A 72,089-nucleotide genomic window follows, 5' to 3' on the forward strand; every position below is an offset into this window, starting at 1 on the left:
CTCCCCTTTGTATCTCATACCCATTCTGCTAAATTCAATCTGTTAAAGATGGTAGCCAGCTGCAACCTCTGTAAGAGCTTTAGTAAATGAAAGATGAATTAGAAGTGTTATTTTAAAGACTGGGGCAGGTATGAGGCCCTAAGTTCAAACCCCAGTAGGGGGATAGGGTGGGGATAGAGAAAAGGACAAAGATTACTGAAACCTGAAACAAGCTACAATCCCACTGCTTGTAACAAGTCTCCAAATAGCAAATGATATTATCTTTGTCCTCTACTGAGCCCTCCCTGCACCCCATTCTAGCACTTCATCTCATCTAGTCTCCTGCCTGGTAGAATAGCTCAGACCCTCATCCCTCAGGAACCTGAGCTCCTCTTTGTCATCTTGCCCTTGTCAGGAGGTGGTTGCTGTCATTGGTCATTCTCAGTTATTACTAGGCCTGGAAGCACCACAAGACACCACTGAATCCAGTAATCCAGACCTTCTTCTCACTGTTCTCATTATGTAGCAGCTCCCCAGCTCATTTTGGTAACTAGGGTCAGTCACCCCGACAGTACAGCTTTCAGTGCCTGATGCTTCACAGGCCTAAGGAGCTCAAAGTGACCAGTGTGTGGCTATAGTTTCAGAGTGATTGGAGGTTTTATTGTGCCCCCTGGTGGAAAGTCCTCCTCCCAGGGAACCAGGACCCCAAGTCTCACAGTCTAAGGTTGAGGAAATGAGTAAATATTTAGGGGTTGGTAACTGGGAGTGATAGGGGCCAAGTTTTCTTTTCTTTTCTCCTTCCCTCCCTTCTGTTCTTTCTCTATCTCTCCCTCTCTCTCTCTCTCTCTCTCTCTCTCTCTCTCTCTCTCTCTCTGTCAGTGGATTGAACTCAGGCCCCCTGCATGGTAGGCAAGTGCTCTACCACTGAACTACATACACTCCCAGCCACAGAGGAGGCACATCTTTATATACTGGCTGTTGGTTTAGTGAATATACTTCATCATGGAGGACAGTGCCTCATGCACAGTGTACTGTCCTCAATTTGGCATCTTAGCTGAGCCCTTAAAGGGCACTTCACCATTCTGTCCTGCTAGCTGCTTAATACATGCTTATGATATATGGTAGGACCGGTGGATTTTGTGACCGTTGTCATGCACCTGCTTTTCCATAAGCGGGATCTTGTGGTCTGAGGCACCATTGTTCAGGACCCCATGTCAGTTGATCAAGCATTCTCAAAGTCCAAGCTGATTCAGTGGATGGTGGTGTAGGTAAAGCACTCAGGACAGGAAAGGCAGCCATTTAAAAACAGGTGTCAGTTCAGTAAGGGGAAGTCCCTTCCCTCTCTCCCAAATGATGTCCTTTATAATAATCTTGTCACCAAGGGGCTGGATGCTCACAAAGGAATGACACCAACCACATCAAAGGTTCAGCATCAATTACTCCTGCTGACATTTCTAACATTCGTCAGCAGTAATAGCCACACCAGTGGGGTCCAGGCCCTATACTTTTGGCTCATGCACAGCTTCCATCCCTCCTACAGTGACTCTCCTGCTCCTATTGTGAAATTCTTGGGTGGCATAAGTCAGGTCTGGGTGAATTTTATTAGATGAGTCATTCTAAACCCCTGGTTGAGGAGTATCTTCACTGTAGTGGATATTGCACTGTAGGAGATTCTACCTAATAGTGGGTATTATTAACACAAGTCACTTAGAGCCATTCACTTTGTCTCTACTTCCAGAGATTCATCCACATAATACTTTCCATAGTCTGCCTTGTCTCCACTTTCTAATCTTGACTTTTCCAGGCTCCTGACCAACCAGATAAATCATTCTCCAATTCCCATAAATTCATGTATGTTCTTACCTTAGCTGTTTGCCCTCCATTCAAATTGACAATTACAGATCTGTAGTGGAGTACTTGCCTAACATGGGTGAGTCCTGGTCCAATCCCCAGCACTGAAAAAAAGAAAGAAAGAAAGAAATGAAGGAGGGAAGGAAGAAAGGGTGGTGATAAAAGAGAGATACATTTATTACGACTTTTCAGGTCGCCCTCAGGAAGCAATAAACCAGATTTACCTTTTTTTGTTCTCTGTCACCTGGTGTAAGACACCCCCTGAAGCTGCGTTTGTGAATTGAGGAACAAAGGTGGGTGATAAATCAAAAACTGGGCCACTCAATAGGGTGCCAGTGGCTCACGCCTATAACCCTAGCTACTCAGGAAGAAGAGATCAGATCGAAGCCAGCCCTGGGCAAATAGTTCATAAAGCCCTATCTCAAAAATATGAAACACAAGAAAAGGGATGGCAGAGTGGCTTAGGTGGTAGAGCGCCTGCCTAGCAAGCATGAGGTCCCAAGTTCAAATACCAAACAAACAAACAAACAACTGGCCACCACTCATTCATGTAACTTTCTTATACCTTATTATGTGCTCTGGAGTGACCCCAAATATACCATCTCCCTTCTAAGTGTCAAGGCAGCTTCCATTGCAATCTGGACATGCTATAAAGCCCTCTATTTCACTAGGGCTCAGCTTGAAACTAGCATCTTCTGAGCCACTTGATAAATGAGTCACAGCTGTATTCCCAAGTGTGATGCATGCTCTCCCCACCCAAAGCGCTGCCTCTTCCTTGGTGATGTGGATTCACTTGGTGAGGTACCTCATCCTTTATTTTGGAAGAATGTAGTGACATCCCTCAGACCATCGGACTCCTAAAATTTTCACCAACATGGCAGGCCCCTGAGTCTTAGTAGGGTTTATTTATCCCCCACCCTCTGGCATGCATGTATCTTAAGAGGGCATCCAGAATACTTGGCATTTTCTATTCTCCAGGACTCATCAGCATGATGTCATCAATACCGTGAACCAGTATTATGCTGTGTGATGTAAAGAAGACAGAGGCCCCTGTGGACTGTCTGTTGACAGAATAGATAGGATAGCATAGCTTTGGGATTTATCTAGATGTTTTTCCATCTGTGGATGTGAAGTACTTCCAGTGATAATGACTGAAAAGAAACACATCTGATTAACTACTAGCCTCCTACCAACTGCCAGAGACAAAACTGATCTGTTTCAACAAAGATACAGGATGGGGCACAGAAGCGGTACTTGAGGCTATTATTTGGAATTGTCATTTAAAAAAAAAACAACTGTGCATCCATTTGGGTGGGTAATATCTTTTAACATGTTTTAATTTGCATTTCCCTAAGGACTCAACAGAATCGATCAGTCTTTATAAGATTATTAGCCATTTGGTTTTCTTCTTTTGTTAAGTGCTTGCTCAGGTCTCTTGCCTATTGAAAATATTTATTTGTTCGATTTCTTTTTATAATGTAGATTGTTCTTGACTGAATTGCATATTCCCAAAATTTGATTTTGAAATTCTAGCCCATAATATGACTGTATTTAGAGATATGGCCTTTAAGGAAGTAATAAAGGTTAACTGAGGAAGCAAGGGTGATTGGTGTCATTGTAAAAAGAAGAGACACCAAGCTGGGTGCCAGTGACTCATGCCTATAATCCTAACTACTCAGGAGGCAGAGATCAAGAGGATCTCAGTTCAATGTTAGCCTAGGCAAATAGTTCAAGAGACTCTAACTTGGAAATACTCAACACAAAAAAGGGCTGGCAGAGTGGCTTAAGTGCCTGCCTAGCAAGCATGTAACCCTGAGTTCAAATCCCAGTACCGCCAAAAAAATAGAGTGATTTGATCCTCTTTGCCCTTCCTGTTGTAACCCTGATATGGGAAGCAGGCTCCATAAGGATATAGGGTCATTAGCTTAACCTTGGACCCAGATGTGGGCCATCTGGTGTTTTGGAATGGAATCTTGGAGCTTGGCATTTCCATTCCTGCTCTTGCCTACCTAGCTGGACTAATGAGCCTTGATGATAGGCTTCTAACCTCCAAAGCTGTAAGAAAATACGTGTGTGTTCCTTAAGCCACCCAGTCTATAGTATTTTACTAGGGCATCCTCAGCAGAGTAAAACATAGCATAAGCTTATTTATTTTTGTAAATACCTTCTTTTTCATCTGACTTGTGCAAGTTATTTTGGTTGTCTATTGCTCTATATCAAACAAAAGAGAGTGACCAACTCTTACCCCAAAACTTAATGACTTAAAACAGCAATGATCATCTTACTTGTGACTTTGCAATCTATGTGACGCTTAATGGCAATGATTCACACAGCATGAATGGGTGGCTTAACCAGGGCTGAAGAAGATGGGTCTCATACAGCTGGCTAATTGGGGCTGGCTGCTAACTACAGCCTCACTAGAGCTGTTGGCCAAGGAGCTCAGTTCCTCTCCACATGGGCTTCCCCATGGGTCTGCATTCCCTTATTCCTGAGACAGACTCTCAAGTTAGGGAAAGGTCAGGACTCATAGAAAATATATGACTCAATATTGCATTTCAGATTCACCATGCCTTGGCTCAAGGACCACCCTTACCTGGCCCAGGAGCCACTCATGCCCTTCCCTACTCACTGATTATTGGATGAGAATCACCTGGTTCTTCCCTTCCCATAGGTTAGTGTGTTTTAAAAGCACCTAGAAAAGAGGAGGCTCTCTCTGTCTCCAGATTCCACCTGGGCCCACCATGCTTGCTTTGTATTCCCCTTCCCTAACTTTTAATAAACTCCATTTACACCCACATTTCCTGCTATGGATTCTTCCAAGTGGAACACAAAGACTTTGAGAGTCTTCTGATCACAAACTGCATCTTTGCTGTTAACACTTATGGTGACGCCAGCCAAGAGGTACAGGGTGAGACCTCGAGATGCTATTTTGTATTGATTTCTTTTCTACTAACCCATCCCTTTCTGTCCTGTGGTCCTGCGCTCCTCTACCTGATATTTCAGAAGCAAACACCACCCATGCCTTGGATGCTGTGGGACCCCCACACTGGGGCAACCATCCCTGAGTCCCATAACTCTCTCTGGGAAAAGCACCTAGTACTTGGGGTTGCACCCCGGGGATACACGCCCCAGGAGACGACCACATTAAGCTGCCATGCCCTTCTCCCTTCCCTCTCCTCCCTTTTTCCTTTTCCCTCCTTCCTGCTCCCTCTTCCCTCCTCCCTCCTCCCTTTTTGACCACCAGGCCCAGGGAGCCAGGTGGCCAGGGGAGGGCGATCAAGACCACCCTAGGGCGCTGGCCATGGCTGCCATGGCCCTGGACATTAGGGCTGTGCCCCTCTTCACCCATCCTCTACCTCCTAGCCTATCCTGTGCTATAGGTCGCCGACAGGGGCCTGGAGGGCAAATGAGGGGCACGTCCCACCCGACCCCACCTGCCCTAGGCCTTAAACTGCCTCTGGAGCGACGGGGGATGCATGCCTGCTGAAGCTTAGAAGTGCCAGGCACAGGGGAGAGATGCAAACCTCCACTCGCTCGCACCCTGGGTCTTTGGCCCACCACCACTGCCACCACAACTGTGGAGACCATCAGGCCAGAGCCATGGGGCACCAGGAAGGGCTTGGAGGCTGGGGAACTTTGCCTGGAGGCACTGACAGCCCTGGCTCCAGCGGCAGCAGCAGTGGCACAGTGCAGGACATGCCCCAAGACCTGCCACCCACATGGCCCAGGCTGGCGGCCACTGCTCCATTACCAACACTTCAAGTGCCCAGGGAAGCTAGGAAAGGCATTTGGGTACGTGTAGTGCTCCCACAAGCGACCCAGTCTAGGTGGGGAGGGTGGTCTAGGCCTAGGCGGGGAGGGGCACAGCCACTGCCATAGGTGCCAGCTCTGGCCCTGCAGCCCTGGGCCTCAGGCCAGACCCCTCTTTCCTGGGGCTGCCATGTGTCTGCACCCTTCCCGGTCTTGCTCCCTTGCCCAAATATCTACCTATCATGCCTCTGTTTGCCCTGGGCACCCTGTCCCCACTATCACTAGTGTTCTCCTTGCCCCATGGCCTGCAGGGGTTGTGGAAATGCTCACCCCAAGGCTGTGTTCCCTTGTCCCAGAGACATGTGCCCTGGCCTGTCGGTAAGCACCCTCCACCGATAGGGCTAATGGGGTTGGAGGCCAGATTCTAAAGATGGTCTTTAAGTCTCCTTTCTTTAGGGAAGCTAACAAAGACTGGTAAAGTGGCTCAAATGGTAGAACACCTGCTTAGCAAGTGTAAGACCATAGGTTCAAATCCCACCTTAGTTTGTTTTGGTTATTTGGTTTCTTCATTAGTATAATAATTGAGTTAGTATTTAGAATCAGCATTCCTTTTAGAAGCCTGCATGCAGGGGTGGAGAGGCAGCTCTTAGGAGAATGGTTGACTCAGTCAGGGACCTCTGCACTTGCTCACACCAGAGACAACTGGAGGAACTAGGTTGAAAGGACCTATACTGGAAATTTTCTGGATCTAAAACGATGCCTTATGGATCCTAAAAGTTCTCACTCTTTCTCAAAGGGCAAATGTCCTCCTCCACTTTTCCCTCTCTTTTTTCACCAGATAGCATAGAGGAAGCTAGCCTGTTCACCACTTAGCACTCCTTTTACTAGGAGCGCTTTGATCTTGCTAACCTAGCAAAGTGACTTAGTTCCCACAGTACCAACTTATATGGGCGGTAATACCTGTCTCTCAGGGGGAGATGTTTTTTATTCTTATAACAGATTGCTATTTTGAGCTTGTATGTGGCATGTGGCATGACTTTGTGTTCCATTTGAGAGCTCTTTTGGAGAGACCATGTGGTCATAGGAAATGCCTCCAAGATGAAGCCACTGTGTGTTCAGTGCCATTTTGCCACACCTTAGGGACAGGAAACTCATGGTTGACGCCAACTTGTCATCCTCTAGAAGAATTATAACAATCTTGTGGTTAAAACTCTCTAAATTAATATAGTTTTTATACATACTGTTTTTAATGTATTAATCTGTTAAAGATTGGATAAATTGGGTATTTGTGTAAAGATCTGTTGTAAACTACTTAAGAATCTAGCTGACTAACCTACAAAGGAATGATTTAAGAGTGCACTCTGAATTAATGTGATTGTTTTTTATGTCATTGTGTGCTTGCTTTCTGTGTATGTCTTTGTCTCCTACCTATGTACTTGTGGCCACTGAATTTTCACTTTTTTGAGCTCATACATACATGCTTAAATTGACTTTTTTTTGGCATGCATAGGTCAAAACATCTCTGTGTGTTTAGATGTCTTTAGGATGGTTCTTAAACTACTTTTATGAAGTTAATGTGTAAAACTGTTGTTTACAATGTTATCTAAAGTTCTGATCCAACCAGGCCTAACTATCCTCTGCCTTAGGATTAAAGACAATTATGGACACTAATCTGTTTCATTCTATTGTGAGTGTAATTTACATTTAACTCCTTTATAATTAGATGTATTAACCCATGTGTTCTTGTAGATTGCTATTGTAAAAAAGATAGTTTAATTTTCTTCCTGTGTCTTTTAAGGTATAAGATTGCTAAGAGTTTTAATAAAAGCAATGTTATCTAAATTCAGGTTTTTATAAAGGTTGTTTTGAGATACAAAATAAGCTCTTAAGCCTTGTAAGTTTATATTGAGTTGGCTATAGTGTAAGTTTGCCTAAAATTTTTCTGAGGTCAAAATTTAAAGTACTAATGCATGTCTGAAAGTGGGTTTTTGTTAGCTCTTTTATCTAAAGAACATTCTATCTAATAAGGTGTTTGATGTTTCTGCTGTTTGACAAATGCTAAGAGGTCTGCCATGTAGGCCTGCCATCTGTTTGCCAGATAAGCATTGGTTTTTCTGTTATTAGCTAAATAAATATTGTTTTAGATATATGATATATAATTGAGATTTAAACAGGGGCTAATTTGGGATTATTGACACTGCCTTCCCCCCAATAAAAAGCTTAGGGTTTTCAATTGTCAGCACTGTGTTGTCAGTACTGACAACTACTAACCTTTTACTTTAGTTAACCAAAATTCAATATTTAAACTGTGATGCTGTTTCTGGCTCCTTTGTTAGGTGTCTTTGTGTTCTCTTCACCTAGATAAGCCTTCTGAAATAGAGTTGTAAAAAGACACTATACCACGCAGGCATCTTAGCTTCTTTTACAAGTTTGTGCATATGTTCCCAATTGTAATAGGAGAGGTTTAGTATACTATACACAATTAAAAGTAATTAAACTGTTATGTTAATTGCCAACTGTTAGCCATGGTTATTTAAGTTTTGTCATTACAGTTCTGATCCTCCTGAAACGTTTACAGACAATCCCAAAGAAATGATGATGACAAGTGCTTATTGTCAACCAGGACACATTCTTAAGTATTGAAGTCGTTTTGTATTTTCCTTGTAAAACTTTGTAACTGTTGTCTGTTGACACTTTATAATAATTTAAAGGTGTCAGCACATTCCCTATAGGACAGACAACTGGCTTAGTTAAGCACAACCTAAGAGTCATATATACTTTTTTTTTTTTTTTGCGGTACCGGGGTTTGAACTCAGGGCCTTCACCTTGAGTCACTCTGCCAGTCCATTTTTTTTTTTGTGATGTGTAATTTTCAAGATATGATCTCGTGAACTATTTCCCCACACTGTGATCCTCCTGATCTCTGCCTCCTAAGTAGCTAGGAATCCAGGCATGAGCCACCAGTGCCTGGCTAGAGCCATTTTTTAATCTCTTTTTTGCTTGATTTGGCCAAAAAAGGTCACATCTGCACTGACTTCTGATCTCTTTGATGTGTTATTCCTCCTCCTCCATGCCATAAAATCTGAAATCCCAGGAGAAGCTACTCCTGCTTACAAGGGACAAAACTACCAAATTGGCAGAATCTTCAGAGACAACTGTTCAGAGAAACAGTTTTAGAGGACTGAATTTCAACAGGACTACACATATGAGGGGAATTCTCCAGATCTAGATGGCGTCAGTTATGTCAGACCTCTAAAAGTAACCAAAACTGAGAGACTTTTAAAAGGGGCTCTTATGCATGGGCTCTAATATTTAATCCTTCTAGGCTTCTGGCAAAAGGCAAACTCATGTCTTTGGCCAAGGCCTTCTGTTTAAACGAAGGTAATATAACCATTTCTACTAGCTACAGATCTGTCCTTTTACTAGTACTCAGAGTTGTTTATACTCTGTTGTATTCTACTTTCAGTGGTATCTCACTTCTACTTTATGGACACTGTGAGTCTTCTCTCTGTACACAACTGACTCACTGATGTTTACTCTCTAATTGGATTGGCATCTTCCCCCTGCTACTCCTGGCCCCTCGTGTAGACATTACCCCAAATAATCAGTCCTTAACTACCCACTACAGTGGCAATCCAAATACAGGGCCATCCAAGGTCAGGAGTAGCTACAGGTACAGACACCTATAGGAAAAGTATAAGACTGTCACTTTTCAAAATAAAAGGTTAGATTCTTTATCCTTCCTGCTACATGTAGCAGGGCCCCCTTCTGATGCTCCTTTCAATGTTTATATGTGGGTAATGCCTTCTAAACCAAATTTACCTCTGCCAGGATAAAAGCCATTAGGACCCAAATGAGGAAGCAACAGGGCTATCGATCTCTGCAGATGAACTAGTTCTCCATGAGAAACCCTGATTGTGTTGGACAATAATTTAGACACCTTGTGTCCAAATTAGTCCCAAGGAAGAGAAATAGAGACAATTTCCCCTGGTAGGTAGGGTCTGCTGCACCTTGTCAGCTCAAATCAGATTCAGAAGAAATGAGAACTCTAGCCCCTCAACAACCTCAAAAAGATTTTTTGGGGGCCCTGTCTCTCAGGGGGAAGGTGAGGCAGACTCAAGTGAGGGAAAGTTCAGGATTCATAGAAAATATATGGCTTAAGATTGCATTTGAAATTGACCATGCCTTGACTCAGGGATCAAGGCCAGGGATCACCTGGCCTGGGAGCCACTTTTGTCCCTCCCCACTCATTGATCATTGGATGAGAATCACCTGGTTCTTCCCTTCCCACAGGTTAGCATAAGTTTTAAAAGCACCTGGAGAAAAAAAGCTCTCTGCCTCCAGATTCCACCTGGACCCACCATACTCCCTTTTGTATTTCCCTTCCCTAATATTTAATAAACTCCATTTATACCCATGTGTCCTGCTATGAATTCTTCCAAGTGGGACACAAATACTTTGGAAGTCTTCAGTACACAGACTGCACTGCTGCTGTTAACACTCCTAGTGTGGCTGGATTCCTTCAGCAAGTATTTCCAGAAACAGGAAGTGGAAGCTACCAGTCTCTTAAGTTCTGATCCTAGACACTGGCAGTGTCACTGTGAAGCAGGATAGATCAGGGAAAATGAGACAGGGGAAACAGCCAGGAGTTTAGAAATAATCACTGTATTTATAAATAGCTTGACTAAAAGCACACAGGCACTATTTGCTTTAAGTCTTATAGTCTCTCAATAAGCTACAACATTTAGAAGAAAGGGAAAAAAAAGGAAAAAGAGCAGCTCTCTCCCTCTGACCTTGCTCACTTGCCCAAATAGTGCTCTGGGAACTGACCAAGGATATCTCAAAGAAAAACACTTATCCTGGGGAAAAAGCTCTTGGAAAAATACGACTCCTCAGGGAAGAAACTGTGCTTGTACAGGAAAAGATTTATCTCAAGAATGGACACCTGTCCTGAAGGGAGCATCTGGCAGGACTCATCCTTTGTCTAAAGGGATGCTCAGACATCTGTGTCATAATGACTCAAATTTAATGAGTGAACAACCCTGAAATCTCTGAGCTCAATTGATAAAACAGTGTAATTACAAAAATGACTAAATATACCATGTGTCAGAACAAAAGGGAACATTTATCCTAATTTTTCACTAAAAATACCCCTGATATTAGAGCATTCATTGCACCTGATATCAAGTGTGCCTGCACCCATGTCTGAGATGTATACTATCTTTGTATCTTTCCTTTGCTTTGCTTTACTAATTAGCTTTCTTGGTCTCTACCTCGATATGTCCTAAGATTCTTTTTACTACAACATCATGAACTTGGTACCCAAGGGTCAGATGGAGGCCTCCTCCCTTTTAGAGACCTCCCCTCTGGAGCACCATCAGTTCTGATAAGAACTTCTGTTTTATTCTAGTCCAGCAGTGGCAGAGCCTCCTGAGAGAAGAGAAGAGACCCTTCCTGCTGGAAGGTGTGTTAAAGGATCTTCAGACACCACAGCACCTAAACATTTGTTTCCTGGATTTCCAGCCCTTTCCTCCACAGCCATGGGAGTAAAGGAAAGACTCTGCTACTAGTCAATGACTCTTGCTCCTGTATAGACTCCCAGGAAATTCTCAGGTCTCCTCTCTGCCTATCCCAGCTCCACAGACACTTCTGTTCCCTCAAGTGTGGCTCATTTTTCTGATCTCCCAAACTGAAGACCTTCCTGCTACCCATGACACCACCACAGCCACCAACCAGCATCACCTCTGCAGAGGGCACTTTTTAGATTCCTCGGCCTTGCATATGACGCTTCTCAAGGGCTAATTCCAGTCTGCATTTCAGCCCTGATCCCCTCCATCCCTTCCCTTCTGCCCCATGCAGCCTGAGTTGCAGGCATCATCAAACACTAGATTCTCCAGAGGATAAGAATATGATGATGATATAGGAATCATAACTTGGTGTTTTTGTAAAACCTGCTCCTTTCTATTGGAAATGCCAATCTCCCTTTATCCATCATAGTAATTCTCAGAGATTTTGCTCTTAGGACTCACACTCATAAAAAGGTCGAGATTAATGAAATTAAGAATTTTCACACAGGATTAGTGCGGGGGGGCAGGGGTTGGGGTTTGAACTCAGGGCTTTACACTTGCAAAGCAGGTGCTCTGCTGCTTGAGCCATACCTCCAGTCTATTTTGCTCTGGTTATTTTGAAGATGGGGGTCTCCCATAGTATTTGCCAAGGTTGACCTCAAACTGTGATCCTCCTGATCTCAGCCTTCCAGCTAGGATTACAGGCATGAGCCCCTGGCAACTGGGTACACACCACTTTTTTTTTTTTTTAGTGGAACTAGGTTTTGAATTCAGGACTTCAACTTTGGCAGGCAAGCACTCTCCACTTAAACCACACCACAGCCCTTTTTTCTTTGCTTATTTTTTGATAGTGTCTTGAGCTTTTGCCTGGGCCAGCCTCTGGCTGCTCTCTTACAGTAATGTTTCACTACACCTGGCTTATTTGAGATGGGGTCTTACTAACTTTTTTGCCTGGACTAGCCTCAAACCTCAACCTTCCTATTTTGAGGTAGACTCCCAAGTAGCTAAGATTACAGGCATGACCCTGTATAGTTATCCTTATCTCAACCAGCAGAAACCCTTGTTCCTTCCTATTATTGCTTATACTCTCTCCACAACAAAATTAAAAATAAGGGCAAAATAGTTTCTGCTGGGTATTGAGGGGATGGGGGGGAGAGGGAGGGCACAGAGTGGATGGTAAGGGAGGGGGTGGGGGCAGGGGGGAGAAATGACCCAAGCCTTGTATGCACATATGAATAATAAAAGAAAAAAAAAGATTACAGGCATGAGCCACTGTGCCCAGCCCCAATATCAGTACAATTACAAAAGTAGTTTTCACCTTATAAGTTTCCTCCAAAGATTTGGAGGCCCACTAGCCATCCACAAACTATATTTTGAAGAGACCACTGACTTTGTAGTGCCTATACAGTCTCCAAAACTTCCTTAAATGTTTCCTCCCCTTGGAAGCTTTCCCCTGGGTCTTCAGGGAGTTAGTTGCCTTCCCCTCAGGACTCCCACAGCACCCTCAGCTTACCTCCACTCAGTTATCACCAAGGGTTATCACCTTTTTTTGGTACTGGGGTTTGAATTCAGGACCTCACACTTGGGAGGCAGGCACTTTACCAGTTGAGCCAGGCCCACCCCAACCCAAAACTTGTCACGTTCCTTGACTGTCTTCCCTTTAAACTCAGAGTCTCGGGAGGGCAGGCACCCTGTTGCTCATCTGAATGTGATCAGAGCTGGAAATTAAACTCAATCTTGCTGGAGGCCCGAAGACAACCCAAAGATGGTCAGTGCAAGTGATAGCATTTCAAAATCTCATTTCTAAAATACCACTTGGCATTGCTTCCTCCCTCACTTCCTCCTTCCCCCCTCTGACTCCCTCTGGATCTCCCTGCTTAGACTTCTGTGCTTTTTAACTCTAGTTCAAAAGAAAAAAAGCACTCCCTAACTCCAATCCCTGGCACATCTTCACCTTCCACTCATGGAGAACAGAGAACCCAGAAGAACAGCCAGGCATTCAGAGACCAAGATGCATTCGGGCTGTCACTGTGAGGGAGAGTGACAGGGAGGTGTTCTCACAAAAAGCAATTTCAGTAAGATGAAAAGAAGGGCACAGATCACAGTGGGTGGTGAGAAGATGAGAATGCAGAACTAGAATGTGCATTACTATTTTTCTGAAAAGCTGACTACAGGCTGCCCACATTGGAGGAGTGACCCTTGTCTAGGATCTCACACTGTTCTCTGAAGTCACTGCCCTGCTGTGTAATTCTGTGATCCCTCGCTAATCTAGAGAGCAGTATCACCTTCTGTTTCATATCTGCTCCTGTCTCCCAGCAACCAACACAGTAGCTAGGGACCCAGCACATAGAACAATCAATCAATCAATGAGTAACCAATTTGAAGCGTTGTGGTAGTCATGGTGATGCCCTGCTCAGATCCCCCTTCAAGAACGTACTTGCTGCCCAGATGCAGAGAAAGTAGTCAGCACACAAAACTGTAGATGTCAGCTCTACTGGTGAATGAGTTAGGTGGGAGAGGAGGGAGGGAGGCAAGGGAATAAAGACTGGGCCATTTCTGTCTGACCCAGGAGCCCTCTGACAATCATACTCCAGAGACACTCTGTTCTGGCCAAGATTCACAAGTCAGTTTCTTTCCCTGCCCAATCCAGCTTCTTCCCCTTCTCTTCTCAGGTGCTGGTCCCTAATAACCATATTTACACCAAAACTCCATCTTAGCTTCTGCTTCCAGAGAACCCATCCTGTGACAGAAGGCAAAGTAGACAGCTCCCTCATCCAAGCCAGCTGGAGATTCCCAGGGGTTGGTGGGTTAAGTGCTCAGGGAGAGAGGCCAACCAAGCAAAGGTATGGACAGAGCTCACCTGCCTTACTATCAAGAAAATGTGCTCCTAGTGTGTGGTTGGTACACACCTGCAATCCCAGCAAATCGGGAGGTGGAGGCAGAAATATCACAAACTCAAGGCCAGTCCAGGCAAAGTTATCAATATTCTATCCCTAAAGTAAAATACAAACTAATGGGTGGAAGGGTGTAGCTCAAGTAGAAGAGTGCTTGCCTAGCATGCATGAGGGCCTGTGTTGGAACCACAGAACCACAAAAAAGGAATATGTGCTCTAGCTGGGTGTGATGGCACATGCCTATAATTCCAGCACTTGGGAGTCTGAAACAGGGAGATCTCAAGTTCAAGGCTAGCCTGAACTACATAGCAAGACCCTGTCTCAAAGAACCAAAACAAAAAACACACTTAGAATTTCATCCTTCCCTTTGCGTTTTAAGATTTTGTTCTTTTTGTCAGCCTTCATGTAATCTGTAATATAGATATATAATATATAATATTTACATGTGTAATTATACATATTACATATATATTTATGTAATTATACATATAATGTATACATTATACATATATAATATAATATATAGCAGGGAATGAAAATGAGAAGAGTTACAGACGGTATACCTTAAAAGGCTGCTTCTTAAAGCTGTTTCAAGCGGATAACTCCAACTAATAATCAGCAAGTGACACTGCACTCCACCACAAATGCACTCGTGTTCTTCTGGCTTTTAGACTATGTGGAAAAAAACTGGGCACTTTGAAGTGTGAGATGAGAGAAGGGAACTCTACCCCTGTGTCATGGATGAACTAAGAATGCCTGTTCATTTTTAAAATATTATTTAAGGTCCTTTGCTTACCAAAGAAGGTCCAATTTCACTCAAATGTTTTGAAAACTATGTTTAAAGAAACCCAAGTGAGGAGAAAAAAAGAGATTTTGCTGTGTAGTCTTCTTTCTAGTGAATTTATATTTCAGAGCTGTACACATGGCTTAAGTGGTAGAGCAACTGCCTGGCAAGTGCCAGCCCCTGAGTTCAAACCCCAGTGCTGCCAAAAAAAAGAGTTGTATTTGAAGACTATCAAATATCTCAGATGATAGAAAAGGAAAAGGGGGTTTGTCTCACAGCTGTCCACTGGAGAGACCAAAGTTCCTTCAAGCTTGAATAAGGGACGGGGACAATCATCCCAAGGGCTCTCAAGGAAGAGTCTGTCATGCAGAGGAGCATCTGGGAATGCTTTCAGCCGAGACCCCTCCCCTTCATTTATCTGTGCCTTGATTCAGGTACATGGGAGTGAACTTTGCACCCTGACTTGACTCGGGATGTACCCATTCCTCCATGCCTCTGGCAGACGTCATGAATGTCTATTTCATGTGGGTCTTTGGTTTCTTCCTGGGCACATGGGTGTGTAAGAGTCTGGGCTTTGGAGTCAGACCATTAAATTTCCAATTTCACCATTTACAAGCTGGGCAACACCAGACAAATCACTTAACCTTTGCACACTTGGGTTGCTCTTACAGGAAAGTGAAGACAGTGCCTGCCTCACAGGATTGTTGTTGGGGTTAAGCAAGATAATGTAACACATGTAGCAAGAACAGAGCCTTCTCTTAGCAAGCACTCAGCAAACATGTACGCACATTCACTGGTACAGACTTAGGGCCACCACTAAGAGACACAGCTTTCAATGCCAAGGTTGACCTGCCACCCCTACTCAAGACTGTGCTGCCACACTAAGCTGGAGAGCTGGAGAGGCTCTTGACCAGAATCATTCTCATTTATCACTTTGTCTATCCACATGAGCAGAGGGAACCAAAGCCAGTGTGGAGAACTGCTCTGAGACCTAGATGATCATCTCATAACCCAACGAGTCTTCCCCTCTCTCCTCCATGGCCCCAAGGCTGCAAAAAACAAGCAATGAGGAAGGAGAGAGAGATGAAGAGCAGAAGAGAGAGAGGGAGGACACAGGGCCCAGCCTTGAGCTCAGGTGCAATGTGCAGAGCAGTAGACTTGGGCCCAGAAAAGACTCACAGAAAAAAATCTTCATGGAAGAAGAGGAGGCAGTGGAGCCATTTAGTCCTGCTTTCAGATCCTTGGTGCTCCAAATACTTGCTGAGGGAACCCAGGAAGTTGCTTGACCTGTCAGGGTAAGGCTCACCATTTAGCCCCTCGACTCTATACTTCGGTCACACTGGACACTCAGTTCTTCAAATAGATACTGAGTAAGAAAGGGGAAGCATCGCACTCTTGCTCCTGTGAATTGGCACCTAGGTCCTCTTTACCTACATTCCCCCCACCCTATACCAGCTATATGTTCCTTTGACCCAGTCAATTCTGGCTTTTCCTGCAGAGCTCACTTCACATGCCACTTCCTTCAGGAAGCCTTCCCTGACCAGTCACTGTGACTGTGGGCTCCAGGAAAACCTGAACTACTTCTATGGCAGCTCTTAGTCCTCTGTGTTGATATGGCCTGTTGACTGCACACCTCTCCCGAGCTTGCTTTGCTCCTGACTGTACTTTCATTACCTAACAACTCACAGGCACTCAGTAAATGAGGTTCTATGTTATCCAAATTTCATAAGCTCTACAGTTGGATGAGAGCTCAGGGTGAGTATTCAATGAACACTTGTTGAGAGGAATGAAGTAGAGTGGAGTGCAGTGGTGAAAATTCTGATTTAATTGATATTTAGCAGCATTATTGTAAAAGTCCACAAGATGTCACTGTTTCCACTGGAGGGAAGTAAAAAGTGCCAGCCTGGGTGAAATTAAAAACACTTCCCCTCCCTGATACCAGAAGATAAAGCGAATATTGATACAGAAGTAATATAATAGAGACTGGCTGATTGACTGGTGGATTAGGTAATGCACGTACACGGTTCAAACAGCAAGTGCAGGATGGAAAATACACTCCCATCTCTCCCTCCTCCTCTCCCTTATCCCCATCCATTCTGCCCTCGAGGAAATTGTTATTATACACACAGTAAGTATCCTGTGTACTGTTCAAATCACACCACTGGCGAAACACAATTGTCCTGTGTCTTGATTTTTTTCTACTTAAATTATCTCAGGGGAACTGGGTGTGGTGATCACACCTACAATCCCAGCTACGAGGGAGGCATAAGTGGGAGGACTGTGGTCTGAGGCCAGCCCTGAACAAAAATATAAGACCCTATCTGAAAAATAACTAAAGTCAAAAAAGGGCTGACTGCATGGCTCAAGTGGGAGTAATTGCCAAGCAAGCAGGAGGTTCTGAGTTCAAACTAAAGTATTACCAAGAAAAAGAAAAAGCCCTCAGTGTTTAATATTAAAAACACACATACCCCATTAAAAATGTTCCATTGTTTAACTGTACCCTAGTGAACTTAGCCAACCTCCTTCCTATTGATGCACATTCCAGATGCCAGAGGGTGTCACCTACCATTATTCATTGTCCTCTGCTGCCTCTGCTCACCAGGATTACAAAACCCCACCAAGGGCCTGGAATAACTGGAGGAGCTTCTCCTCACTTACCCATGATACCTATCCGAGTAGAACAGAAGGACTCCAGCCAGCTGGCTTGTGATAGTTTCATTGAAGTATAACTAATTTCATACCATAAATTTCACATGCTTAAAGTATAAATTTGATAATTTTTGGCAGATGTACCCCCTTTGAGCATTTAAATAATTGATACAGGTAGATTATTTAGCACAATTACTGAACATAGTAAATACCTAATACAATGTGCTATTATTTTTAATTGACCCTTTCTTTTTTTCTAATTTTTTTTCCTTTGGTGGGACTGAGGTTTGAACTAAGGGTTTCACACTTACAAAGCAGGTCCTCTACTGCTTAAGCCACACCTCTATCCTTTCCCCACCTTTTTTATTTGCATACATTAATACCACAAGGGAGTTCACTGTGCTGATTCCATAGAGGCATACAGTGTACTTTGAACAAGTTCACCGCTCTTCATCCCTTAGCGCCCTCTTCCTCCTCTCCCCCTTTGCAAATAGTATTTGGTGAGTTTCATTATGCCATCTTTACGTGTGTGTGTGTGTGTGTGTGTGTGTGTGTGTGTGTGTGTGATGTAACTTGATGCTATTATTAATAAATCAGTTCACCCCAATCATCCCACAGAAGAGTGGCAGAAGCCTGGGCACATAGACAGTGACAGGGCAATATACAGCAGGAGCAGCAGGAAGTGAGCTCCCTGAGTTCAGAGCCAATCAGCTAGTCCCTAGTCACTGTGCTAAATTCAAAATGATTAAGGGCTGGGTTGTGGCTCAGTGGCAGAGTGCTTGCCTAGCATGCTGTGCAGCCAAGGCCCTGGGTTCAGTCCCCAACGCTAAGAAAAAAACGAGATTTCCCAGTGGATTTCTATTGATTCAGATTATTTTGATGCAGTACATCTAACAGAATTAGTACACTACAGATTTGTGACTAAAATTATGTAGAGCTGTTTGCCTAGACTTTTTCAAAATATTGTACAAACATTTGCAGAATTAAATGTGTCAGTTTAATACATGTACAATGGCCAGATAAATCTCTCTTTATCCAAAAGCATTACATCTAAAACTTTGGTATATAAAATGGTTAATGACACTTTTGGCGGTTCTGCTGTTTGTAATCAGTAACATTCAGAAAAACCCTGCCATTTGGGCAATCCTGCTATTTAAAACCTGGCCTGTATTTGTCCTAGTCAAATAAATATTAATGTATATAGGTATGTGTATATATATACATATATATATATATATAGTACTTGTACATTAGGAAATAAGGCTATTTGGGATCACTAACACTGTCCCCCTAACTTCTAAGAGATCTAAAGTTTTGACTTTTGTCAGTGCTGTACACCTAGCCAAGAAAAAAGTTAATTAACATGTATGCATGAAATCTGTGAATTGTATATGAATTAGCTATGACACTAATTGTTGCTTCCTCCCTTATAATTAAATGTATTTATGTTCCCCAAATATAAGCCTCCTAAAATATAAAACTTAGGAAGAAACCTTTACCATATAGCTGTTCTCAAAATTAAAACTATTAATTAAAAAAATTAACTCGCAGGCCTGTGTCCATGTGTTCCTAATTCTAACAAGGAGCACTTAGTGTTGCTGTTTTATGCTGTCAGTCATAATTATTTTCCTAAAATGCTGTCTGCAATAGAAATAACTAGAGATTCTAACAATTCCTAAACCAATTTTCAGTATTTTAACCTCAGCTACTAAAAGTAGCCATGATGTAGTCTCTGATCACAAGATTTCCAAATTCTTTGTGTCCCACCGTGAAGAATCCATGGCAAGACACATGGGTGTAATTGGAGTTTAGTAAAAGTTAGGGAAGGGAATTACAAAAGGGGGTATGATGGGATCAGGTGGAACCTGGAAGCAGAGAGAGCCTCTTTTTCTTTTCCAGATGCTTTTAAAACTTATGCTAGCCTATGGGAAGGGAAGAACCTGGTGATTCGTAACCAATAACTGATCAGTGGGGAGGGGCATGGTGGTCCCAGAGCCAGATGAGGGTGGTTTTAGTTGTCTCTGAGCTAGGGTGTGAATAACCTACACATTTGCTATTGAGAAAGAGAGGACTGTGAAATACAATATTAAGCCATATACTTACTAAATGTCCTGACCGTTCCTTAATTCTAGACTGCCTCAGTCTGATGACAGAATCTGTGGGTACCACCACACCCCAGTATTAGGTGTCCTTCCTTTTATATGATTCAGATGAGGGAGTTGTTTAAGAGGAACAGACATGTAAGTGTGCTCACAGCCATGGGATTTACCTAGTAACTAAATCATTTCATTGAACATCTTGCTTTGCTAAGTTACTCAAGTTTAATTAAACTTTTTCCCTTTTCTTTATTATTCTCTTTCTACCTCCCACTCTCCCATGCTGGGGAGTTCAAGATTAACAGTCTTACAGCCTTATACCTGCTGAGCCACCGTGCTCCTTCCCACTGGACGAGGAAATCTTTTGTCAGGGAGACATGCAGCTTTGGAAACTGGCTGGTGCCGACTAGCTGATGGATGGACATTGGCACAAATGGAAGATAAGTGGACCTGGAAACCCAGGAGTTTGGGAATTTCCTTTAAAAAAAATCCTTTCTCCCGCCTTGGGACAGGGATGGCAATTATTTTGAGACACTTGATCTATTGCATTTCTTTGTTTAGCAGCAAATTCATAAACCTCTACTTCCTTTTCTCCAAAACTCCATTCTCATTATTTGTTTCTTGACATTGAGTCCAGGAACTGAACTTTCAGTATCACTAGCATCGATCCTCGGTTCTCAAGGTCAGCATGAGCAAGTCCGTTGATCTGAGTGGGAGCGACTGGGGATTAGGAGAAAGACACGAAGATAGACACAGAGAAAAGCTGGGATCAGGTGGGTCCCACGCTCCTGATGAGAGACACCAGCTCCTTATGCATCCAAGCACATTTATTTATACAGCACATATGCGGAAGTCAAGTTAGGTTCTCATGGGCCAAGTCACATAGTCAGCAGGAGCAAGGATGCTATGGTAAGTTGTTTTCCTATTCTGACTGTCCTTGTCTAAAGGTAAACACGTCCTGTTTCCCACGCAAGGCAGCTGTGCTGAACCTTATCCATTTCCTTTGCAGCTCAGAGGTCCTTGACATAGCCATGCTTATGTCAAGTTTTCTTCTAGGTCCATTCAGTTACTGGTCTCCCACACTCAGTCTGGTGTGTTCCATAAGTTCACAGGCCTGGTTTTCTGATAAAATTTTTCCTAATATGGTTTTGATATGCCATGTGTCCATGTGTTCCTGATTTAATTTGATAAGTTCATAGATGTTATTTACGTAAATAAGACATTTATCAGTCATGACTTGTGCTGGACAAATGGTAGTTGTTTACCATTTCCACCTCTTTATTCACACTGAAAATGTTGCAAATTTCTGTTCTATAAAATGGAGTCACTTAGGAAAAGGGACAGTCTAAAAGCTACAATATGGAGTAACTTGTGTGGAAGAAGGACCCCCCTCTTACAGAGGTATGCAGGAACAAAATACCAACAGTCAGGTGGAATGAGGAAGGAGGAGTAGAATGCTGGAATGAGGAAATAGGGTGAGCTCATGAGATGTTCCTGCATGCAAAATTCAACCCATGATCTAAGAAGAAAAACCAATCAATAAGGCCCATGAAAAAGAAACAACCAGTCACTGAAATCCCAAGTAAACTCTATAAAAGTTTGCCTACAACCCCATATTAAGGTGGACTAGTTGTTAGGGAAAGTTTGGGACTTTCACAAGTCATACAGCCTGATTTAGAGCACCTTCCTCCCTACCCCAGACCCATCCCCTCTGAACTCAGAAAGCACCATTTCAATTGCAAATCCTTTGTTAAATTAGAGTGGGAATTTCCTCCCACATGGACTTGGGGTACCTGAGAATAGCATAGGTGTATGCATGAGTCCAACCAAATTAAATTCTTCCCTTTTATTTCCCTTCATTCCACATAGCACCTTCATTCCACCTGGCAGAGACCCCACGTGGAATCCCCTTCCCTCTGTCCTATATAAAACTGTTATTTTCCTCAGCACATCTCCATGTTCTGCTTCCTTGTCAGACTAGAACAAAACCTTCTGACTAGAATTATCAGTGACTTCCAACATTTAATAAGTCAGCCAGGAGCTCCAGGGTGAGACCCCAAAAATGGCATTTCTACTGAACTGTTCCTTCTCCTTTCTCCTGTCTCCTGTCCACCTCACTCATTCCATCCCTGTGTTCCTCCTGATGCTTCAGAGCTGAACATTACCCATAGCTTGGGGGTCATGCAGTTCTTGCCTAGGGCAACGATTCTCATGTCCCACAGCTCCTTCTGGCAAAGGCATTTCCTGGTACCAGGCTCGCTCTGAGGGTGCTGGTTGTGTTATGGGGTCATGCCCCAGGGATGTCACACCCTGGCAGCCAGGCCGCATTAAACCACACTATTCTTCTGCCCAATGCACAGAAGGCTCACGGCACATCAGCCTCCTGCCCAATAAATTCAGCTGGGAGATGCTGACCACGCTGTGCCACTCCACACCCTCCTGCTGTGAGAGAGAGGCGTGTCCCCATGGTCTGCAGGGGTCACTGAAACCTCCCTCCAAGGTCACATTCCCATACCTGGGTCTATGATAAGTTACAGTGCCCTTCACTGCTTCTTACCTGGGGCTGATGGGATTGGTTACCAGCCTCTCTTTTCCCTCCTTACCTTTACTGTTTCTTTACTCTCTAAGCTTCAAGGAAAAGTAGTGGATTTCATTTAGAATCACACGACTAGATCCTAAGGGTAATTTCTAAGTCTTCTTTCTTGAGAGAGGCTAATAAGGACTGGCTGTGTGACTCAAGTGGTAGAGCATCTGCCTAACAAGCATGAGGCCATGAGTTCAAATCCCACCTCAATTTGCTATAGGCATTCACAAACACTCTGGACTCTTACTCCAGAGCTTAACCCCAAAATTCCTCATGCAGGGACGGGGACAATGGTCTCTGTCAAAGTTAGAAGTCAGTCAAAAGGAAGGGTACCCAAACTTTAAGCCAGAGATATAGACGTCTGTCTGGGAGTTAAATCAGAAAGGATGATTTGAACTCCATAAACTTACATATGATCCAAATGGGATGGCTGAGGACTGCTGGGAGTTACAGAGGGCCCCGGGAAAAATGCTTTTCCCTTTACCTCTCAATTCCCTAGGGAAAAGCTTATAGTCTGACTAGCAAAGGAAAAAAAAAAAAGATGACTTAAGGCACCTAATGTCCACAACACTAGCTTATATGGGCAGTAACATCTGTCTCTCAGGGGGAGATGTCTTTTATTCTTATAACAGATTGCTATTTGGGGCCTGCATGTTGCATGTAACATGACTTTATGTTCCCTTTGAAAGTCCTTTTGTCAAAGTGAGCACAGGACATGGTGCCACCGTGATGGAGCCATCACACCTTCTTCAGATGGTCCTACCCCCATGGTAGCCATCTTTATCATTGTATAAGGATGGCAGCCAGGAGTTTAGCATCGTGTTGTCATCCCCTAAGGAAAATTGTAATTAACCTGTGTTTGGAGTACTGTCTGATTACAGAGGTTAATCTGTGCCCTTTGGGCTCCGGCCCCTCACAGCTAGCTGGTCTTCCCCAGACTGGGAGAAATGATAAATGTTGCTAGCTCTTTGCAACTACTGGAATTGTTTTTATTCCAGAGACCTTTACTTACCTTTTGACTTTAACCAGTGACAACCTCTGGCAAATCTTTAAAGAATATTTTTTGATATAAAAAGAAAAAACACTAAATGTATTTTGCCACAGAAATCTAGCTGATTGATCTGCTATAAAGAATAATGACCAAGGAATGACTTATTTAAGAAGCACTCTGAGTTAATGTAATTGTTTTTGGTATTATTGTGTATATTTTGTGTATGTCTCCTACCAATGTACTTATGGCCATTAAATTAGTTTTTACATTTTTGAGCCCATACATAAGCACTTAAATTGACATTTTTTGGTATGCCCAGCTCAAAATATCTCTGTGTGTATGTACATGTTTTTGGATGGTTATTAAACTACTTTTATAAAGTTAATGTATAAAATTGTTGTCTCAAAAGTTATCTAAGGTTCTTATCCCAAGCAGGTCTAACTATCTCCACCTTAGGACTAGAGAAAATGTATGGACAGTAATCTTAATCTGTTCCATTCTACTGTGGGAGTAATTTATATTCAACTCTTTTCTATAATTAGGCTTATTAACCCATGGGTTTTTGTAGATTGCTATTGTTTTTTAAAAAAGGATAGTTTAAATTATTAATTTAATTAATTAAGTATTTTTCTTCCTGGGTCTTCTTTCAAGGTGTAAGGTTGCTAAGAGTATTTTATTATAAACAATGTTATCTAAATTTCAGATTTTGTGAAGGTTGTTTCAAGATACACATTAAAGTCTTAATGCTTATAGGCTTATATATGTGCGATTGAGGTGGCTGTAGTTTAAAGTTTGCCTAAAATTTTTTCTGAGGCTAAATTTTAATATCAAAATTTAATGTAATGATGTATGTCTAAAAATAGATTTTTGTTTTATCAAAATAACTGTCAGGAATTTTTGGTGCTATATGGCTGGTACAAAAATTTACCAAGATAAACCAAAAGTGCACCCTCCAGATGGGAAGATTGGACCTCAAGTTTTTATTGGGGTATATAAAAATGATTAATCCTAAAGTACTGTGTTGAGTGTATCATTAACTTTCAATGACTGAACCTATTGTTTCTGGGCTCCATGAGTCATGTGCAGGTCAGCAAAAACCTTGCTGCATGTCCCAAGCTATTCTGTTAATTAACATCAGCAGTCTAGGATATGATTTTGTAAGGGGAGCAATGACAAAGGTGACTCCATTTTGGATAAGAGAGGCACTTTAGAAACAGATATGTTAAAGGGGTGTGAGAAACAATAGTTTTCTCACACACAAAAAAGCCTCTAATCAAAATAACAAAATGCAAGCTGCGAGACGTGGACCCCAAGGCCAGAGCCAGCTGACCATACCTTCTTGGAATGATCAATTCAATAAGAAGAGGGACTGACAGGTGACTGAGTTCAGCGAGAAGCTGACTCAGTGCCAACCAATCACAAATTTAGTTTCAAGGTAGAATAGTTGGACCTAAGCCCTGTATCATCTCCTAGACGTCAGCCATTATTTGGCTTAGTTCTTTTACTAAGTCCCACCCATCAGGGTGCTTTGCTAGCCTTTCAATAAGCTTTGTGCTTCCTTTTCTCTTACCTCCTATTCTGTGGTGTGAACTTCCTTCAACTCCTGCTAGTCTCCCACCTTCTTTCATCGACTTGCACCAGGACATGAACCCAGAGAACAACAATCCAGTCCAGTATCAATTTCTGATTAGCATCCAAGTCAAACTCTCAGCCATTGGGTTTCCTAACTTTATACTTAATCCTCGTCAATAATTTCTTGTGTTTTCTATTGAATTTTGTCAATATTGATTTTTGTTCTCTACTGATGTTTGACTACTGAATGTTAGGTAACAATTAGCCATGAGTAATAAATTCAAAAAAAAAGCTAAAGCCAAAATATGATTAAAAACATGGTTTGTTTAAAGAATAAAATCCCTACAAAAAGTTTTAAAGCAGTTAACACACACCTTCCTTCACATCAAACACTCCCAACACTTCCCAGAAGACGCTCCTCGGTACAACACACAGGAAGATGATGCCACTGCAGCTGGTCCTGACTTGAGTGGGTAAACCCACCAGCCTCCAGCACAGGCAATTGGGAGCTGCCCTAAAAGGACAATCCTGCTCTTGTCCCTGTAAGTTGTGATCTTGTGTTCCCTTGTGTCTGTTTCTATATCTGATCACTTGAGACATTAATCTTGTTGGATCATCATCATTACTATTATTATTATAAAATATATTTGCTCCTCCATTCTTCTTAGTTTGCAAGCTAATTACAACCCTATGGCCTGGTGTTTGCACATGCTGCTGGTTCTTCCCTCACCCCCACAGAATCCTGAGCTCTCTGCCTACAACTTCATACTGCAGCCAGAGAAGATCTCTGGGCTTAGGGAAAACTGATCATGGGTCTGTCTGACTTTTCTTTGAGTCATCATAAGTGTTAATTTTGATGGCCTTTGTGAAAGTACAGTCTTCCAACACATAATCTGACAAGACCTTATTTCCCAACCCTAGAGAGACAGAAGGGCCTATGGAAAACTCCATTGTGACCTCTGCGTTATCTTAAAGGGTAGAAGGAAGGAGAGCAGAATTGACCAGAATAAGGCCAGTGTAGGAACTAGGACATGACCAACCAGAACATTGTAGGTGCAGCCAACCGGAATGCTGCTTTCTGCACACCTAATTAGCATAGAGATTGAGCAATGCCCTGGAAAAAATGGATAAAAACCTCAGACCACATCACTTCTCGAGCAACCAAAAAAAGTAGCATTAGCTCTAGGTCCAGTAGACACATTTCCAGCTACTACCCAGCACTGTTGCTGATAATTTCAGGAACTTGTCGTAGGACCTGGTCTTTTTTCTGGCTAGCATCTGTAATGGCTCAATATACCTCTTTATTTCAGAGATTCCTCTTTTCTCAAGGGTTTTGATTTAACAAAAACTAGGATAAGATGTTGCTTATAGAGCAACAGCTTGATAAGGTCTAGTGGTCAGTGTTGCAGGTGAATAACATCATTGTTTTCATTTGCATAGAAATGAGCTTTGAAAAAATGCTTATTTTTTCTCATTGGTAAAATGCCTGTTCAGATGTGTTTGCAATTTTTCTACTTTTTAATGTTGTAGAAATTCTTTACATGTTATAAATATTGCAAAGATCCTTTCCCAATCTGTTTCTGTCTTTTGTTTGTGGTATCCTTTGCTACTCAGAAGTTTAAATGTTTGGTTCTGACTTAATTTACTCAATGTAAAAGGAAAATTTTGACTTATAGAAGCACTTGCCTAGGACAAATCGAAAGTGAGTATTTGGGCCAGGCATGGTGGTAATCCCAGCTATGAGGGAGACCTAGGTAGGCACAGTTTAGGGGTGGGAGGATTTTGGAAAAATAACCAAGGCAAAAAAAAGAGCCAGGGGCATTGATCAAATAGTAGTACCCAGCTAGCAAGTGCTAGTTTTAGAGTTCAAACTCTAATACTGGACTAGTGGAAGGATTCAAGTGATAGAGTTCTTGCCTAACAAGTTAAAACCCCAGCACCATCAAAAAAAAAAAAAAAAAAAAAAAACCCTGGCACCACCAAAAGATAAAACTGAATATTTTATTTAATCAAAATTTTATTTAGAACCAAATATTTCCTGCTAAAGCTGATAATCAATCATGAACTTTTAATGACCCCTTCATGCCAGATGGTAACTAGAGGCTCTTTCTTGACTAAAAAACAATAGGATTCCTTTTAGCCAACTGTGTGCAGACCCATGAACTCGATCTACACTATCCAGAATGCCAGTTTTCAGTGCTTAATTAGCACAACCCCTCCTAACACACAAACCCCTGACCTTCCTTTCCTTTGTTTATGTTCCCTTGTATGTTCCCTCTGTTTACTTCTTACCTAATTTTATTCCCTGGCAGTCAGTTACATAGCCTCCAGTCCTCAATTGTAAAATTAGAAAATGACAGAACTTACTTCAGGAGGTTATTATGAGGATTAAGTGAGTAAAGTCAAGTGCGTGAAACAATGAGTGCCTCGTACATAGTTAGTGTTTAATGTATTTTAGCTATTCATATGGCAACTTTATTTATGGTTTTTGCTGTTTGGTTTTGAAAAATACTTCCCCAGTTGATAGAGTTACTACAAATGTCCCTCCTCTATTCTTCTTCCAGGCACCTAGGAAGTCCTTTTTGAAATAGAATATATCCTTGTAACTTGCTTTAATCAATGAAATGTGAGCAAAAGTGATAATGTCACTTCTGGGCAGAAGCAAGAAGATCCACAGGTCCAATCACACACTCATCGCCTTCCCTATTCCTGTCTTGGTAACTGAAAAGAGCTCTGTGTTGGAGTCTCTAGCATCCTGAGTCCTTACAACCAGAGCATGGAGTGACCTGAATTAGGCATGGGAAAGAAAGAAACTTTTTCCTTCTTCTTCTCTGGTGTTAAAATTCTGCATTTTTGTAACAGTTTTAGAGGTTTATCTTTCACATAAACCTCTAGCATTTTGGAATTACTTTTATGTATGGTGTGTTGAAAACCAATATGATAACAAGTTTTGTTTAAAGAGCTAGTTGACTTTTTTCTTCTAATTGGTTTTTTGTTTAACAATTCTATAATCAGGCAAGATCTCATTCTATCAAATAGAATGGATGTTCTGATCTGTAGGAAAGAGCCAAAGAAATCAGACTTAAGGAACACAAAGTGAACTGGTCATTTCAAAGTTACTTTCCTTGTAGTGCAAAAAAATCAGACACTCCTCATGCTGGCTCAAGTAAACTGGGCTCCTTGAGATTGGTTGCTATGAATTTCCTTGTTTGGAAAACTGGCTCATTTGAAAGTTCACTTTATGTGGCACTTAGCAAGAGTGAGTCCATTCTGGTTTGGTCTGGTCTGATGGAATCTAGTGTAGGAGGTTAGTCCAAAACAATGGATTTTACTGAGAAGGTGCAAAGTAAAGATACATTTTTTTCTTTCTTTTTTACTTTGTGGACAGCCACTTGCCCTTACTCCACTTACTGACTCATTCTTTTCCTCCACGACTTGTGAGGTCACCCCTGCCTGAGTCTAGTACCTGTGACCTGTGTCTGAAAGGGTCATTTTTGAAAGGAAAATGAAGAAGAGAGAGAGAGAGCGACCTCTAAAAGCAGCAGGCCCTTATTAGGAAGAGGAGACCTGAGAGGGACCCTGGCCATCAGAGAACACTCTGAGAGAGGTGAGAGCACGCCTCTCTCACAGGCTGGGGTTTTTAAGCATCCTGTGGTGGGAAAAGGGAGTTTGGAGAGGGATGGGCATTAGAAAAAATGACTGCGAAGGGGGAATGGGGGAAGGTGCTGGACATTATCATTGGAGCTGGGCAGCCAGCCATACATGTTGTTTTTCTCTGGCTCTTTTATCAGAAGTAGCCATGTTGCATTGTTCCAGTATTTCTCAATATTCCAGCATTCCAGGCTTTTTATTACATGTATAAGTGATAAGGGCTGTCACTGGTCTCTGTCTACTTCCTGCTGTCCAGGGACGATGTTGGGGGCTTGAGCCTGGAGAGTTTGTAGAAGCATGATGGTTTTAAATTGCTCCCCCAAGGTAGTCCGAGAATTGGTAGTAATACACTTCTGTAAAAATCTTTGGAGGATATTAATAAGACATGGTGGAAACATTAAAGCCAGACAAACAAGGATGAGAAGAACCGCCGATGGAATGAGCCCTGGGTACCAGGAGGAAAGGCTATTAGTAGGTTGTGAGGATGTTAGCTGTTGTGCCCGCCTTTAAGTTTTTTTACTTCATCTCTAACCATTCCAGACTTATTGGTAAAGAAACAACAATCCTCCCCTAAGAAGAGGCATAGCCCGCCTTCTTCAGCTTTGTGGAGCTCTAATCCCTTCCTGTTTTGTAGGACCACTGCAGCTAGCGAGTTGATCTGATCCTGGATTGCAGAAATCTCTAAGGCAATGTCATTAAGGCTTTCTTTTAGAGCTGTGGATAGTTTTTGGAACTGGCTGATTGACACCCCTAATCCAGTCAATCCTGCCGGTGAAGAGTCCTAGTCCCACTACTAAGAGGGTGAGGTGGGTATCTTTTTTGTGTGTATAAAGGTGACAACAGGGACAGGAATGATTTCTGGGTTGAAGTGTAGGAGACAGGGGAAATCAGAAAAACAAGGGTACAAACTCCCATCCAATTAGTAGGTAGACATGTGTATGCATGGGACCCACACAGAATATTCCTGCGGGGCGGGGGAGAGGCATCCCATTAATATGAAAGAGAGGAGGGGTTGTAGTCAGTCTGCATTTTGTTCTCTTTCATATGAGCAAAAGGAGATGGAGAGGGAGACCATTAAAAGGGGTTGTAAGAAAGGGGAAGAAGCACTAGTGGGTGTGGGGGACTCCATGATAAGTTGGTGGGTTGGTGGATAGAGGAAAAGCCGGGAGTGAGGTATGAATAACAGTTTGCAGTTACTTTTGGAGAAGGGATTTGGGCAGAGCCCTGGTATGTTAAAGACTGGAAGGGCACTGGGGTGAAGTCTGATGCGGCTGTAGTGAAGTTTCTCTGGGGGTAAGGGATGACAGTGTGTCAGAATGGATAAAATGGAGGTCAAGAAATAGGCCATTTTGATGTGTTTATACCTGTTGTCCCTTTGGTTAAAGAATATGAATTGACTATTATGGGGGGGTGGGAAGAAGAGAGTTCTGTGCATCAAGAAGTATTAAGAGAGCCTTTGGGTTTGGAATCCGGCAAGTGGAGTCTTTGTATACATAAATGTGTGGTCCCGTAGAGTTCAGTTTGTGCTATAGAGCCTGTCATAGGAGGGGGTGTTTTTGAGGGGGTGGAATGTTGTGATTTTTCTAGTAGAGGTTTTAATTAGAGTTTTAGATCAAATAGCACCTGAGAAGCTGTTTCTTCATTATTGATCTGTGAACGGTGGGCAAAGAACATGGAGCCTAGGTGGGTGGAGCTTTGGTGTAAGGTTCCTTTTGTGTTGGTCCATTCTACCACAGTGGCAGGATGTTCAGTCCAGCCCTTTTCAGTAGATCTGGTGCAGATCCAGCAAGAGGAGAGATTAGGATTGACAGCTAGAAGTAGTTGGGCAGAAGCGTTCATCAAGGGAGAGTACACAATTAAAAGTGGTGTGGCTAGCACTGGTTGCTAGAGAGATAGGGAGAGGATTACCTGTGTAAGAGAGTAGAGATAAAGAAAGGAATCATTATGAGAAGAATGGTGAGGGTTGAAAAGGCAAAAGAAAAGAGTATTTGGTCAGGTGTGAAATTGATGAGATTTTCTTGTGGCAGGTGATAATTGTTAAGTTGGCTTTGGAGTATCTGGAGGAAGGTCTGGTACAGTTGGAGGAGTCAATTCATCAGTCTCCTGGATAGAGGGCAGATTGGTGATATGGATCTCAGTGGGTCCAGCCCTGGAGCAGGGGAGAGCAGGAGGGGCAGTGCATCAGGGGGAGAAGAGGCTCGTTTTATGGAAGTGACATGTACTCAGGGTTTGTATCCCTGTAGTTTAATGGCAGTGGGGGTTTATTAAAATAACCCTTAGTGGGCCCTTCCAAGAAGGTTGTAAAGGAAGAGGGGGTATTGGTCCCTTGTAATAAACCCATTCTCTGATCTGTAATGGGTCAGGGTTTGCAGGAGAAAGAGGAGGTGGATTTTGGGAGGTGGGTGTCTAGGTGAGTCTAAAGCGTTGTCCTCACGTAGGTTAGTAAAGAAGAAAACGAGAGAGAGAATGTTAGAGGGTGTGGTAGGAGTGTTACTAGTGGGTGGCCATACATGGCCTCAAAAGTGCTGATTAGTAGAGGGTTTTGAGGGAGGGCTTGGGTATGGAGGAGAGCTAAAGGTAGTAGTTGGACCCAGTCCAGTTGAAGTTCCTGAGTGAGTTTGGTGGGTATGTTCTTTAGGGTGTGGTTGGCCTTTTCTACTTTTCCAGAGGACTGTGGATGGTATGGGATATGGGAGTGCTATTTTGACCAATATAGGAGGTCCATTGCTGAATGATGGTAGAAGTAAATTCTGGGTCATTATCTGATTGTAGCAATGTGGGGAGACCAAACTGGGGAATGATTCCTCTGAAAAGTATGGTGGCCACTGTGGAGCCTCTCTTGTTAGTAGTGGTCGATCCATCCTGTTAAGGTGTCAATGAAAACTAGAAGATATCTGATGTGCTTAGCGGGAGGCATATTAGTAAAATCTACTTGCCAGTCTGACCCGGGTAAGTGACCCCTTGCCTGATGGGTGGGAAAGGAGAGGGGATGGATGTTTGAAAGCATATTAGTTTTAGAGCACATGTTGCAAGAGGATGAGATTTCCTTTAGTGTTTTGTGGAAATTAGGATTAGGAGCAATATGGGTTTTAATAAAATGGAGTAAAGATAGAGGGTTAGGGTAGAAGACTTGATGGAGGGCAGTTAGTATGGGTTTAATTTGTTGTTCTGGTAGAACGAGGGTATTATTAAGAAACCAGTGTCCTCTGTGTTGTCTAGCGCCCTAAGTTTTTAATAGTTCTATCTTTTTTTGTGTGTAACTATAGCGAATTGGTAGAATGGCCTGGGGGGTGGTGCGGCATTTGTTGGGCTGCCTGGTTTAGCTGTGGTGTCTGCCAAATTATGGCTAATAGATATGAAGGTGTTATCCTTTTGATGTCCCTTACAGTGAAGGATGGCAGCTTTGTGAGGGAGAGTAGCCACTTGTAAAAGGCCCATAATATGTTTTGTGTTGGTTATTTGGGATCCCTTAGTTGTTAAGAAGCCCTGCTCTTTCCATATCTGGATATTAGAATGGATGATATTGTGTGTGTATTGTGAGCCTGTGTAAATGCTAACTGTCTTGTCTTTTGCCCTTTGTAATGCTCATGTAAGAGCATGCAGTTCTGCCTGTTAGGAGGTAGTTGTAGGAGGAAGGCTATTTGTTTCTATTGTGATATATGTATTATTATTTGGGTGTCTCCCAACTATTGCATATCCTGCTCTAGCTGCAGAGGTAGTGGAGGTCTTTGTAGAGCTGCCGTCTATAAACCAGGTGGGGGTATATCGGGTATGGGGGTGTCTAGGATGTGATGAAAGGTTGTAAGTGAGTCATCAAATACCTCAATACAGTCATGAGTTGGGGGCTCTGGGTTAGGTGGGATGTTTGAGGGTAAGAAGGTAACAGGGTTTAGTTGCTGACATTGCCTGAAAGTTGGATCAGGTTGTAAGAGAAAAGAGTGTAAGATCTGGACACAAGATGGGGAGATGGAGTTAAGAGCTTTGCTGCTAATTAAGTCTTGAATGTTGTGAGATGACCAGACTGTCATAGGTAAGTTGAAAGTTACTTTTTTGAGTTTCTGGTATGAAGAGAGCTGCTGTGGCCAGTACTTTTAGGCAGTCCAGCCAGCCCCTGTAAATGGGGTCTAGTTGTTTTGAGAGGTAGGCTACAGAAGCTATTGAATTTCCTGCACTATGGGCCACCAGGCCCAAAGCTTGGCCTTTGTCTGACTGTAGGTATAGATGAATAATTTTGTTAGGGTTTGGGGTGGAGAGTGCAGGTGCCCTTGATAAAGCTTGTTTCAGGAGATTTAAAGGAGTCAGAAGGGCCCTGGGGCAAGGTAAATGTTCATCTGGGTCCCTCTAGCAGCCTCATGTAATGCTTTGGCTATTATTGAGTAATTAGGAATCTAGATTCTAAAATACCCAGTTAGTCCTAGAAAAAGACTTCCCCTTTTTGTCTTAGGAGAAGGAATTTGGAGTATGGTGGTGTTTCTGTTTTGAGGTATTTGACGATAGCCCAGATTTAATAAAATTCCCATGAATGAGACTGAAGTTGAGATAAATTGGGTCTTATTTTTTGATACCCAATATCCCTAATGAATTAGGAGAATAATAGTGTAGGTTTTACATAAGGATTTTGAGGGGCTGCATAGACGGATGTCATCTACATATTGAATGACCTTGCTTGGGAAAACATTGAGGGAATTGAGACCCTGATGTAGGGCTTGGCCAAAAAGGTGGGGAGAGTCTCTAAGTCCCTAGGGAAGGACTGTCCAGGTTAATTGTTGAGTGCGATGGGTAATGGCATCTGACCACATGAAGGCAAATAAGGGTTGGGAGGAGGGATGTAAGGGAATCATAAAGAAGGCATTTTTGAGATCTAGGACTGAAAAGAAAGACTAGGGGAGGACTCTGGGAGAGAAGAGTATATGCGTTAGGGATCACAAGCTGAATAGGGCTAACCGCAATCATTGATTTTTCTGAGATCTTGGACTAGTCTAAAGGAGCCATTGGGCTTGTTAACTGGGAGGATGGGAGTGTTGTAAGAGGAGTTAACAGGGATTAAGAGTTGAAAGGTTTTCAGTTGATCTAAAATTAATTTTAATCCCATATGTCCCTCCCTGCCCAAGGGATATTGTGGAACAACAATGTGGGTGGAGGGGTCTTTAACAGTAATTTTTTTTTTTTGCTGGATTCTTTTTTTTTTATTGTTTTATTATTCATATGTGCATACAAGGCTTGGGTCAGTTCTCCCCCCTGCCCCCACCCCCTCCCTTACTCCCCACTCTGCCCCCTTCTTCTCCCCCCCACCCCCTCAACACCCAGCAGAAACTATTTTGCCCTTATCTCTAATTTTGTTGTAGAGAGAGTATAAGCAATAATAGGAAGGAACAAGAGTTTTTGCTGGTTGAGATAAGGATAGCTATACAGGGAGTTGACTCACATTAATTTCCTGTGCGTGGGTGTTACCTTCTAGGTTAATTCTTTTTGATCTAACCTTTTCTCTAGTTCCTGGTCCCCTTTTCCTATTGGCCTCTGTTGTTTTTAAGGTATCTGCTTTAGTTTCTCTGCGTTAAGGGCAACAAATGCTAGCTAATTTTTTTAAGTGTCTTACCTATCCTCACCCCTCCCTTGTGTGCTCTCGCTTTTATCATGTGCTCAAAGTCCAATCCCCTTGTTGTGTTTCCCCTTGATCTAATGTCCGCACATGAGGGAGAACATACGATTTTTGGTCTTTTGGGCCAGGCTAACCTCACTCAGAATGTTCTCCAATTCCATCCATTTACCAGTGAATGATAACATTTTGTTCCTCTTCATAGCTGCATAAAATTCCATTGTGTATAGATACCACATTTTCTTAATCCACTCGTCAGTGGTGGGGCATCTTGGCTGTTTCCATAACTTGGCTATTGTGAATAGTGCTGCAATAAACATGGATGTGTATGTGCCTCTGGAGTAACCTGTGTCACAGTCTTTTGGATATATCCCCAAGAGTGGTATTGCTGGATCATACGGTAGATCAATGTTTAGCTTTTTAAGTAGCCTCCAAATTTTTTTCCAGAATGGTTGTACTAGTTTACATTCCCACCAACAGTGTAAGAGGGTTCCTTTTCCCCCATATCCTCGCCAACACCTGTTGGTGGTGGTGTTCCTTGTAGAGGTCTTTCACATCTTTTGTTAGGTTTACACCTAGGTATTTGATTTTTTTTTTGAGGCTATTGTAAATGGAATTGTTTTCATACATTCTTTTTCCGTTTGCTCATTGTTAGTGTATAGAAATGCTAATGATTTTTCTATGTTGATTTTATATCCTGCTACCTTGCTGTAGCTATTGATGATGTCTAGAAGCTTCTGAGTAGAGTTTTTTGGGTCTTTAAGGTATAGGATCATGTCATCTGCAAATAGGGATATTTTGACAGTTTCTTTATCTATTTGTATTCCTTTTATTTCTTCTTCTTGCCTAATTGCTCTGACTAGGAATTCCAGTACTATGTTGAATAGGAGTGGAGATAGTGGGCATCCTTGTCTGGTTCCTGATTTTAGAGGGAATGGTTTCAGTTTTTCTCCGTTAAGTATAATGCTGGCTGTAGGTTTGTCATATATAGCTTTTATAATGTTGAGGTACTTTCCTTCTGTTCCTAGTTTTCGTAGAGCTTTTATCATGAAATGGTGTTAGATCTTATCAAAGGCTTTTTCTGCATCTATTGAGATGATCAAGTGGTTTTTGTCTTTGCTTCTGTTAATGTGGTTTATTACGTTTATTGATTTTCATATGTTGAACCACCCCTGCATCTTTTTGATGTGTTGTTGAATTCGGTTTGCCATTATTTTGTTGAGGATTTTTGCATCAATGTTCATTAAGGAGATTGGCCTACAGTTCTCCTTTTTGGAGGTGTCTTTGTCTGGTTTTGGGATAAGTGTAATACTGGCTTCATAAAATGTGTTAGGCAGTTTTCCTTCCCTTTCTATTTCGTGGAACAGTTTAAGGAGGGTTGGTATCAGTTCTTCTTTAAAGGTCTGATAGAATTCAGCAGAGTATCCATCAGGTCCTGGACTTTTCTTTTTGGGGAGACTCTTGATTGCTGCTTCAATTTCATTTTGTGTTATAGGTCTATTCAGGTGATTAATTTCCTCTTGGTTCATTTTGGATGATCATATGTATCTAGAAATCTGTCCATTTCTTTAAGATTTTCAAATTTATTTGAATATAGGTTCTCGAAGTAGTCTCTGATAATTTCCTGGACTTCCATGGTGTTTGTTGTTATCTCCCCTTTTGCATTCCTGATTCTACTAATTTGGGTTTTTTCTCTCCTCATTTTAGTCAGGTTTGCCAGGGGTCTGTCAATCTTGTTTATTTTTTGAAAGAACCAACTTTTTGTTTCATTAATTCTTTGTATGGTTTTTTTGGTTTCTATTTCATTGATTTCAGCTCTTATTTTTATTATTTCTCTCCTATTTGTTTTGGGATTTGCTTGTTCTTGTTTTTCTAGGAGTTTGAGATGTATCATTAGGTCATTGATCTGGGATCTTTCAGTCTTTTTAATATATGCACTCATGGCTATAAACTTTCCTCTCAGGACAGCCTTTGCTGTGTCCCAAAGGTTCTGGTAGGTTGTGTTTTCATTTTCATTGACTTCCAGGAACTTCTTAATTTCCTCTTTTATTTCATCAATAATCCATTGTTCATTAAGTAATGAGTTATTTAGTTTCCAGCTGTTTGCATGTTTTTTGTCTTTACTTTTGTGATTGAGTTCTACTTTTACTGCACGGTATAATTTCTATTTTCTTATATTTGCTGAGGCTCGCTTTGTGCCCTAGGATATGATCTATTTTGGAGAAGGTTCCATGGGCTGCTGAGAAGAATGTACATTGTGTAGAAGTTGGATGAAATGTTCTGTAGACATCAACTAGGTCCATTTGATCTATTATATATTTTAGATCTTGGATTTCTTTATTGATTTTTTGTTTGGATGACCTATCTATTAATGATAGTGGGGTGTTAAAGTCTCCCACAACCACTGTATTGGTGTTAATACATGCTTTTAGGTCTTTCAGGGTATGTTTGATGAAATTGGGTGTGTTGACATTGGGTGCATACAGGTTGATGATTATTTTTTCCTTTTGGTCTATTTCCCCTTTTATTAGTATGGAATGTCCTTCTTTATCTCATTTGATCAATGTAGGTTTGAAGTCTACTTTGTCAGAGATAAGTATTGCTACTCCTGCCTGTTTTCGGGGGCCATTAGCTTGGTAAATCTTCTTCCAGCCTTTCATCCTAAGCCTATGCTTATTTCTGTCAGTGAGATGGGTCTCCTGTAAGCAACAAATTGTTGGATCTTCCTTTTTAATCCATTTCATCAAGCAGTGCCTTTTGATGGGTGAATTAAGTCTGTTAACATTAAGTGTTAGTACTGATAGGTATGTGGTGATTCCTGTCATTTAGTTGTTTTAGTTGTTTGAAGGTTTGATTGTGTGTACCTTAAGTTGAGGTTACTCTCTACTGTCTTGCTTTTTCTTTTCCTGTGGTTTGGTGCTGCCTGTCCTTTCATGGTTAAGTTGGGTTTCACTTTCTGTGTGCAGAATCCCATGAAGAATCTTTTGTAGTGGTGGCTTTTGGTCACATATTGTTTTAGTTTCTGCTTATCATGGAAGACTTTTATTGCTCCATCTATTTTGAATGATAGTTTTGCTGGGTGAAGTATCCTGGGGATGAAGTTATTTTCATTCAGTGCCCGGAAGATCTCACCCCACGCTCTTCTTGCTTTTAATATTTCTGTTGAGAAGTCTGCTGTGATTTTGATGGGCTTATCTTTGTATGTTATTTGTTTTTTCTCTCTTACAGCCTTCAATATTCTTTCCCTAGTTTCTGAACTTGTTGTTTTAATGATGATATGTTGTGGGGTAGTTCTATTTTGATCTGGTCTGTTTGGTGTCCTGGAGGCCTCTTGCATCTGTATGGGACTATCTTTCTCTAGATTTGGGAAATTTTCCGTTATTATTTTGTTGAATATATTATGCATTCCCTTCGCTTGCACCTCTTCTCCTTCTTCGATGCCCATGATTCTCAAGTTTGGTCTTCTGATGGAGTTGGTGAGTTCTTGCATTTTCTTTTCACAGGTCTTGAGTTGTTTAATTAATAGTTCTTCAGTTTTTCCTTTAATTACCATTTCATCTTCAAGTTCTGAGATTCTGTCTTCTGTTTATTCTATTCTGCTGGATTGGCCTTCTGTTTTGTTTTGCAGTTCTGTTTCATTCTTTTTTCTGAGGTTTTCCATATCCTGGCTGTTTTCCTCTTTAATGTTGTCCATTGTTGTCCTGAGTTCATTTATCCGTTTATTCATCGTGTTCTCTCTTTCGCTTTGGTGTTTATACAGTGCTTCTATGGTTTCCTTTATTTCTTCTTTTGCTCTTTCAAATTCTCTATTTTTGTTGTCTTGGAATTTCTTGAGTGTCTCCTGTACATTTTGGTTGGCCATATCCAGTATCATCTCTATAAAATTCTCATTGAGTACCTTTAACAGTAATCTTAATGAGAGTATGATGTGAAGTTATGGAGGGGTGGGATGTGTCCCAAACTTGGGGATTGACTTCCTCTAAGAGTTGGGGAGAGGTTTTGGGCTGTGGAAGGTCCTGTATAGACAGAATAAGTTGTATGGGCTGGTCAGAATTAATGGACTGGATAAAAATGGTGGTTTTGAGTATATGGAGTATATCTCATCCTAATATTGGAAAGGGACAAGCTGGAATAACCAGGAAGGGGTGTGTAAAGGACTTAGATCCAAAAGTACAGTAGAGGGGGGTATTAGTTGGAAGTGTTTGGTATGCCATCTACTCCAACAATAAGAAAGGAGGCCTTTTTAAGGGAACCCACATATTTGGTTAAAACTGATCTGGATGCCTCAGTATCAAGGAAGAAAGAAATATGTTTTCCCAATACCATCCCAGTTATCCATGGATGAGTGGACTTGCCAGTGGTGGGGGATTTATGATCTGGGTCTTGTCAATCTCCTCAGTTGAGGGGCTGTTAAGAATTTGAGGCAGTACATAAGGAAAAAGCTGTTTTCCCTGATGACAGTCCATCCTCACATTGTGGACAAAGCCTTGTTGGTGGATGTGGGTTAGGGCAAGATTTTACCCAGCATCCCTTGTTTTTGCATCAGAAGCAGGCCTCAGAGGGCTGTTTGCCAGGTTCCTTGGGTGTGTTTTTTGGGACGGTATGGGATGTCTGGTTTTGGTTGGGGAGGATAGAGGCCAGCATTTGGTATTTTGTGTGGGTATTTTTGTTCTTTAATTGTTTGGTTTCCTCATCCCTATTGTTAAAAACCTTAGAGACTGTGTTTTTTAAGGTTTGTTGGGAGGTTGGAGGGCCCTCTTCAAGTTTTTGGAGCTTCTTTCAGATGTCTGGAGCTGACTGATAAAGTGGAGCTGTAAGGAAATACAGCTCTCTTAGGAGGCAGGGTTTAAATTAGTGTATTTGATCATTGTCTCCATGAGGCCATTAAGAAAGAGGGTGGGGTTTTCATCTGGATTTTGTGTGATTTCGTTGATCTTATTGTAGTTGAGTTGTTTATAGCTATTTTTGTCCATGCCTGCCAGTAGGCAGGCAATCATATGATCTCAGGAATTTGCTCCTGGGTCCCCATCTTGATAAGCTCCATTGAGGCTCAGTCTTAGGTACTGCCCCAGCGGTGGCGGGGGGGTGTGTCTATTGGGATGCTATTGATGGAGTTGGTCAGCATGCTATTCTGCTGCCTTCCATACTCTCTTGTTCATCCTCTATGAGGGCATCGTTAATAATGTAATAGATGTCAATCCATGTGAGGGTGTAGGCCCGAGTAAGACAGAAGAGTTCCTTATGGTATCTTGCTGGATTTTCTGAAAAGGAGCCCAATCATTGTTCGATTTGGGAAATATCTAGCATAGAAAAAGGGACATGGACTCTGACTGTCCCTTCTGTTCCTGCCACCTCTCATAAGGGGAGAATGGGGACTGGAGGGGGATGTGTAGATGTGGATAGTTATAGGAGTGTGGGATTGTGCACTTGGGATCAGGTGTGAGGAAGAGACAAAGGAAGGGAAGGGACCTCAGTTGAGGAAGGGTTTTCTAGGGAAAGAGGGGTGAAGAGTCTTCTGGAGAGGAGAAGGGGCTTAGAGGATTTGGGTTGGGGGAGACCGATAAGGAGGGGGTTTGTCAGCAGGATCTGGATTGAAAGTTGATGGGAGGGGATTAGCAGCAGAGCTAAGAGGGAGGTGAGAATCAAGAAGAAGGACTTGGAGGGGACTGCAGTTTGAACAAAGGGAAGGTCAGGACTTCAGATAAAAGAAAGCCTGAAGATAAGGGACCTCTTGCCATTTGCTGTTTCTCACAATAAAATTGTCAAGATCTTGGAGAATATTGGGAACAAAAGTGCCAAATTCAGGCCATTTTGAGGAGATATCTAACCTATATTATGGCCAAATTTGTGTGGAAAAACAGATGATTTGTTCGTTTTAAATCGCCCTGTAAGCCTATTGTTGTGAGATTATATAGGAGACAGCCCAGGGGTGAGTCAGAGGGAATTTTAGAGTGGGTATTGCCCAAGGCCGGTTTTAAGAAGTTTGCTCTAGGGCGTCCCCCAAAGAAAGCTTACAAAACCAGGAAAAGAACCTGGGGCCTTAAGTAGACATCTCTAACCTATGTAGCCAGGGGCCAGACTCGCTGGGGGCCAAACAGCCAGAGGGTGAGAGGGAAGGTGAGAGATAGGAACACCAAAGGCAAGAATGGCCAGAGATTGACACACTGAGACAGGCACCACAGAATGCCAGAGGCCAGGTCTTACCCATCCCTGTAGAATCAGACCTGGTGTTGATTTTTCACAGTGGAATCGGTGAAGGACCCTGCAGAAGGTCACAGAGGAACTGGAAGTTAGGGCTTATGTATGACCAAAAGGTCAGGCCCAAGAGTAGTGTGGCTATTAGGTAAAAAAAAATCTGACTAACAATAACTTTTGGGCTCTAGTCCAATCAGAAGGGGCATTTGTCCCTAACTCTGTGCCCAAAAGAACTGTCAGTATGATGGGGAGGCTCAGCAGAAAGTATAATAGTGATAGCGTCATATATTGATAGTGAGGAGGGAAAGAAGGGAGAGAAAGAGAGATTTGGAAAGAGGTCAGGCAGTTTGGGGATGGAGCTGGACACCAACCACATCCCTCTCGGGAGCTTAGACACCTCTTGGCCCTAGTGCATCCATACAAGCCCCGGACCAAAGACCCCATGGGGGCGCACCATCGACCATGAGGATTGCCATGGAATCACAGTAACCCAAGAAGGGCATTCCCCCCACACAAAAATCTCTCCCAGATTTTGGTACCAAATGAAAGGAAAATGAAGAAGCAAGACAGAGAGAGAGAGAGAGAGAGAGAGAGAGAGAGAGAGAAAGAGAAAGAGACCAGGAAAGAATCTGTGACCTCTAAAAGCAGCAGGCCCTTAATTAGGAAGAGGAAACCTGAAAGGGACCCTGGCCATCAGAGTAACACTCTGAGAGAGGTGAGAGCACGCCTCTCTCACAGGCTGGGGTTTTTAAGCATCCTGTGGTGGGAAAAGGGAGTTTGGAGGGGGATGGGCATTAGAAAAAATGACTGTGAAGGGGGAATGGGGGAAAGTGCTGGACATTATCGGGAAGGTCACTGGGGCTGGGCAGCCAGCTATATGTGTTGTTTTTCTCTGGCTCTTTTTTTGGAGGTAGCCATATTTGCATTGTTCCAGGGTTTCTCAAGATTCCAGCAGTTTTCTAGACTCTCTTCCTTCCAATGATCTTTTTGTCTATTATTGCACCATTATGCAATTTGCTGTTAGTTGCCATGTCTTTGTGATTTACCTCAACAGCCGGTAGACAAAGGCAGTGTAGTCTTCAGGCATGGAGAATGGGGAATGAAGAGTGAGGGCAATTCTGTGCATCTTAGCTAAACCCACCCATGGTGAGTACAGCACCTACATTTCCTGCCTCTGTCCATCCCTCAAAATGTGCCTTTCAAATATATTTGGTGGCTATTATTCAAATTAATTGACAAGGCGCAGTAACTGCTTGCATTTCTGGTGGGGCAGTGTAGATAGAGGAATTTATTTAGAACAGCCCATTTATGGCTCAATCAGTCAGTCCTGCAAGGATGTCTATAAGAAATGTATGACATGAACCTTCTCAGCTATAAAATGCTGGCATCAGATCTAACATCTTAGGAGAATTTCTTGAACAAATAATACAACCTATAGAAATAGCTAGGTGCAGAAAAGCAAGTTGTGATTATAAGTGATTTATTTCTTTAGATTATTACATTCATGACAAATTGAATTTTTTAAGGCTGCCGCTGCTGACAGTGCATACAAATATTGCTTTATAATCATAGCAAAGTGGCAAAAGATCAGGAACTTATCTCAGGTAGTAAACTTTAAGACAGAGTACGCACTTGTGCAGTCAGATGCAGTAGTTTCCTCATATGTCTATGAAGGACATGAGCACTGAAGTAGATTAGAAAAAACGATCCCACCCTTCCCAGTACTGCTGATCTTGAAGAACCAGTCAAACCCCTGTCTCTTGGTCTCCATCCAACACCAGGCAGGGGAGGGTTACAGCTCAGTAGGGGCAGACAGCAGGACAGGGAGACCAAGCAGCAGCAGCAACAGGAACATGGGGCCTTTTCTTCCTGCAGATGGGAGAAGGGGAAGGAAAGTTTTCCATACAGAGTTTCTGAAGACACGGGCCTCCCAAACTTCCAGAACTTCACCTTCAGGTCAAAACCCATGAAAGCAGGGTCTCGAGGCTCAGTACACCTGGTTAGACTCTGCTCATGCTTTCCCAAGATTCCTAAAGTACTCACAAATACCAGGGAGCGAGACACTGTGGGGACACCTCCTTTGGATCTTGAACTTAAGGTCATTTTAAATTGAGTGGGTCAATGAATCCTTTAGCCCATACCCAAGCCCTGTGCGCTAAGCCACTGTGCCTGGATGAGAATGGCCTTCCCACCTGGAGCCTGGAGCCCCCCTGGCTATTGTGGGAGCCCCTCCATGCCTAACCTTTTCCATGCAGGGAGATAGTTCTAGATCTAGATCTGTTGGAAGCCCACCTTTTATAGCAATTAATATATTCCTTTCTGTGATGGCTAGTCCTAATTGGAGCTGGTGGGATCTGACTTCCCACCTGGGGTTCTCAGCTTGCCTGAAGCTGAGTATCAGCCACTTGGCCCAGATGGGTGGCAGCATTTTCCTCTGCTGGACTTTCTACCAGGGCGTCAGGTTTTCATTAGGCTTGATCCAAATCCCAAATCCCTCTATGTAAAGGTTCAGAGTTTCCCCATTATCACTCTCTGTGGTCCCATATCTACTCCCAAAGATTTCTCATGTTTCCAGAACCCCATCAGAGCATAAGGATTAATTTGGTCTAAAATGTGTTGGGTATTAAGTCCCTCTGCAGCTCAGATCCACTTCTGTTGGATCTCTGGCCTCTCAGTGAACTTAACTTACTGCAACAACATACACTGGAACCCTGACTCAAGCCAGGCATTATGCAGTCTCCAGACTGTAAACAAATGATCATCATATCAATGATAAACAATACTCATCATTACTCCACATTGTTATAAGATCAGATGAAATGGCTGAGATGTGTACAAGGTTTTCCATGGGGAAAAAAAAAAAAGAATTTGTTGAGCAATATCTATGTGCCAGACAGTAGGTCTTGAATTACTCTCTTTTAAATCTCACAGCAGTCCTACTGAAGGATTTGTTATTGGTGTCCATGTCATTCAGATGAGGAAATTGAACACAGATTGCTTGGGTAAGTTGCCGGAAGTCACAGAGTTAGTAATGCTTAAGCCAGATTATCACTGAGGTGGTGTGACTTCAACCTATGACAGGAAGGATGGTACAGTGTTCGATTTTCCCTGAAAGTATCACGAAGGCTACCTTGGAAGTGATATTTGAATTAGGTCTTGAAAGATAATTACAATGGTGTCTAAGCTTGGATGAAATATGGTATGTGGTGAAAGGAGGAGAGAGATTACAGGCCACAAGGAATTATGACTGTTAATGCATGGATACCTGAAACCCAGGTCAGCTTGGTTTTGAAAGTGTTCATGGTGGCTCTCCTCACCCTCAGCTTTTTAACCATTACTGATGTGCCCTTCCTGAGGTTGTGTCCCTGGGTTCACTAACTTCAAACCCTGGTCATTCCTGGCTGTGCGTATGGCTTTGGGTAGGAAGCATTCCCTGTTCTATTTTTTGATGGCCACACCAGACCCACCTCCAGGTGACACCCACACTCACCTGAGCTGTTGAAATTGCTGTCTTGTTCATTGGGATTTTTAGCAGAACTACTATAGAAGCAATTGAAGTTGCTCTTCATTCTTTGGGGATCTTCAAGAAAAATTTCATTGTATTTCTTACTAGTTTCTGTTACAGTGACTTTGTGGTACACCTCATACCCTGGAATTAACACTTCCTCTTCAAGAGGATAGAGAGAGAATTCTCTGATATTAACACCCAAACAGGTTTTGATGACAAACAGTGTCCCATCATAACTAAAAAACTGTGAAGAAACAGCTACATTTCTATTCAAAGATGATGAAGTAAATTGTCCAAATCGTACCCTTCCTGTTCTACTGTAAGAAAATTTGGTCTTAGAGCCTCTATAAACTGTGGGACAACTCTGAGTCCTGAGAAGCTGAAGCGCTCTTGTCAAGTAATAATGGAAGGCCTTGTACTGAAAGGTATGTGAGTTTTGATGGAATTCTCTTACAGCTTTGTTAAAATGAATTGCAAGGCACCCCGTATAGGCCACGACAGCTGTTCCGTGGAAATCATTGAAACTTTTTGGATAGTTTATTCTGTTCTTTATTTGCTTCCATTTTTTCTCTGCCATTTCCCATTCGCTTTTCAATAGTGTGTTCATGTTCAACTCTTCTTTTAATAGCTCGGGTGCCTCTGCCTCCATTTCATCAACACAGCCCTCATACTGATCATCAAAAGCACTGGAAGCCATGTCCAGCTGAAAGTCCTCTGTCAGGCTGGTCACCTGTAGGGAAGGAGTAGAGCCCTCTGCTTTGTTTGCAGAGGAACCAGCATGTGCTGGATTCTGTCCAGAGCCCCCAGCATGGCTTCTTGCTCAGCCTAAGATTTTACAGTTACAGGTTCACATAAGGCGTACTTATGAACACAATCTTCTTATTATTATTATTTTGGTGGTACTGGGGTTTTGCAAATCTTGATTTTTTTTTTTTTTTTTTTGGCTATGCTGGGGTTTGAACTCAGGGCCTCATGCTTGCTAGGCAGGCGCTCCAACACCTGAGCCATGCCTTCAGCCCTTTTTGCTGTCGTCACTTTGGAGATAGAGTCTTGCTTTTTGCCCAGGCTGGCCTAGACTTTGGTCCTCCTATTTTACGCTTTCTGCTGTAGCTGGGATGACAGGCGTGCATTATCCCAACAGCTTTTTTCCTTTGGCATAAGGTCTTGTGAACTTTTTTGCCCAGGCTGGCCTGGAACTGTGATCCTCTTGATCACTGCCTCCCAAGTAGCTGGGATTGCAGTTGTGAACACCTGGCTCTTATGTTATGGTAATATAAAAAGAAAAAGCAAAACTTTGTGAGTCTCTTTTCTTTACTCATACTATCTTCGTGTCATTTTTCATATTCACGCTCTCTAACTGGCTCTAGACACAGACTCAACTCTGGGAACTATAGAGTCTCAAAGATGTGGGGGAAGAAGATGTGGGTTGAGAATGGGTGGCTATATTACCTGCTGTGTCAGCCACCAAGTTAGCAGGGACATGTGAACTTCCATGGCTAGAAGAGATGTCATCTTCCAGTTCAAAAACAACTGCAAACAAACAGAAGACAGTGTAAGTGAGGGGCTTCCCAGCCACCTTGATGTGTGCTGCCTGCCCATATGTGCTTACCTCAGACCCAAAGCAACAGAGCCAGCTGACCATGGACTGGGACATCTGAAACCATGAGCCAAAATATAGCTTTTCTCCATTTAAGTTAATTCTCTCAGGTATTTTGTCATAGCAACAAAAATCTAACACACATGGGAGTTCAACTGAAATCTTTCACAGACTGAAATGTGTTATGATTACAAAACCTGCCAAGCCAGGTATACTAGTGCATGCCTGTAATACCAGCTACTTGGGAGACTGAGACAGGAAGATCTTGAGTTTGAGGTCAATCTTGGCAATTTAGTGAGACACTTTCTCAAAATAAAATTTAAAAGGGCTGCTGAAGTGGCTCAAGTAGTAGAGTGCCTGCCTAACAAGCGTGAGATTCTGAGTTCAAACCCCAATACCACCAAAAAAACCCCAAACAAACAAAAAGAAAGGGCTGGAGGTGTAACTCAGGGGCAGAGCACTTGAATACCATGTATAGGCCCTTGGTTTAATACCTGGTCCTATAAAAACAAACAAACAAAAGAGAATGGGTCTTAAGGATGGTTGTGTTGCTCAGTGGTGAGGCCACCATTCAATCCACAGTATCAAAAAACAAAACAAAACAAAAAGTCCCCTAAACACAAAACCAAAGAAACCCTTTTATATGAGAAAGTTTTCACTTAAAAATTTGAATGTGATGTAAATGGTATGATATCTGACACAAATTCCCAAAGAACTATTAATTTGTTTCATCACCTTATACTTTGATTATACTTGTCCAACATTCTTAAGTGATTCTTGGAATTGTTAAATTGTACAGCATTAGGGTGATGAATATTTGCATTTATCCAAACTTAAATTCTTTAATTCTTTGTAAGAGGTTCCCATCAACCTTTTTTTTTTTTAATCTTTAGGCAAAGTTATAAAAGCTGATGTATCCTTCTTTAAGGGATTTGAAGACCCTGGCTATCCTCCTTAAATTACTAAAAACCCTCCTAGGTAAGCCAGGCAGTAACACCCATTGGTAATCCCAGCACTAGGGAGGTAGAGGCAGGAGGATCCCAGGTTCCAGGACAGCCTGGGTATATGTATGTAGCCTGTCTCAAAAAAAAAAAAAACTAAAACAAAAAAAATTCTCCTGGAGGAGCATTTTGACTGACTCTGAATAGAAACACCACTAATGACAGAACACCTTGCTTTGTCATCCCATATCCCAGCCTCTTCTACCTTCTCACATTGGTTCTCAGCATCCAATTTCATAAGACCCTCTCTGGAAAAGTTTCTGGATCCCACTCTCAAAATTTCGCTTTTAGTATTTTTAATGAGTTGCCTAGGCAATTCTGAGACACTTGGCTTTTTGAAAAGCACTGACCAGAAGAAGAGTCAAGCTTTATTTTATTTTACTTTTTTGTACCAAGGATTGAACCCAGAACCTTGTGCATGAAGGACAAATACACTTCCACTGAGCTACATCCAGGCCCAAGGTTGAAGCTTCTTGCCATCATGTATGTTTCCATGGTGTAGCTCTGCCCCTCTCCAGGCTCAGCTCTCACCACTGCTTGTCTTACAAATTTGGTTTCATGGCTTTGTTTTGAGGATGGCAAGTCTGAAGTGCCCATGAGAAATCCAGGTAGAGGTGCTAACAAAAAGTGGCCATGTAGGGTTCTGAAATCAGTGGAGAGGTCATAGGTAAACCTGAATGTCGTGAGCATGGATGTAATGAGTTAACTCTAAAAAAGTGCAAAGAAAACATGGAAAATGAGGTGAGAATTATCATTAATATCCTTTTTTTTCTGGGGACAATCTTTGGTGTAGACTTAGGATAATCTCATTTAAAAGGATGAGAACTTGGTGGTTCACACCTGTAATCCTAGATACTCAGGAGGCAGAGATCAGGAGAATCACGGTTCAAATCCAGCCCAGGCAAATACTTTCTGAGACCCTATCTCGAAAAACCCTTCACAAAAAGAAACGGGGCTGGTGGAGTGGCTCAAGGTGAAGGCCTTAAATTCAAGACACAGTACCACAAAAAAATAAAATAAAGTAAAAAAGGAAAAGAACTAGTGACTTCTAAAATAATCATTGTGAATTAGATCTTTGTAGACGTGTTCAACTGGTCTCAATCTCTAGAACCGCCTGCCTCAGCCTCAAGAGTGCTGGGATTATGGATGGGTACTGCCAGGATCACAGAGGTCCTTGACCCTAAGGGGCTCAAGAAAGGAATGAATGAGACAGGACATATGAAAGGACTCACTCACTCAATAAGGGAATGACAAAACACATATCGAGAGGGCCAGCAGGCTGATGACCAACTGGCAAAATTTTATTTTCCTCAGCAAGCTTTATACAAAAGAGGAAGAGACTTAAACATCAAAACACTCTGACCTAGTTACAACCTTTCTGTTTTTGCCACCCTGTATTTTTACTGCCAGTGTCCTTGACTAAGTATAAACTTCTTTTCGGTCAAGGGAAACCATTTAGCATTCCTTCCCACCATGATAGAGACATGGTGCACCTGCAGATTCCCACCTTGTCAGAATGCTGCTAAGCCACAGCGACCTTGTCAGACTGTGGTTTTTGGTTCCCAACAGGGTACTACCATACCAATCAGGGGGGTTCTTAGATGAAAAGACATAGTGAATTCTTATAAATTTTATACTACCTTGGCATCCTTTTTAGATTTGTTTGTTTGTTTGTTTGTTTCTTGCAATGCTGGGGAAAGTGCTCTAGCATTGAGCTATATCCCCAGCCCTCCATTTTAGATATGTTTAATTTTCTTATATCAGAAACATGGCTCAGGTAACCTTGAGTTTTCAATTCTACACATCCCCTTTCTCCAGTTCTTCAATAAAGCTTATGCAGATATCTGCCTTATATAAGACCTGGTGACCACTTTCCTATGGTATAGCTAGATACAACCTACTTGACTAACCCATTTACCCTCATACCCAACATGGACTGTGCAGATATGTTACAGCAATCACCTCTCAGTCATAGCATGACCTACTGGAACTTGTGCCTGTTTGCTCCAAACACATCAATTAAAATTCCCCCAGGAAACTTGTGTGAATGATGCCCTGGACCCCAAAAAAGTCTCTCTCTCTCTCTCTCTCTCTCTCTCTCTCCTCCACCCCCTTATATTCCTTGACCTCCATGTGGGGTCTTCAAGGTATGTTGTGTACCACCCAGTACACATAATCATAAAATCTTTCTTTCTACTGTGTGTCTTCTAATCACTGAAGGGGTGCTTTCCCATCCTAGATTTAAAAAAGAGAGGGTAGAAGTTGGTGTGTGAATGGAGTTGGGAGGACTATTGGAAAATTAAGAATAATCCTGTCTGTTTTGAAAATCTAGTCTTTACTAACCATAGGAAGGGAAGGCCCACTGGCCTAAGGAATGGTGTGGGACACGGGTGTCAGAAATACTCCCTCAAAGGCCTGGTGATAAATTGTGTGGTCTTGGATTAAGTTTCTAATTTTCTAGACCAATATGTCTGTCCCTCAAGATTCTTTTCTTTATCCAGATCTGACCCCATCTCCCTACCTAGAATATTTCTCACCCAGAACTGACTTAGTAGCTTTGACCCATAATATATAATCCCCCACTATCACAGTCACGCAAACTCAGATTTTCCCCCAGCCCCATTCTATCACCAGTCTCTCCTCAGACACCCTTAGTCTTCAGAGGACAGAGCTGAGAGCGGTCAGATACCTGATCTCCTGCAGATCCTTGGTGGTTCAATCCCTGTCCTCCTCTGACAGCAGTGCCTGAAGAAGTAGAGCTGAAGCCTTTTATATGGTGCAAAGATGTGCTTTCAGTTTCAGATTGGATTTGAAAGGGAAGGCAATTTATGAACTAGTTTATGTTTTGCTATTGTACCTTTTCCTATCCCTATTCCAAGAAAAGTTTATACCTTTAGGTCCTCTCTCCATGAAATTGGTGTGTGTGTGTCCAGGCATGAAGACAGATTTGGCAAAAAACTGAGGTTGCTGGTCAATCCTTTCCCCATACATTTGGTTTTACACATTACCTGAGCCTTTTGAGTGGATTAGGTCAAGGTGAAAGGTAGAGAGCTAAGTGCTTTAAGAACCATTTTTTTCATCTTTAGTCTTTCTTGATTACAATTTGCTCACCAGCTGGCTAAAGATATAACCAAACTGCTGATTTTGCAGTTTCCTTTGGGAACTACTAGCTTCTTTTGGTTCTACATCTTTGTAATGAATCCTTTGGTTTCCTGGATAAGGAGGCCCAGCCACTGGATGATTTTTTCTAGAAAGAAAACACCATAACAGACCAGGTTGCCAGAAATCTAACCCCCCCACACCATTCCATCATATGTAGAAAAGAAAAGGCTCCACCAAAATAATACTTGGAAGCCTTTTGTGTGTCTAGCTCTTGTAACTGAATTTTCACAGAAGTAGAACTTAGTAGAAGACTGGGGTGGTGTAGTCTGCTACTTGGAGGCAAGCTATTTTCTCAGATATTATAAGGGAGAAACCTAACAAGTCCTCCTCCTCCTCTTCCTCCTTTTTTTTCTTCTCCTTGTTCTTTTTTTTTTTTGAGATGAGCCCTTGCTATGTTGCCCAGGCTGGCTGCAAACTCCAGTGATCCCCTTGCCTCAGCCTCTAGAGAAGCTGGGAATTAAGGTGTGTGCTGTAACTGGCTGTAAGTCTTGTTTGGCTCTATATCTACCTAAAAATCTTGGTGCTACAAATTTCAATCCCTGCTACATTAATTTATTCAAAATTCCATAAGGGTTATTTGGTGAAATATGATTACATGACTCCAGTGATTGGTACTGAACTAAAGGCTATGTACAGGGGTGTGTAGGGTGGGGAAATGCAAGTCTGAGCATTAGTGAGGAAAAGAAGACCACTGCAGCAAGAAGATGCTCAAAGCCTAAGCCAGAAACCTCTCACAGGAGTGGTAGGCGAGTGAAACTCTGATATATGGAGGTCATAAGAAACAGGAAGGTGGACGTGAAAAGAGGAAGGAGATGCTAAAAAATACTTGGGTGGCATTTTAAAACTTAAAAACAGCATCCAACATTATAGTAACCAGAAGGCAACAGTGTTGTTTGTGGTCAGACATGTGAGTTGGCGTCAGGCACTGGGATGGAGCAGGGAAATTATAGTGTGTGAAGTTCACCTCAAAGCTAGTCTGTCCTGATCAGCACAAGTTTGGATCAACCTTGTTGGTAAATCCTCTTGTTCAAGACAGACTCAGAGGAACTTTCCTTTAATGACTCAGGTCAAGGAAAATCTAAAGCAGGAGATAATTGATGCAACATTTACCCTGGTTGTGTGGTTCCTGGAAGACTAGTAGGATCATCTGTTGGGTGTGCTGGCAAAGGTCCTACACATCAACATATTAAAAGACGAAATCAAGCGGGGCACCGGCGGCTTATGCCTGTAATCCTAGTTACTCAGGAGGCAAAGATTAAGAGGATCGAGGTTTAAAGCCAGCCCAGGCAAATAGTTCACAAGACCTTATTTCAAAAATACCCAACACAAAAAAGGGCTGGTGGAGTGACTCAAGTGATGCTGCCTAGCAAGCATGAAGCCTTGAGTTCAAACCCCAGAACCATACCCACACAAAAAAAGGAAGATCAACATGTTAAAAAGTGAGATGCCTAAACTGGGCATGGTCTTGCATGCCTGTAACCTCAGCACTTAGGAGGCTGAGGCAGGAGGATCATGAGTTTGAGGCCAGACTGGGCTACACAGTGATACCCTATCTCAAAACAACAACAACAAACTGAGATGCCTAAATGAAAAATATAACCATTAATATAAAATGTCATATTAAAGTACAAGCTAGCAGTTGAATCCTAAGGCTATCCAGACAGTGATTTCTGATGAAAATCTTTGAATATACAGCATGGCTTTTTTCTTGAAGCTAAGCTGTGGAAGCTTGATGCACAGATGACACACACAGGAATTTCAGGTGCTCAGGGCTCTTAAGCCTGCTCTGAGAATGAAAGCACTGGCAGACTCCAGCAGCAGAGGTGGGAAAGATTTTATTTGTAGAGAAGAGAAGAGAAAGAATGCATAAGTGGGGAATGCAGCAGGACCCAGAAACTGGTGATCCCAGTGGGTCAGGGTAGGGATTGGGTTTTTATAGCCTTTTTGCATTGCCTGAAGAGATGTCTCTCAGGTGCAGACAGAAGTTTCCAGGGAAGGAAAGGTGTCTCCTTGACCACTTAACACCTTTTGGGACCTCCTGCAGTCCGTCCTTCAATTCCCCCCTTCAATGGTCACCCTGACTGTTGTTAGAGATAAGGACAGCGAAGTCTATTCAGTAACTGCTTCCTGCTGACTGGGGTGATGAAGGGGCCCACAGCATCAGGGCTGACCACAGAGGAGTTAGAGGGGACTGCGATAGTACATTGTTTTCATCTCCATCAGAGGCATTTGTAGTCTGATGGATTCTAAGTGAGAAGAAACAAACTTGACAAGTAAGTTTAAAATGCAAGGCCCAAACACAAGCAAGAGAATAATAGCAACTATAGGTCCCAGAAAGGGTAGGAACCAAGTCCTGGAGGGGAGCCAGGATTTTATTTGGTCCCATACCTGTGTAGAAACCTGAGTTTCAGGAGATTGTTCCTGGAGCCACTTAGCCTGTTGAAGAATGTAATCTGCACGTTCCTCTATAATGCCTCAAGTATTTATATATGTGCAACAGGAAGTATTGGCCATGGCACATACCTCTCCTTGTTTGGCCAAAAGAAAATCTAGGGCCAGGTGGTGGTCCATGACCATACAGGCAAGGGACGACAAAGACCTTTGCATGTCCTTAATGGCAAGGCCTACCTGGTCTGAGGTGTCCTCTATCACTTTGGTTAGGTTTTTTGCAGTTACATGATTGGCAATCACCCCAAAGCTGATTCCAGCAAGGGCTGCAACTAATGCAGTTATCCCTAAAACTATTAAAGTAACCTCCCTTTTATCTCTATGGGAAGCTGTTCCTGTTGTAGTTAGCATTTTTTTCTTCCAAATGGCTGCATGAGCATGCAGGATCAGGAAGGCATACTTAGAATCTGTATAGATGTTGACTCTCTGTTCTTTTGACAGTTTTAGGGCTTCTGTTGGGGCCACTAATTTTGCCAATTAAGCACTTGTATTAGGAGGAAGAGGACCTGATTTGAGGATGTCAAATTCTGTTACAACTGCAAACGCTGAATGTCTGACACCATTCTTGACAAAGGAACTGTCATCAGTGCATAATTCTAGATCTGGGTTTTTTAAGGACTGATCAGTTAAGTCAGGTCAGGCAGCATAATTTTCCATAAGTACCTCCTCACATGAGTGTTCAGGATTTCCCTCTGCCTCTGGTAGAAGGAATGCAGGATTTAGGCTCTGATAGGTCCTTAAAATTATTTCCGTCCACTCAGGAGCTGGGCCTGGTATAAATGGATGGCTGTTGTAAGGTACTGCTGAATTAAGACCATGCCACGTGTGGAAAGGAAAGGTTTATTGGTCCAGACTGCAGGGCCATCACTCTTGTCAGGTTCAGAGTGAGGCGACTTGGCTGAATTGGGTAGTGGACTTTATAGGAGGGGCCAAGCCATGGGGGAGGGAGAGAGTCTCTGGTCTCTGATTATCTGTGATCACCGGATGGAACAGGTCAACATGTCTGGCTAGTTGAGTAACTGGAAGTTCCTGGGTTGTTTTGCAAGCCAACAATAAGGCAGGGAGAACCTAGCAGTCATAAATCAGGGGGTCTGGTTTTAAGGTGTAGCATCGGGTCCTTCTGCCCATCCCAAGAATGCCAGGGACCTAACAGCTGTCAGATAGCCAAAGCTCTCCTTTTGAGTTTAAAATTCCCCCTAGGTCATGTGGGATATAAACCGTTAGGGGGCAGTTTAGGATAAGTTTTTGAGCTTCAGGCCCTAGAAGGCTAACGGCAGCCACTGCTCTAAGGCATCCTGGCCATCCCTTGGCTACCTGATCTAATTCTTTGCTTAAATAGCCTACTGGCTGGGGAGTGATGCCCCGGGGCTGAGTCACCACTCCCAAGGCCAGTTCTCCCTTTTCATAGACATATATTTAAAATTTGTCTAGTACTGGGAGACCCAGGGCTGGAGCTGTCATAAGGGCCTTTTTTAACTGGTGGAATGCATTTTCTGACTTGTCATCCCATTCAATAAAGGGCTGGGTATCCTTTTGTGCTTCCTTAAGGATTTGATCTAACGGCCTGGCTAGGTCCAAATTCTACAGTATCCTGTCACCCCCCAAAAAGGCCCTCAATTGTTTTAGAGTTTTAGGTAGAGGAAATGTCGGAATTGGATGGACTCTAATCTTCTCCTAGAGCCCTCATTTCTTTCTCCAGGACAAGAACTAAATATGTAACCCTAGACTGACACAGTTGGGCTTTTTCTTTAGAGATTTTATATCCTCTATCTGCTAGGAAGTTTAGTAAGGATTCAGTGGTTCATGAAATGACAGGCTCATTTGGTCCACAGAACAGGAGGTCATCTACATATTGTAGCAGAGTAGCTTGTGGGTATTGCCACTCTGCCAAGTCTTGAGTTAGAGACAACCCAAAAAGATGGGGGCTGTCTCTGAATCCCTGGGGGAGGACAGGCTAGGTGACCTGTCCAGATTTTTGTGTGGGGTCCTTAAAGGCAAAGATGGGTTGATTTTTAGGGTGTAAGGGAATGCAAAAGAAGGCATCTTTTAATTCCAGGACAGAGTAGTAAGCGGTACCTGGGGGTATTTGGGCTAAAAGCGTATAGGGATTTGGAACTACAGGGTGGAGAGGCACTACAGCTTCGTTGATGAGGCAGAGATCCTGGACTAGCCCCCATCTGACACCAAGAATAGGAGTATTATATGGGCTGGAGCATTCTATTAGCAGTCCCTGTCTCTTTAAGTCTTTGATTATGGGAATTAGCCCCTCCTTAACTTCTGGCTTTAAAGGATATTGTTTTTGATGGGGAAACCAGGAGTGGTCCTTGAGATGAATTAGGACTGGGACTGTTGTTCGTGCCTATCCCACAGTGTGTCCATCTGTCCACACCGTGGGGTCTACTTGTTCCTCTATTAGGGGCAAGCAAAAGTACTCTCCTGGGAGTAAAAGAAGCTGTACCCCAATTTAGATAGAAGGTCTCTCCCTAGCAGAGGAGTAGGGGTTTCTGGGACAATTAAAAAGGAGTGACAGAAATAGAAGTCTCCTCAGGAGCAGACTAAAGGCTGAGTGAAATAACGCTCTAGGGGCTGACCTGATATGCCCTGAACAGTAATTTTCTTGGAGGACCTGGGTCCAGGAGAGAAAGGAATAGCTGAGATGCTGACCATCCATCCTTCAATAGACTCTTCATTGTCCCTGTCCCTAACAGCAATTAGGGCGACCATTAAGAGGGGGAATTGAAGGATGGACTGCAGGTGGTCCCAAAAGGTGATAAGTGGTCAAAGAGACACCTTTCCTTCCCAGGAAACTTCTGGCTGCACCTGAGAGACATCTCTGCCCTCAGGCAATGCAAAAAGGCTATAAAAACCCACTCTCCACCCTGACCCATGGGACCGTTTTCCAGGTCCCCCTGCATTCCCCACTATGCGGTCTTTCTCTTCTCTTCTCTACAAATAAAATCTTTCCAACCTCTGCTACTGGAGTCTGCCTGTGCTTTCATTCTCAGAGCGGGCTCAAGAACCCTGAGCACCTGAAATTCCCGTGCATGTCATCTGTGCATCAAGCTCTTGTGATATTGTCCATAATCTTAATTACCTTTCATGTAGAGGTGTGCATGACCCAAGCATTTTACCGGGCTTCCAAGGGACCCAAACAGCAGCTTGTCTGGGTCAAAATCTGACCTGTGCATGGTCTACAGCAGTGATGAGAGCTTGAAGGTATATATCCCATCCTTGGGCTTTAGCTTGCCATGCTCTTCAGATACTGGGAGAAAAGGTTGACATCAAAGTAACCTGAGTCCTTATAAAGGTCTGAGCAGTTAGATTTTAGTTCTCAAATGATGCCAAGAAGGAAAGGAGGGAGAAAAACTGGAAAGTTCATCTGAAGGGCTGTAGCCAAATACTGAAGGAGTCTGGAAAAGCTGAAAATTTGGTAAGTGTTGGCAATTTGGGCATGACAACAGGATCTAGTCCAACTCACAGGTACATACCTAAATTGGTTTTTCCATAGTAGAAGTCAATTATATTTTTACCAGCTAAGAAGGGTATGTATAAGCATCTTTTATCTGTAATTTACAAATGGGAAAAAATGCAAAGAAAATTAATGGGAGTAGAATCTGATAACTCAAGAGGATGTGCCATAGTTTTCTATTGTAACACAAAATTTATACATAAATTCATCCCTTTTGCAAAGAAACACCATTTTTATCATAAAATCAGTCTAGTCTTAAAAGATTGACCTGATTATTTACAAGGTACAACAAGAAGGGTAATTTGTTGTATAGGTGCTGCTAGATGCTCTCATAAAGTATCTCAGATTGGATTTTGAAAAGCTTTTGAGGCTAAGAAACCAAGCCAAGAATTCACCACTGAATTTGCTTTTGGTACTTACAGATTTGGGTGAATTCCTCTCCTTTTCATATCTCTAAGAATTTGAGGCTTCCTGAGCCTATGATAAAATGAACTGCCTTAGTCACATTAAAGACTGGGAACCCTGCAGACCTAATTTTCCCAAGAAAGAGTTGTTGATAACTGCTGCCTAAAGTTATCCTTAGATCTTTAAAAATAGTTCCTCATATCTGATTAAATAAGCATTGTTTTCAAATATGACACTCCTGATAAGGCAATGTTTTAGATTATGTTCCATTAACAAAAACAAATTCTAAATGAATTACTATACTGCTATGAAGACAAGAATGCTTAATAAGTGTTTCTGAATTTCAGAGGGGTCAAGCAAGGAAAAGAAAGAAATAAATGTTTCATTTCTGTCTACAAAAATGAACAGTCTACTAAATTGTCTCATTTTCTGTTTATAAAACTGTCTTATAAGTGAAACATCTACTAAATGTTTTGAATTTATCTACCCAAAAAATCCATTAAGTTATTTAGTTATAAGGACTGGTGAGGCAGCTCAAGTGATAGAGCATCTGCTTAGCAATCATGAGGCCCTGAGTTCAAACCCCAGGACCACCAAAAAAAAATTATGTCAAACTTTAAGTTGTTTAGTCATATGCAATTTAAGAGAAGCATTTCCTTGTGTCCAGAAAACAGAACCATAGTACTTCAGCAGCATTCCAAGGAAAACCCATACTGTACTAGGCATGGTGGCACACACCTATGTTCTCAGCTACCTGGAAAGAAGCAGCAAGAAGATAATGACTTTGAGAGCAACCTGAGCCAAAGTAGTGGCAAGACCCTGTTTCAAAAACAAAGCAAAAATAGCACTTGTAGCTCAAGTGGTAGAGTGCCTAGCTAGCATGTTCGAGGACCTGGGTTTAACTCCCAGCTGCTAAAAACAAAAAACAAACCATAAATTTGTAGTGGTCCATTCAGCCCTGTGTAATTAATTCACAGTCTGCTCGGTCTTGGGTTCTAATTCTCATAAACCCATCTGCTTCGCTGTGAGAGCTCTGGAAATCCTGACTTAGGACTGACTTCAAGTTATTTAAGCATGCTACCAGAAGACTGTTCCCAAGAGCACTGTCCTCATCCTTTCTCTCAGGTCTTTGTGGCCCTCTGCCCTGTAGCTGATTTACAAGCACTTTCAGGGACCAGTCAGGGTAAAACAAACAAACAAAATCTACTTGTTATGACAAATATTTTTAAATATTTATGGTGATCTTATTACTGTTAATTTTTTGAAGTGGAATATTGGATCAGAATGCAACTGACAAGCAAATATTATTGCTCTTGTGATATGCAGAACAAATTGTGTCAACCCTGAGGTTTCAGATAAATATCTATAAACATAATGATTAATCCTATTTTGATCTAATTTATGAGAAGGGATGAACATAATCTTTACAGAGGGAATAAACCTTCAGATATAACATCACAATCCTGAGATATATCATAAGCATAAACATATTTTATCCTAAATGTAAACATATTCTTAGAATATACTAAGACTCCATCCACATTATTAAGTAGAGAGATTCAGTAAGCCTGCAGTAGGCTCTAAAGAGCTGTACATTAATGACACTCCTTAGTTAAGTGATGTGAATCCCCAGTGTAAAAGGCCTAGCCTAGGATATTCTGGATTCTACTTGCGATCAAGTTCAGATTTCAACAAGTAACAGAAATTATGACTTATAACACTATGATGCTCTCATTGAATATCAGGCAGACCAAGACCAGGTTTCCAATAAATAGAAACATATTATGGACAGCAAGGGTATTGACGAGTACCTGGGTTCTTCTTTTTTTTTTGGCAGTACTAGTCTTTGAACTCTGGGCCTTACTCTTGCTAGCCAGGTGCTCTAACATTGAAGCCATCTGCCAGTCCCTTTGTTTGTGTGTGTGTGTGTGTGTGTGTGTGTTGGGTATTTTTGAGACACGGCCTTGCTTTTTGTCCAGGCTGGCCTTGATTTGCAATCCTCCTGATTTCTGCCTCGCAAGTAGCTAGGATTATAGGCATTAAGCACTGGTGCCTGGCTCACATTCAGTATCTTGATCTGAAATTGCTCTATACAATATGTTTGTAATCACTGGAAGTCATTTCTTTATTTAAATTGAAGCCCATTGTCAAAGACATGTGTTTATCTTTAGCATAAAGTTGACTAGTGGAAGAGCTTATCCTTAGGGTACCCTTTCTTTATAACCTCTTGGCTTTAGTTACGTTTGGAAGGGTTGGCATAAATGACTCCATTTTGATTTTGACAGTTTTCTCTCCTTGTCTCTGAACAACTTTTTCTGAAGACATAGCTGATTAACCACCTGGTGGTTTGGCATTAGTTATCCCTCATTGTCAGGATGAGCTTTGTCCCAGTTGGTTTGATCTGGTGCCAGATTGTGGAGGGGGAGTAACAGCTGGGAATTCAGTGCTGATAGACCCTTTTTGGCCAAATTTAAGCAACTAAGTGACTTAAAAGGAGTGACTGTTAGGCTGAGCTTACCTGGTGTCCATTTTGAAGTTTAGTTTTGCCTGCTTTGTTGGTAAAGTCCTAGAATAAAAAATGATGTACAGGTTGCTTTGTTAGAAGTTGCACATTTGTTAGAATGTCAACAGACAACAATTATGAAATTTTACAAGAAAAATATAAAACAAAACTAATGAGAGAAAACTAATTTGTTTGAAAAATAAGTACTTACTAGAGGAATTTTTATGTGCTTGACTGTAAATGCTTTTTTAGAAAACATTGATGAAAGACTTAGAATACATGATAAAAATTCTGAAAAAAAGCTACTAATTGACAGTCTGTTTACCTCTGTTGCATACAGCATTTTAGGAAACTAATTATGATTGATAGCATTATGTTAGGACTATCAAGCTTTTTTATTATCTTTTTGACATTTAAAAAATAAATAAGGTAGAATGTCTTGTTTACAGTTATATTCATTTAGGTGATCAATCTTTTTAATTAATAAAGTGGTGCTGTTTAGAATGCAGTGTTGGGAAATGTCTAATTGTCTTTGTTTATAGATGGTAGTACAATATAGTTACAAGTACATGAACACAAACCTGCAAAAGGCTAACATCATTAATACTTATAGTTTGGAGGACACCAGCTGGGTGAAGTGGTCACCTGAGCTATGCATTTTAGAAGATATTTGTACTTGGGTAACATAAATACATTTAACATACAAAGGAGTTGGCAACAATTAGCATCATAGACACACAGTAGTGCTTTATATATGAATTTGGCTTTTACTTTTGAAGCAGAATTTAGAATCTTTGGCTTGGTAGGATAATAGGCCAATGGCATTGACAAAAATCAAATCTTTAGGTTTGTTATAAGTCTAGGAGACAATGCCAGTGACCAGAAATAGACTTGTTTTCTGATGTGCAAGTGTATCTCATATACCTCAAAATGTTTCTTCAGTCCAAGCAATAGATGTAGGCCAATTTTAAATAGCAGAACTGTCCAAATGGCAGGTTTTTAGAATTTGAATGGTAATAATTATAATTAGCAGAAATGTAAAAAGTTTTATTGACCATTTCATATTTTAAGGTTTAGATGTAGTATGTATTGAATAAAAGAGAGCACTTGTTGCTTACCTGGCATGTATTTAACTTGCATCTTTAATGCTATAACTGTATGGCATGTAAGCAAACTTCACACATACAACTCTGCACATTTTTAGTCACAGGCATGTAGGGTATGTAGAACCACCTAAAATAATAGTTGTGTTAGTGATCATTTAAAAGACTTGGACATAAGCAGACACTCAAATGAAACTTGACTCAGTTAAAACTCAGTTTTCTAAGGAGTAAAGCCCTACAAAATCATCTGAAAACACAAACAATTATCTTTTTTTAAAAATATTTTTCAAGATAAATAAGATTGAGAGCTACCTAACAAATCTTACTAAAATGAGGTGGGAAAAGATACAAAGGAAATCCAGGTAATCACTAGGGATTACTTTGAAAACCTATATTAAATAAATTGGAAAATTACAGAAAAGTGGACAAATTTCTAGACTCATATGATCATCCAAAACTGAACCAAGAAGATATAAGTCACCTACATAGATCTACAACAAGCAGTGAAATTGAAGCAGCAATAGTCTCCTCAAAAAAGAAAAGTCCAGGATCTAATGGATCCACTGTTAAGTTCTGCAAGACCTTCGAGAAGAACACCAACCCTCCTCAAACTTTTCCATGAAATAGAAAGGGAAGGAACACTGCCAGACTCATTCTATGAAGTCAGTATTACACTCATCCCAAAACCAGACAAGGACACAACATAAAAAAGAGAATTACAGGTCAATTTCTTTAATGAACTAGATGCAAAAATCCTCCATAAAACACTGGCAAACCAAATCCAAAAACAAATCAAAAAGATCATGCACCACAATCAAGTCAGTTTCATCCCAGGGATGAGGGATGGTTCAACATACACAAATCATTAAACAAAACCAAAGGCAATAAAATATTAACAGAAGCAAAGGCAAAAAAACACATGATCATTTCAATGGGTACAGAAGAGGCCCTCAACAAAATTCAACATCCTTTCATGATAAAAACTCCAATGAAACTAGTAATAGAAGGAATTCACCTGAACATAATAAAGGCTATATATGACAAGCTAATAGTCAACATCGTACTAAATGAAGAAAAACTGAAGCTATTTTCTCTAAAGTCAGGAATGAGGCAAGGGTGTTCACTCTCTCCACTGTTATCCAACACAATCTTGATTCTTAACCAGAGTGATAAGATAGGAAAAAGAAATAGAAAGAATGTAAATAGGAAAGGATGAAGTCAAATTTATCCCTATTTGCAGGTGACATGATCTTATATATACTTAAAAGACTCAAAAAATCCACCAAAAATCTCCTAGACATCATTAACACATTTAGCAAAGTTGCAAGATACAAGACCAATTTACACAAATCAGTAGCCTTTCTATACACCAACAATGAACAGACTGGGAAAAAATACAGGAAAACAATTCCATTTACAATAGCCTCAAAAAAATAAGATACCTAGGAATAACCTTAATAAAGGAAGTGAAAGGCCTCTACAATAAAAACTATAAAGCCACTGAAGAAAGACTTCAAAGTAGACTACAAAAGATGGAAAGATCTCCCATGCTCATGGATTGGCAGAATTAATATTGGGAAAATGGCTATACTACCAAAATAGATTTACATGTTCAATGCAATCCCCATCAAAATTCCAATGACATTCATCACAGAGATTGATAAATCAAACCTAAAATTCACTTGGAAGCACAAAAGACCTCAAAAAACCAAGGCAATACTGAGCAAAAAGAGCAATGCTGGAGGTGTCACAATACCTGACTTCAAACTATACTACAAAGCATATCAATAAAAACAGCATGATACTGGCACAAAAACAGACATGAATAACAGTGGTACAGAATAGAAAACCCGGATATGAATTCATGCACTATGCCCACCTGATTTTTCACAAAGGTGACAAAACATATGATGGAGAAAAGACAGCCTCTTCAAAAATTTTGCTAGGGAAACTGTATATCTGCCCACAGAAAACTAAAATTAGATCCATGTCCTTCACCCTGTATAAGTGTCAACTCAAAGTGGATTAAGAACCTTAATATAAGACCTGAAACTTTGAAGCTAGTGCAGGAAAGAGCAGAGAATACACTGAAACTAATAGACATAGGCAATGACTTCCTAAATAGAACTCAGATGGCTCAGCAACTAAAAGAAAGGGTTGACAAATGAGATTACATGAAACTAAGAAGCTTCTGCACAACAAAAGAAATGGTCACCAGATTGAAAGACATCCCTCAGAATGGGAAAAAAGTCTTTACCTGCTACACATCTGACAAGGGATTAATAACCAGAATATACAGGGAGCTCAAAAAACTAAACTCCCCCAAAAAATCAATGTCCAATGAAGAAATGGGCCAAGGAACTGAACAAAGCTTTTTCAAAGGACAAAGTCCAAATGGCAAAAAACAAAACAAAACAAACAAAAAAGCGTGGAGAAATACTCAACATCCCTGGCTACAAAGGAAATGCAAAGCCATGTTAAGATTCCACCTCATTCCTGTTAGAATGGCTATCATCAAGAACACAAACAACAACAAATGTTGGCAAGAATGTAGGGGGAAAGGAACCTTCATACACTGTTGGTAGAAATGTAATTAGTACAGCCACTATGGAAAACAGTATGGAGGCTCCTCAAAAACCTAAAAATAGAACTGCCCTATTATCCAGCAATACCACTCCTAGGGATATATTCAAAGGAAAATATGGTATTTATATACAATGGAATTTTATTCATCCATAAAGAATGAAATTTTGACATTCACAGGTAAATGGATGGAACAGGAGAACATCATCGTAAGTGAAGTTAATCAGGTTCAGAAAGCCAAAGGTACTATGTTTTCTCTCATATGTGGAATTTAGATCCAATACAAATACAAGTATAGTATGAAAAAAAGGGAAGGCCACTAATGGAAAATTGAGGGTAAAAGAAGAAAGTTAACAAGATGAATATGGTTGATGTACTTCCTATACAAGAATGAATATAGAATTTTTAAACCTGTTGAAATCACCATAAGAAGGAGAGTAAGGTTGAAAGGAGAAAAATAGAGGGGATAAAGCAATTAGGGTTATGATACATATATACTTGAAAATGTCACAATGAAATACCCTGCATAATTATCTTAAATAAACAAAAATGTCTTTTTTCCCCCAAAAAAACAGAACAGAAAAGCAAAACAGGTCCAACCTGGGGTTGGTACCAGTGAAAGGGGGAGGATATAAGAAAGGGTGTAGGAAGGTGAATATGGTGCAACTATTGTGTGCTCATGTGTGTAAATGGAAAAATGAGACCTGCTGAACTTATTCCAGGAGTAGGGGGGGTGGGAAATAAAGGATGGAGGGGGTGAATTCAGCTATGATATATTGTAAGAGTTTTTATAAATGTCACAATGTACCTCCAGTATAACAATAATAAAAAAATTTCAGTACTAGAGTTTGAACTCAGAGCCTCTCACTTGCTAGGCAGGTATTCTACCACTTGATTCATGACTCCAGCCCATTGTGTTTTAACCATTTTTTTTAAATGCAGTTTCACTTTTTGCCCAGACCTTCCTGGACTAAGATCCTCCTATTTACACTTCCTGCTTAGTTTGACAGGCATGTACCACCATGCCTGGCTACTGGTTGAGTGGAATCTCACAAAATTTTTGCCTGGGCTGGTCTCCAATTTCTCAAGTAGTAATCACCACTCCTTAAGTAGTAGGATTACAGGCACAAGCCACCATGCCTGGCCCATTCTTTTTTTTTTTTTTAATTTATATTTTATTTTTTATAAGTTTTTATTAGGATATATTCGTTATACAGGGGGAATTCACAGTGACAATTCCAATTAGACTTATATTGTACATGATTTACATTGCCTCCACCATCTGTCTCTCCCTGCCCCCTTTTTGCAATATCGGGGCTTGAACTCAGGTCCTTCAACTTGAGCCACTCCACCAGCCCTAATTTTGTGAAGGGTTTTTTGAGATAGGGTCTAGTGAACTATTTGCCCAGGCTGGATTCAAACTATAATCCTTCTGATCTCTGCCTCCTGAGTAGATATTGGTGCCTGGTGCCTGGCTCCAACAGTCCCTCTTAAACCCCTGCCTGCCCCACCCAAAGCAACTGCAAGAGGTTTCTTTGTTGTATTTCATACAGATATATGAAGTCCATCAACCATATACAATCACCTTAATCTCCCTCACTCACCCACCCCCTCCCACTAGTACCCCACCCCCCACACACACATTGTACCTCTTTCACAGTCCTGTCTTTCATTATTGATATTTAAGTTGGTGTTCAAATGGGTTTCTCAATGTATGCCCATTGTGGTTATACTTTGGTCCACTCAGACCCTTCCATTACTCTCCCTTACACCTTTACCTTCCATTTTCGAACAGCTTTCAATATACATCCTTCTATCCTCTACCTTCACATCTTACATTTTATTATATTACTGATGCTCTGTCATTCTCTTCTCCTTTCCCTCTTTCCCCAAATTCCATAAAGTAGTTCCACCATTAGAAACACGTTCTACAACTGAGTTTGACTATGAGCATGATTGCTTTTGTGTATATGTTTATCTTTTGGATCTATCTTCCACATGTGGGAGAAAACATGCAGCCTTTGTCTTTCTGAGCCTGGCTTTCTTCACTTAACATGACGCCCTCCAATTGCATCCATTTCCCTTCAAACCACATGTCATTTTTCCTATTGCTGAGTAATACTCACCGTATAAATACCACATTTCCTTGATCCATTCATCAGTTATAGGGTAACTTGGTTGTTTCCAAAGCTTGGCTATTATGAATAGTGCTGCAACAAACATTGGTGTAAAGGGGTCACTATTGTATCCTGTCTTACATTCCTTTGAGTAGATGCCCAGAAGTGGTATCACTGGATCATATGGCAATTCTATCTTTAGCTTTTTGAGAAATCTCCATACTACTTTCCATGGTGGTTGTACTAATTTGCATTCCCACCAACAGTATATAAGTGTTCTTGTTTTGCTGCATCCTCATCAGTATTTGTTGGTCTTATTACCCTTGATTGTGGCCATTCTAACAGAGGTGAGATAAAATCTAAATGTTGTTTTTATTTGGATCTCTTTTATAGCCAGGGAAGTTGAATACTTCTTCAAGTATTTACTGGCCATTTGCACCTCTTCCTTTGAGAATTTCCTGTTTAATTCATGTGCCCATTTCTTCACTGGGGTGTTGATTCCTTGGGGGGTTAAGTTTTTTGAGTTCCCTGTGGATTCTGGATATTAGCCCCTTATCGGATAAGTAGCTGGCAAAGATTTTCTCCCATTCCATGGCTGTCTCTTGAATCAGGTGACTGTTTCTTTTGCTGTGCAGAAACTCTTTAGTTTGATGCAATCCCATTTGTTCATTCTTTCTCTTAGATGCTGAGCCTTTTGAGTTCTGTTTAGGATGTTGTTCCCTATACCTATATATTCCATTGTATTTCCTACTATTTCCTGGAATTGTTTCAAAGTTTCAGGTCTTATGTTAAGGTCTTTGATCCACTCTGAGTTGATTTTGGTACAGAGTGAAAGACAGGGATCTAGTTTACATCTTCTGCATGTGGATATCCAGTTTTCCCAGCAGCATTTGTTGAAGAGGCTGTCTTTTCTCCATCATGTGTTTGGGGCTCCTTTGTCGAAGATCATTTGACTATAGATGCCTTGGTTTATGTCTGGGTCTTCTATTCTGATCCATTTGTCTTGCTGTCTGTTTTAGTGCCAATATCACACTGTTTTTCCTCTTATGCCTCTGTTATAGTTTGAAGTCAGGTATTGTGAGGCCTCCGGTATTCGACTTTTTGCTCAGAATTGCTTTGGTTATTTGAGATCTTTTGTGTTTCCATATGTATTTCAAGACTGATTTTTCCATTTCTGTGCAAATGTCATTGGAATTTTGTTAGGGACTGTGTTGAGCATGTAGATTGCTTTTGGTAGTATGGCGATTTTCACAATGTTGATTCTACCAATCCACGAGCATGGAAGTTCTTTCTATCTTTTGAAGGCTTCTTCAACTTCTCTATTCAGTGGTTTATAGTTTTCATTAAAAAGGTCTTTGGTTTCTTTTGTTAAATTTATTCCAAGGTACTCTATTGTTTTAAGGATATTGTAAATAGGATTTTTTCCCCTGATTTCTCTCTCAGTCTGTTCGTTGTTGGTATATATGAAGGCTACAGATTTCTGTATGTTAATTTTCTATCCTGCTACTTTGACAAAACAGTTTATGATTTTTTTAAATTCATATGTGCATACAATGTTTGGGTCATTTCTCCCCCCTTCCCTCTCCCACTCCCTTACCCACAAACCCCTTCCCTCACCCGCCCACCCCCTCGATACCCAGCAGAAACTATTTTGCCTTTATCTCTAATTTTGTTGAAGAGAGAGTATAAGCAATACTAGGAAGGAACAAGGGTTTTTGCTAGTAGAGATAAGGATAGCTATACAGGGAGTTGACTCGCATTGATTTCCTGTGCATGTGTGTTACCGTCTAGGTTAATTCTTCCTGATCTAACCTTTTCTCTAGTTCCTGGTCCCCTTCTCCTATTGGCCTCAGTTGCTTTAAAGTATCTGCTTTAGATTCTCTGCGTTGAGGGTAACAAATACTATCTAGTTTTTTAGGTGTCTTACCTATCCTCACCCCTCCCTTGTGTGCTCTTGCTTTTATCATGTGCTCAAAGTCCAATCCCCTTGTTGTGTTTGCCCTTGATCTAATGTCCGCATATGAGGGAGAACATATGATTTTTGGTCTTTTGGGTCAGGCTAACCTCACTCAGAATGATGTTCTCCAATTCCATCCATTCACCAGCGAATGATAACATTTCATTCTTCTTCATGGCTGCATAAAATTCCATTGTGTATAGATACCACATTTTCTTAATCCATTCGTCAGTGATGGGGCATCTTGGCTGTTTCCATAACTTGGCTATTGTGAATAGTGCTGCAATAAACATGGGTGTGCAGGTGCCTCTGGAGTAACCTGTGTCACAGTCTTTTGAGTACATCCCCAAGAGTTGTATTGCTGGATCAAATGGTAGATCAATGTTTAGCTTTTTAAGTAGCCTCCAAATTTTTTTCCAGAATGGTTGTACTAGTTTACATTCCCACCAACAGTGTAAGAGGGTTCCTTTTTCCCCGAATCCTCGCCAACACCTGTTGGTGGTGGTATTGCTGATGATGGCTATTCTAACAGGGGTGAGGTGGAATCTTAGTGTGGTTTTAATTTGCATTTCCTTTATTGCTAGAGATGGTGAGCATTTTTTCATGTGTTTTTTGGCCATTTGAATTTCTTCTTTTGAGAAAGTTCTGTTTAGTTCACTTGCCCATTTCTTTATTGGTTCATTAGTTTTGGGAGAATTTAGTTTTTTAAGTTCCCTATATAGTCTGGTTATCAGTCCTTTGTCTGATGTGTAGCTGGCAAATATTTCTCCCACTCTGTGGGTGTTCTCTTCAGTTTAGAGACCATTTCTTTTGATGAACAGAAGCTTTTTAGTTTTATGAGGTCCCATTTATCTATGCTATCTCTTAGTTGCTGTGTTGCGGGGGCTCCATTCAGAAAGTTCTTGCCTATACCTACTAACTCCAAAGTATTTCTTACTCTTTCCTGTATCAACTTTAGAGTTTGGGGTCTGATATTAAGATCTTTGATCCATTTTGAGTTAATCTTGGTATAGGGTGATATACATGGATCTACTTTCAGTTTTTTGCAGACTGCTAACCAGTTTTCCCAGCAGTTTTTGTTGAAGAGGCTGCTATTTCTCCATCGTATGTTTTTAGCTCCTTTGTCAAAGACAAGTTGGTTATAGTTGTGTGGCTTCATATCTGGGTCCTCTATTCTGTTCCACTGGTCTTCATGTCTGTTTTTGTGCCAGTACCATTCTGTTTTTATTGTTATTGCTTTGTAATATAGTTTGAAGTCAGGTATCGTGATACCTCCAGCATTGTTCTTTTGACTGAGTATTGCCTTGGCTATTCGTGGCCTCTTGTGTTTCCATATAAATTTAACGGTAGATTTTTCAATCTCTTTAATGAATGTCATTGGAATTTTGATGGGAATTGCATTAAACATGTAGATTACTTTTGGGAGTATAGACATTTTTACTATGTTGATTCTACCAATCCATGAGCATGGGAGATCTCTCCACTTTCTATAGTCTTCCTCAATCTCTTTCTTCAGAAGTGTATAGTTTTCCTTGTAGAGGTCATTCACATCTTTTGTTAGGTTTACACCTAGGTATTTGATGTTATTTGAGGCTATTGTAAATGGAATTGTTTTCATACATTCTTTTTCAGTTTGCTCATTGTTAGTGTATAGAAATGCTAATGATTTTTCTATGTTGATTTTATATCCTGCTACCTTGCTATAGCTATTGATGATGTCCAGAAGCTTCTGAGTAGAGTTTTTTGGGTCTTTAAGGTATAGGATCATGTCATCTGCAAATAGGGATATTTTGACAGTTTCTTTATCTATTTGTATTCCTTTTATTCCTTCTTCTTGCCTTACTGCTCTGGTTAGGAATTCCAGTACTATGTTGAATAGGAGTGGAGATAGTGGGCATCCTTGTCTGGTTCCTGATTTTAGAGGGAATGGTTTCAGTTTTTCTCCATTAAGTATAATGCTGGCTGTGGGTTTGTCATATATAGCTTTTATAATGTTGAGGTACATTCCTTCTATTCCTAGTTTTCTGAGCTTTTGTCATGAAATGGTGTTAGATCTTAACAAAGGCTGTTTCTGCATCTATTCAGATGATCAAGTGGTTTTTGTCTTTGCTTCTGTTAATGTGGTTTATTACGTTTATTGATTTTTGTATGTTGAACCACCCCTGCATCCCTGGGATGAAGCCTACTTGGTCATGGTGAATAATCTTTTTGATGTGTTGTTGAATTCGGTTTGCCATTATTTTGTTGAGGATTTTTGCATCAATGTTCATTAAGGAGATTGGCCTATAGTTCTCCTTTTTGGAGGTGTCTTTGCCTGGTTTTGGGATAAGTGTAATACTGGCTTCATAAAAGGTGTTTGGCAGTTCTCCTTCCCTTTCTATTTCGTGGAACAGTTTAAGGAGGGTTGGTATCAGTTCTTCTTTAAAGGTCTGATAGAATTCAGCAGAGAATCCATCAGGTCCTGGACTTTTCTTTTTGGGGAGACTCTTGATTGCTGCTTCAATTTCAGTTTGTGTTATAGATCTATTCAGGTGATTAATTTCCTCATGGTTCAGTCTTGGATGATCATATGTATCTAGAAATCTGTCCATTTCTTTAAGATTTTCAAATTTATTTGAATATAGGTTCTCGAAGTAGTCTCTGATAATTTCCTGGACTTCCATGGTGTTTGTTGTTATCTCCCCTTTTGCAATCCTGATTCTACTAATTTGGGTTTTTCTTTCCTCATTTTAGTCAGGTTTGCCAGGAGTCTGTCAATCTTGTTTATTTTTTCAAAGAACCAACTTTTTGTTTCATTAATTCTATGTATAGTTTTTTGGTTTCTATTTCGTTGATTTCAGGTCTTATTTTTATTATTTCTCTCCTTCTATTTGTTTTGGGATTTGCTTGTTCTTGTTTTTCTAAGAGTTTGAAATGTATCATTAGGTCATTGATTTGGGATCTTTCAGTCTTTTTAATATATGCACTCATGGCTACAAACTTTCCTCTCAGGACTGCCTTTGCTGTGTCCCATAGGTTCCGGTAGGTTGTGTTTTCATTTTCATTGATTTCCAGGAACTTCTTAATTTCCTCTTTTATTTCATCAATGACCCATTGTCCATTAAGCAATGAGATATTCAGTTTCCAACTGTTTGCATGTTTTTTGTGTTTACTTTTGTTGTTGAGTTCTAGTTTTATTGCATTTTGATCAGATAGAATGCATGGTATAATTTCTATTTTCTTATATTTGCTGAGGCTTGCTTTGTGCCCTAGGATATGATCTATTTTGGAGAAGGTTCCATGGGCTGCTGAGGAGAATGTACATTGTGTAAAAGTTGGATGAAATGTTCTGTAGACATCAACTAGGTCCATTTTATCTATTGTATATTTTAGATCTAGGATTTCTTTATTGATTTTTTGTTTGGATGACCTATCTATTGATGATAATGGGGTGTTAAAGTCACCCACAACCACTGTATTGGAGTTAATATATGCTTTTAGGTCTTTCAGGGTATGTTTGATGAAATTGGGTGCATTGACATTGGGTGCATATAGGTTGATAATTGTTACTTCCATTTGGTCTATTTCCCCTTTTATTAGTATGGAATGTCCTTCTTTATCTCATTTGATCAATGTAGGTTTGAAGTCTACTTTGTCAGAGATAAGTATTGCTACACCTGCCTGTTTTCAGGGGCCATTGGCTTGGTAAATCTTCTTTCAGCCTCTCATCCTAAGCCTATGCTTATTTCTGTCAGTGAGATGGGTCTCCTGTAAGCAACAAATTGTTGGATCTTCCTTTTAATCCATTTCATCAAGCAGTGCCTTTTGATGGGGGAATTAAGTCCATTAACATTAAGTGTTAGTACTGATAGGTATGTGGTGATTCCTGTCATTTAGTTGTCTTAGTTGTTTGAAGGTTTGATTGTGTGTGCCTAAGTTGAGGTTACGCTCTACTTTTTTCTTTTCCTGTAGTTTGGTGCTGCCTACCCTTTCATGGTTATGTTGGGTTTCACTTTCTTTGTGCAGAATCCCATGAAGAATCTTTTGTAGTGGTGGCTTTGTAGTCACATATTGTTTTAGTTTCTGCTTATCATGGAAGACTTTTATTGCTCCATCTATTTTGAATGATAATTTTGCTGGGTGGAGTATCCTGGGGTTGAAATTGTTTTAATTCAGTGCCCAGAAGATCTCCCCCAAGCTCTTCTTGCTTTTAATGTTTCTGTTAAGAAGTCTGCTGTGATTTTGATGGGTTTACCTTTGTATGCTATTTGTTTTTTCTCTCTTACAGCTTTCAGTATTCTTTCTCAGGTCTCTGTATTTGTTGTTTTAATGATAATATGCCATGGGGTAGATCTAATTTGGTCTGGTGTGTTTGGTGTCTGGAGGTCTCTTGCATCTGTATTGGAATAGATTTCTCTAGATGTGGGAAATTTTCTGTTATTATTTTGTTGAATATATTACCCATTCCCTTTGCTTCCACCTCTTTTCCTTCTTCAATCCCCATGGTTCTCAGGTTTGGTCTTTTGATGGAGTCATTGAGTTCTTGCATTTTTTTTTCACAGGTCTTGAGTTGTTTAACTAATAGTTCTCCAGTTTTTCCTTTAATTACCATTTCATCTTCGAGTTCTGAGATTCTGTCTTCTGTTTGTTCTATTCTGCTGGATTGGCCTTCCATTTTGTTTTGCAATTCTGTTTCATTCTTTTTTCTGAGGTTTTCCATATCCTGAGTCGTTTCCTCTTTAATGCTGTCTATTTTTGTCCTGAGTTCATTTATCTCTTTACTAATCGTGTTCTTTGTTTCACTTTGGTGTTTATACAGTGCTTCTATGGTTTCCTTTATTTCTTCTTTTGCTTTTTCAAATTCTGTATTTTGTTGTCTTGGAATTTCTTGAGTGTCTCATGTACATTTTGGTTGACCATATCCAGTATCATCTCTATAAAATTCTCATTTATTACCTGTAGTATTTCTTCTTTTAGATTATTCTTGTGGGCTTCATTGGGTCCTTTGGCATAGTTTATCTTCATTTTGTTGTAGTCTGGATCTGAGTATCTGTTTTCTTCATTTCCCTCTGGTTCCTGTACTAATTTTTTGCTGTGGGGAAACTGGTTTCCCTGTTTTTTCTGTCTTCCCATCATTGCCCTTGGTGTTGTTATTGTCCCTGTACTGTAGTGCAATTAAGTATTTTCTAGATTGTAATAATAATAATGGTGATATTTAGAATGGAAGGGTGAGAGGAGGTGGAAAGCAAAGATGTTAAAGAAAAAGGGAAAAACAAATAAACAAGTAGAAAAAACAAAACAAAGAAACAAACAAAAAAGTTTCAAAGATATAAACAGGGAGAGATAGTGTACTAATCAACAGTAAGATGAACAGGCATTAGAGAGACAGAGAGAGGATTGAAAAAAATAAAAAATAAAAAATAAAGGAAAAATAAAATAAATCTCCAAGTTCAAATGCAATAAAGGTTCAGTCTTAATAATTTTGGTGTTAGTCCCTCAGCCTCCAATCCTGGAGACGGTGTCTCAGAAGTAGTGTTGTCATTGTTTCTTCAAAGGGGAAAAAAATCCACAAAAAACAAAACAACACAAAAGAAAAAAAACACCACAAAGTGTCCCAAGTTCAAATGCAATAAAGTTTCAGTAAGTTTTTCAGCATGCAGGAGTAGTTCGGTTGTTCTCTCATCAAAGGAAGGGGAAAAAAAAGAGTCTGGAGACAGTTCTGTGAATGGCTATCTTTGGCTGTGTCTCACCTGCCTGCTGCTGTCAGCCTGCTGTTGCTGGAGGCTTTATTTATGCAGATCTCAGGAGTGAGCTTAACACTCACCTGGCCCTGCAGGCTATGTTTACTTAGAGTTCTCCTGGGCATGACCACCACTGCTACAAGCTTTCCCCTTTCCAAGCACACTGGGGGAGGTGACACTGCACCAGCTTTCTCAGGCTTGCATGTTTATTTACATTTCAGATGGGAAGTGGGTCTTTCCCCCTCTCCTGTGGAGTTTTCCTCCCACCGCCACTTTTACAAGCTTTCCCACTACTGGTTTCTGGGCGTGTGCCACCGCTCCTGCCTTCTCCAGCCGGCTTGTTGTGAGGGATTTCCC

General features: G+C 41.2%; 1 protein-coding gene across 2 annotated transcripts; it reads right to left on the reverse strand.

Moving 5' to 3' along the window:
- Positions 1–41,622: 41,622 nt before the first annotated feature.
- LOC109678990 (T-cell ecto-ADP-ribosyltransferase 2-like) lies at positions 41,623–49,019 on the reverse strand. Of its 2 annotated transcripts, XM_074083814.1 has the most exons (4): positions 48,955–49,019; positions 45,117–45,197; positions 43,650–44,397; positions 41,623–42,028 (listed from the first exon to the last, which is right to left on the reverse strand). In XM_074083814.1, exons 2-4 carry the CDS (start codon positions 45,177–45,179, stop codon positions 41,952–41,954), a joined length of 888 nt encoding a protein of 295 aa, XP_073939915.1. In that variant the 5' UTR covers positions 45,180–45,197; positions 48,955–49,019; the 3' UTR covers positions 41,623–41,951. The 2 variants fall into 2 exon arrangements, 1 of the variants encoding a protein (XP_073939915.1); XR_012450890.1 differs by lacking the exon at positions 43,650–44,397 and having other exon boundaries at positions 48,955–49,006.
- Positions 49,020–72,089: the final 23,070 nt, after the last annotated feature.

The sequence above is a fragment of the Castor canadensis genome, chromosome 1 (genome assembly GCF_047511655.1).
Source record: "Castor canadensis chromosome 1, mCasCan1.hap1v2, whole genome shotgun sequence".
In the NCBI taxonomy this organism is placed as follows: domain Eukaryota; kingdom Metazoa; phylum Chordata; class Mammalia; order Rodentia; family Castoridae; genus Castor; species Castor canadensis.

What these genes read in the sequence shown, in the direction of transcription:
- LOC109678990 (XM_074083814.1), bottom strand. Translation starts at nt 45,179, where the DNA reads ATGACATCTCTTCTAGCCATGGAAGTTCACATGTCCCTGCTAACTTGG. An exon ending in CTTGGTGGCTGACACAGCAG is followed by an intron (nt 44,398 to 45,116) that starts GTAATATAGCCA and finishes CCTTCCCTACAG; the next exon opens with GTGACCAGCCTGACAGAGGA. An exon ending in CAGCAATTTCAACAGCTCAG is followed by an intron (nt 42,029 to 43,649) that starts GTGAGTGTGGGT and finishes TCCCATCTGCAG; the next exon opens with GAAGAAAAGGCCCCATGTTC.